Here is a 72089-nt window from a genome sequence, read left to right as displayed (position 1 = left end):
GCAGTCCTTACAAGGACTATTGGGTTACAGGCAGCAGTCAGCAGATGAGAGATCAGCAGCAGTGCCCACAGCAGCTACACACAGAGCACTGCAGTAGAAGGTAGATTACTAGCCAGCAAAGCTACCTAACCTAAAATGTCCCTCAAATCCCTGCAGAGTTCTGTCCCTACAATACAGAGCAGTATCAAGTAGATTACTAGCCAGCAAAGTTACTATCAACTGTCCCTCAAATCACTAACAGCTCTCTCCCTACACTAGCTCTTCCAAGCACACACAGGCAGAATGAAAAAACGCTGCAGGGCTTCAGTTTATATATGGAAGGGAAGTGGTCCAGGGGGTGTGGGGGTGGTCCAGGAGGGAGAGCTTCCTGATTGGCTGCCATGTATCTGCTGGTCTGGGGTGAGAGGTCAAAAATAAGCTCCAGCTAAGGCGAACCCAAATTGGCGAACGTCGCGCGACGTTCGCGAACATTCGGCGGACGCGAACACCCGATGTTCGCGCGAACTAGTTCGCGGGCGAACAGTCCGCGACATCCCTACTGATTAATCTTCTCACCCAATTACTCATTTTTTATGATTAATCCCCTCACACATTTCCCCTGATTAAACTCCTCTCCCCTTTCCACTGATAAATAATTTCATGCCTTTCCCCTAATTAATATCCTCACCCCTTTCCCCTGATTAATCTCCTCATGATTTCCTCTGATTAATCTCCTCACACCTTTCCCCTGATTAATATCCCCTTGATTTCCTCTAAATAATCTCCTCACCCCTTTCCCCTGATTAATCTCCTCACACAATCCCCCTTATTATCTCCTCACTCATTCCCTTTAAATAATTGTCTGACACCTTTCCTTGCTTAATAACTTGACAAACAATTGAGTGCCTTTTCTCAGATGACTCCTAGCATGCCCTTGTATTGTCAGTGCATCTGCTACAAGTTACTCGGATGCTGTTTGTATTATGAAATAAAGGGCACAGGGAATGGAATCTTTGTGAAGCGAAACTATAGACATTTCAGTCTTCAGTGGAAAGTGGCAGCTTCTGCTCAGATAAAGCAAGAACCTTTGTATGTGCTGAGGTTCCCTCCTGGGGGCAGAGGCATCAAATGTAGATACAGTAGCTAATTATCCACCAGTGACGCACTGAGCCACATACTCATGGTGGGCTTCCTGTGTTTGGCGGATGAGTCATAGGTTTCCCAAAATGGATTTTCAGAAGGAGAAGCACCTGATTAGAGTTAAATAATGGCGGGCTATCCCTGCTCTGCTTAGTATTGTAACAGAACAGACAAATTCAGAAATATCGCCAGCTGCGGCCTGGAATACCTACAGTACATTGTCAGACGCAAGTGTAATAATGCATCAAGAGGCAAGTGTAATAATAGGTGCAAAGTCTAGTATCCTTTATCAACCAGCATTTACTAGTCAACTGTAATATAGTCCTTCTAAAGGGCTGTCCAAAACAATTTGAAGATACCCCTAATCTGGCCCCAACTGCCATTTAGATGCCTCCAGTGTTTAAAAAAACTCTCCCACAGTCACCAGCACCTTATGTGTTGCAGGTGCCAACATTATTTATAGCATTCTAAACATGGGCGTCTATGCGTGTAGAGGATTATGTCTGTGGCTTTGTTACTTGAAAGTCTCTTTTTGCTTTCTCTCTCGACTGTGTATGATGTATTGAACACTACATGGAATTTCATTACTGGTATGAGTATGAAGCTGTCTCAATAAATCACATTGAAACCTATTGATTAGTGTAGCTCTGCTTTCTGATCTGATATTCTCTTGTTTACCTGGAAGAGAAAATAACTGGGGTATATATGGGACCTGAAAGTGTATTTTACACCAAAGGGATGATTAGTCATTAATGTGTGATCATAAAAAGGCCCCAAATTGAGGCAAATTCCTCATGGTGATGCTATCAACCTCGCTTCACCATTGGCTGGAACCTACCTACCTGCTTGCATCGCCTTGGAAAGAGTGTCTTCTAACTCTTTTCTGTTCAGAACAGCACTCTGAGCAATTTTACATTAATTTGTTATTAACAATACAAAAAGACCCCTTTAGGGTAAGGCCACAAGAGGAGATTCGGGGAGATTTTGTCGCCTGGCGACTAATCGCCTCGTCTTTTGAGCGACTATCTCCCTGAACTGCCTCAGCATTTTTCCCCATAGGCACCCAAAGTTGCCTCACTAAGGCAACTTTGTGCGTCTGTTGAAAACGCATCGCCGCGTGTGCATTAGCGCAGGTGACTTTTCATTCTAGCCTATGGGGAAAAACGCTGAGGCAGTTCGGGGAGTTAGTCGCTCAAAAGACGAGGCGATTAGTCGTCAGGCGACAAAATCTCCCCGAATGTGGACTAGCCCTTACCAGAACACCACAGCCCCCAGGTATTTCTGATAATAGATTTCATACCTGTACATACAATTCTTATACAATAAATATTGGGTTCAACTGGTACCTTGGTACAAACGCAGCTCTGAAACATTATTCCTCTTATCAACATGCTCATGTCTTGTTTTTGTGCCAATATACTACACAATACACACGGGGCTACGTCCTGGGAACACCAAGTAAAGGGCAAGTGAGACTCTTGGCAACATTCTGCTAAGAGTAAACTGCCAGTGTGGGTGTGTATTAGGGATGAAATAATCCACAATTTTTGGCATTCGGTCGAATCCTGAATCTTTCATGAAGGATTCAGCTGAATCCCAAATCTGAACCCTTATTATACTTAAAAAATCATAATTTGCCTTGTTTGTCACACAATTTTAAAGTTCAGCCAGGCACCTGGATTCAGCCAAATCTGAATCTTGCTAAAAAATTCTGAATCCTTGATGGGTGCATCCCTAGAGTGTATATCTACTGAGCATTTACACTTGTAAAATGATGAGATTATCATCAACCATTAAACACGTCACACACTTTTTATCAATTTAGAATTATGTCATAGACAATCAGATTGAGCAACCTGGTTGCTCTCTGTGTGTGGCAATCTTTCAAGAGTAAAATCTGGTAGGGTAAAGGGGGCCGTACCCTATGTACTGCCATCCCTGGTTCTGACCCCCTGCTGCAGGCCCCTACCTCCCCTAATTCAGCACCCTATCGCTGTTCCTTAGCATCCACAGGTTTCGGTGGCCAGGGGACCCATCAGCAGGACTCACATCAGGGCCATACTTTAGTCAGGAACTCTGTGACAGAGCAGGACTACAAGATAGAAAAGCTTGATTTGTGGGTCTGGAGAGGGACAGGGCTTGTATTGAGTGGGCAAGTTTTTAGGTGCATCATGGGTGGAGCTTGGTATAAATACGAAGTGGGTTGGTGAATCATTTAGCACAAATTGGGTGGCTGGGGTGGATCAGTGTATATCTGTGCATGCAAAGGGCATATTCTTTCATTGGTGCTCATTTTACATGCATGGGGCCCCATGACTACCTATTGTTCCCCCCCCACTGGTACCAAAAGCACTTACACAACTTAGCACTTACACAAGTGAGCATCTCTTAAAATAACACACTGGCATTTTCATGTGGCTTCATGTATCCAAAAAGCATCCCATATGCAACTGGTATAGAATATATAGGGAAGGTGGATGTGGCCACTTTTAGACCCACCTTCCAACTCTAGCTTTCTATTTTGATCCCTAAATACGAACTGTAGAAGACAGTAATTTTGTTCCTGCTTGCCAGCCAATGGTGGGTGTTGCTGTGGTGCCCGTGACTGTGCTTTTGTACTGCAAAAAGAAAGGAGTCTGACAGCTAAAGTAATTATTATTAAGTGCCACTTCAAGGCATCACATTACAGTTTCAACAGGAGGTAGGCTCCTTCACATCTCCCTGATTTGAAGTTATCTCATGGCATACAGCGTCAAGATTTTCATCAGAAACTGAAGTTTTTTAGAAATTGATCATGCACCATAGTAGAAAGTATAAAATTGTCCCTTTATTCAAACATGGCATTCCCCACATGCTGATTTGTAGGTGAGGCATGTAATCAACAAAGCTACAGTCATTTGTATCTGACATTGTACTTGTATTCGTAAATGACCCTTACTGTGGTTAGCGTCATCTCTCTTTGAGTTATAACCACAAGCAGCCAGGTGACACACGTTAGAGGCTATATTTCTTTAAGAAAGACAGTTCCCCTTTAATATATTTGGATGCAGATGGATCAGCTCACTGGGCTTTCTCAGGATCATGTGATGATGGGCCCACTCTGATTTATGCAGAATAAGTCACAGCAGGACATAAAGAGGCCATTAATCATCTTTAACTCAGAAAATCCATTGGGCATAACATATTTCCTTCCGGAAATGTCAGTTTTGGGCTCTCCTTTTTACAGCTTTATTTTCACTGAGTGAAAAAAAAGGGATATAAAGAGGTTCCAGTGGAAACACCATGCAGAATAAGATACTGGTTTTATTATACAAATTGGCCAATCTTGAAGCATTTGGCACAACTGTCCTGTAACTCCTCGCTGCCTGCCCACAAAAAAATGCATCCATTACAGAAAGCTGAATGGACAAGAGGTTTCGGTGTGGGATGATTGGGAGCAGGTTTAATCACATCAGTAGGGCCATACGTCAGTTTAATGATTATGTAGGAAAATGTGTTTCTCTTCAGGTCCAAAGGCTCATGTTGTCCTTCTTCGTTCACTAGGATGGAGGCCAAGTCTGAAATTACAGAAGGTTTCTGGGAAATTGCTGTCCTGATATAACACTCAGTGATATCTAAATCATATACTGTAATAACATCCCCAGCCTTTCATAGAACCTGTCATTAACATATTCTGCAATATTCTCTATGCATGGGGAAGGGGGGGTGGAAGAATTTCCAGGGTCAGACTGGCGTACTGGAACTCTAGGCCCTTCTGCTGGCCATCACCACCACACGCTTCAGTCAATGCCCTTTCCCACAAGGATCCTCATAACCAGAGGCAGATAGTGGACCTTTGACCCTTTTGTAATTATCATAGCTGGGAAGATGTAGTGTTGTAACTACCAAGAGAGCAGGGGGGTGCAAGTTCTCTGGATCCTGCCTTCATAGGGGGGCCTCATTGAGACCTTAATCACTGCAGCCAGCAGTGGGCCCTATCTTGGTAGTGGCCCACAACATGCCATCATCTTGCAACCATTAGCTGTACTTGCTGGGATTCAGTGGCACCTGGCAACTAGGGTTGCCATTTTTTCTGGAAAAATATACCGACGTTCCTATATATTTATCTTTTTCTGTGTTAATAACATTGGGATCAGCCATCATTTTTACCGGCCAGGCCTGGGGAGCAAGCCCCGATGTATTTGCACCCCCTGTTTCCCCAGTAAGTACGCCACTGAAGCTGATGGCATAGAAGGGAGGGGGGCTGGTCCAAAGGTAGGGCCCCAGTGCACATTTTGCCTTGGGGCCCATACGTCTTTAGTTACACCTCTGGGAACAAGAAGTTTCTCATCTCAGATAATTTAAATTTTTTAAATACATCTTTACCTAACGAAGAAGTAAAAAAAAAAAAGAACTTTGAAATTGAAAAATGAGTAGGTAGCAGCCCAGCATGCACTGTGACCGGACTGATGAAGAGATATGCCTTTATCACTAATAAATCTGTCATTTCCTTGCTAGGAAGATAAATAGTTCTGGCCCGCACACAGTACTGCCAACCAATGCTGTTGACTTGCATGCCATCTAGTGAATAGAACTAAAAGTGCAGCAGGGGAATCACAACTTACAAGTAACAAAAATGAAGAACAAGCTGAAGAGAGGGATTAACTCAGTCAAGCAGGTGCAGCCTGCTGTCCTCCAGTTATGGTCATACTACAAATCCCAACATCCTCCTGTGTATATACAAGTAGTGTTATATACATACATTCATACCATTGCTGAAGATTTAGGGGCTATATATACAGTACATGGATACTAACTGTAAATCAATATAGGTTTTCAGTAGTTTAATATGTATTCCCCCTTCCTCTCTCCATTGACCTCTTTGCTCCATCCAGTGGTGTACCTAGATGTTACTGGGCCTATAACAAAGTAATACATTTCAGTAAGAAGAGCTACTTTATTACAATCCACTAAAACTGTTCATTAATAAGGGCCCCTCTACAACCACAGTGTTGGCCCCTCTCTATATTTACACCCCTAGATGAGGGGGTACCATTAAACATTCACACAGGACATGGAGGGGGCTCACAAAGGTATCAGGGTGTTTCTTAGCCAATAACAAACTATTATTTCAACCCTTCCCACCTCAGAGCTGCCTAGGGATGCACCAAATGTTTGTATTCAGACGAATCCCAATTAGTTTGTGAAAGCTTTGGCTGAATACCGAATAGATTCTGAATGAAAATTAGGGCCAGGAAGTGTTAAAAGTAAAACATTTTTACTTCCTGATTTTCTTTGATTTTAAGGATTCAGATATGGTTAGGCCAGGCATTTTGATTCACCCAAATCCTGCTGATAAAGGGTGAATCCTGGTTGATAGTGATGGGCGAATTTGCTGCATTCCCGCAATTCGCCGCCGGTGAATAAATTCGCAAAACCGCCGCGAAAATTTGGTGGTGTCAACAAAAAAAATGGATGTCGGCGTAAAAAACAGACACCGGCGCCGAAATTCGCAGATTTTTTGGCAAAACGCCCCAAATTCGCCAATCACTACTGGTTGAATCTCAAACTGAATCCTGGATTCTCTGCATACCTACCTAAGTAACAACCCAACAAATGAAGGGGGGTAGTTTCTATATACTGTCCCAAGCCGTTCATGTGCAAGTTAATATTTCCCTGCTAGACTCCTCTGTGCATTTATTTTGCTATAAAAAAACATGTCCCTTTAGATTTGTGCATTTGCTGAACAGAAGGGAAATGGGATGTGTAATAAATACAGCAGGCACATCTCCAAGGTTGATGTGCCGAGCAACCTGAATGCAATAAAGCACAACTGATACAATTTCACTGCAAAATGATTGGCTGCAGAAATCATTGCAGGTTATTGGTAGAGTTAGGAATAAAGTTATCTCCCTGGAAAGGACTTCCTATCAGAGCAATGGGATTGCACGGTTGGAAGGAATTGGTCCTAATATATTTGCTTTCAGTGCAAATTATTGTTACCTTAGCATCAGAGTATTCTAGTCCCACCATTTCTTGAGTTAAAGGAACAGTAACCCTCAAAAATGAAAGTATTTTAAAATAATGAAAATATCATGTATTGTTGCACTGCACTAGTAAAACTGGTCTGTTTGCTTCAGAAACACATATAAACATATATACAAGCTGCTGTGTAGCAATGGCGGAAATTGAAAAAAGGATATATGGCGCAGGTAACAGATAACACCATTATGTTCTACATAGCGTATCTACTGTGTAACCTGAGCTTTTTCTTCTAACCTGAGCTTTTTCTGAGCCCCTCCTTCTGTAAACATCTATCAGAGTGTTCTAGTTGACAATAAAAATTATAATGTTGCTCAGACTTTGTCCATTACATTTTAATGGAATTGCACAGTTCCCTATAGGACCTTCAGTAGTGTTTATTCAGCAATCTGTTACCAATCCACTGTATGGGCGAGGTGGATGAAATGTCATGTTCTCATTGCACTTCTGCTGCTCTTGCATTGTGATATTGCCCATACATCTTACCTGAAACAAGCAAAGAGAGACTGTCTCTTCATTCTTCTGCCATCTGCTCCATTCTCAGATATATCTCAGGCAGGTAAATCTGAATGCTATGGTATGGAAGAGGTACTTAAGGGGAAAATATCTGTGTTTATTACCACTATTATACATCAGTGTTTATTACCACTATTATATATCAGTGTTTATTACCACTATTATATAACAGTGTTTATTACTACTATTACTATATTAAAATAATGATACTACAGTATGAATAACAAAGGCTTCAACATCTATGTAACAAGCTGTTCAAATGGCATTTCTGAAATTATTGGACATTACCAGGGACGGGACACCCCTCAAATTCCTTCCATTGCATCCAAACTCTAGCAATGCAATGTGACAATGGAACATGAAACACTGTTGTAATGGAATCATATAGGGTTCTATTTTATACTCTCTCTCAGGGCCACACCTTGTTCATTTGATTTACTTTGGTTTCATCTAGTTTCAAGCCAACGCTGGTAATAACCACCTTGATATCTTTATACAGGGGTCCTGTGGCTCTCGATCGTGGCAGAGGTTCTGTACATCACATTACTTCTTACAGGCGTGAGCCTCATGTCAGTGGAAGTCTGTTATTATACATCGGTAATCGATGGGTTAAAGCTGAATGCCTTTGCGGCAATATTCACCGTGTTATCAGGTAAGTAATTATTAATATATATATTCTCATAAAATAAACAAAGGGTCAGTTAACTTTACTTAGTATCAGTATTTTCAGCACTGCTACCTTGGCATGCCGTTAGATGATTAAGCCAAGATATTGGTAGAGGTTATTTGAGGTGTCTTATTTATGTGTTTTATTCATACAAGTGGAAACTGCAGAACTGATTGCTATTTGAAAATCAGAAATTTATATAGTGGCCACTGGCAAACAAAGGCCCTATGAATGTTGCTGAACTGCATTAGTAGCCCAAGCCCGTCATACACATGAACAGAGCTATAAATCACACCTTCTGTCTCTTAGTCCCCTGACTGGAGTATCCCCAAGGGACAGAATAAGTGATTTTTTGAGAGGAGCTTGTAGTGGGTCATGGGTGGGGTTATGGAATAATGGGGTGTGACTTGGGCAGGTCAGGGGCTCCATTTTATTTGTTGGCAGGGCCCACTGTATAAAGGTGAACAGCTTTGTTCCAATTGTTGAGAAGTAACACATGGCTTAGACCTCAGGCAGGGCCCCCGTGGGCCTGTGGGCAGGTGTGACCATAAGCACAAGTAAACACATTTCCTTGTGAGGTTTTACCACACGCTGTAATTAACCCCCAAGCAGGGTAACAATAGCAATGGGTTAAACAAAAGGGGGAAAAGGGGTGCTGAGTTACAAGGTAACACAAATATTTGGCCGGCAGGTCGAGAAGATTGGATTTGCACTAGAGAGAGGGCTGTAAAGGCTGTTTGTCAGTTTCGTAGCCAGAAAATGAGAAACAGAAGTGGCACAGTAGCCCAGTTACCTAATTTATTGCTGTTTTACACACATTTAGTGTTATGAAACTTCTTGCTTCAGCATTTTTCTTCCCACATTCAGAAAAATATCACATTTATTTACATAAAAGAAGAAACAAACTCTTTCTGGCTTCCCCTATGTAGATGTCTGCTATTTGTAACATTGAGTTCTCCTTTACTCTTAGAGGTACAACTGTTTTCAGCTATATTGATCTTCTGGTTGTAGCTACTTTGTTGCACAGGTATTTCATTTGCAGTCGTAAGTCAGTGCACACCAGGGTCCCCAGGGAAGCAGATTGCATTGTGGGTAGAAAAAAAAAAACACATTTCCCTTGTTTAATAAATTATCCTTTTTTTATGTTAGCATTCTCTGGCTGAACATGCTGGGAGATGTAGTTCTCAGTAGGCAGCTTTGGCAGGGACGCTGTATAGCAGTGCAACCTGATTTTAGAAGCTGCTACATAGTTGCTGTTATTTCAATTAACTGGGCTCAGTTCCTCCAGGATTGCCATAATCCTGTTAGTTTCATCCTATAATAATACTCTCTTGTTACAGCACCCAGCAGGACCCATGGAATAATCTGTAAAGTTGGCCATAGATGCAAAGATTTTACCTCAATATCGGATGAATGATCGGACTTCCCCATCTCCTGACCTGCCACTAACCATTCAGACCAAATAAAGCAGTAAATGAACAGATCAGCCGATGTTCTGCCCCTGACAGCAATTGTAATAAAGTTTATGTTTGACAAAGCTGGTGACAGTCTCCCACTGAAAATCGTCCAATCGGCAATACATGCAGAGATATGATCGGCAGCCTAATAAATTTTCGAACCTGTCCGATCGACTGAACGACCGATCGGCGTGGCAAAATAAATGTCGGGAGACTCCACACACGATCCGAAAATCGTACGAATCGAGGATTCGTACATTTGAATCTGTGTGTCTTTGGCCATCTTAACAGAGTTTAATAGTTCCTATCTCCTTCCCGGATGGAAAAAGGCAGCTCTAGCCAGCTGTACCATCTTGCCACCTACAGGCCAAATATATAAATGAACAGAGTTAGGACACTGTCAAAAATGTTTTGATCCTTCAGCCACCACTGTATAGCAATAACTGTGGTTTGATGGTGCCACATCCATGCATTCAGGTCTGCACTGGGACCCAAACAGCTCCCACCATCCCAAAAAATAGTGACTGTCTATGGCATCTTACTGGGATTTGGAGAACCCACAGATTGCCAGTCCAGCCCTGCATACATATAAATTAGCGGAATGGCTCTTACACACAGACGCTTTCTTCTGCACTTTTTATGTGCTTATGGGCTCTTACTGATGAGCGCTCCCCTGCGTTCCGTTTTTCTGCATTCAGCCGCAGGGGAGCGCAGGAATAGCCGCATTTAGCTTTTTTCAATGGGGCTGTACTCACACCGGCACGTGTAGGCGCTGAACGCAGGAAAAATGCAGCATGTTGCGTCTTAACCTGTGTTCGGCGCCTACACGCGCCTGTGTGAGTATTGGCAGGGAGAATTTTCAGAAAAATTTGCTTTACAGCTTTATTCACGGATGCAGCTGCTTCTGCTGGATTTGGTGTGCTTTTTGGCACACATTGGATTGCGGATTCTTGGCCATCTTTTTGGGTTGAACTGGAGTTAACAAAGAATTTTGTTTTTCCCCCTTTTAGTTGTACTTGTAGTATGGGGCCCTCACTATAAAACCAATATTTGGCACTGGGATAACATGGGGGTGTTGTATGTGGGGAATTGTCTGTCTTCTAATTCCGAACAAGTGTTGAGATTGCTTAGACAGGCTGTTTATCAGGCTTTAAAATACAATATTTGGATTCAAGCAAAGCTTATTCTAAAGGTATATTGACATGTTTATACATATCTCAAGCTGGAATGAATGGATGCCGTTTAAAGCAAATATACCCAAGGAAAAGTATGGGAGAAACAATGACATTCTATTATCTTTCATGCTGGAGCAATTTGAGGCTCAGTGCCCCTATACAGCCATAATGAAAAAGTTGGCAAGCATTGCGCTCTTCATAAACCGTAAGGGGGAAGCCAGGGCCCGCACCCCCACAGGGCCCCCCGGCAGTCCGTGCGCCACATACAAATGCGGCCAAATGCGGCCGTACGGAGGGGGGCAGGGCCGGCTGCGCGTCACGCACCAGGGCCCGCCCCCTCTAGGATCGCTGCAGAGACCTGATACAGGGGATGGCTGGGAAGTTATATATTGAGCAGTTAGTAGCAATGGTTATAGTTCTGAATGATATGCCGGTTTAATAATAAAACAGCGGCTGCAGCCATTCTCCACCATGTTTTGGCTTGTGTCTGTTTTAATTTAAGGTTCACTGGTAAATAAATAAATGCTGTCTACAGCTCCCATGAGAGTTCTGAGTTACGTTTTACTCCATTTGCATTTATTGTGCATGTTCAGATGCAGCATGCTGCATTTGCTTGCTCTTGATGAACGTTCAGCTATCAATTGAATAGAAATGTGCATTTGGAATGGACAAAAATGCACTTTTTTCGCACTCATCATGCGTATGAAAAACTTAGGAAAAACGTCCATGTGTAAGAATCCTATGGGAAGTCTAATTGATATTTTTTTATATTGGGGATGCACCAAATCCACTGTTTTGGATTCAGCCGAACCCCCAAATCCTTGAAATGAAAGATTCAGCCGAATACCGAATCCTAATTTGCATATGCAAATTAGGGCTGGGAAGGAGAAAACGTTTTTACTTCCTTGTTTTGTGACAAAAAGTCATGCAATTTCCCTCCCCGTTGAATCCTGGCCGAATCCCGAACTGAGTCCTGGATTCGATCCCTATTTTATATACAGTGTTTAAATTCTAATGCAACTGGTCCCTCATGCTTGTGAGTCACAAACAGCACTAGTGACCAATTGCTCCAGTCAGGAAACATTGATAAACTGATAGTATTGATTCCCACAGCTGAGAATATAATAGGAAGTGTCTGACAACAGAATGAATTGAGAGATACTAAAAGCAATGTTAGGCAATGTTAGGCTTAAAGAGCGCACCAATAAATAAATATGAAATTGTGAAAGTGGCTGGAGAAAGATAATAATTGCATTTAGACCAGTGAAGAATGTTACTGTAATTAGCAGTTATTATGCTGTATAATAAACAGTCTGTATCTTCCCTACAGGGTTGCTTGGGATGGTGGCACACATGATGTACACTACTGTGTTCCAAATGACCGTCAATCTGGGCCCAGAAGACTGGAGGCCACAGAACTGGGATTATGGATGGTCTTACTGGTAAGTGATCATTCTTAAATGGAACAAAGTGTCCAATCATATGATTGGACGCCATTCATGAATTGTCTGAGAAGGTCATTGTGAAAAAGGGAAGTTTAAAAGAGAACTAAACCCTAAAAATGAATATGGCTAAACATGCCATAATTTATATACTGAACATGTTGCATCAGCCTAAAGTTTCAGCTTGTCAATAGCAGCAATGATCCAGGACTTCAAACTTATCACAGGGGGTCACCATCTTGGAAAGGGTCTGTGACACTCACATGCTCAGTGGGCTCTGTGCAGCTGTTGAGAAGCTAAACTTAGGGGTTGTCGCAAATTATCCAGCAGAAAATGAGGTTGTAATATAAGCTGATGCTACAGGTCTGATTATTAAATTCTGATGCTTATTGCACTGGTTTCTGTGCTGCCATGTAGTAATTATCTGTATTAATGACCAATCAGCCTTATATTGTAACATTTCTATTCTATGTGTACTGTATATTGTCAGTGGGTCCCAAAACTCAGTATGTGACAGCAGCACAGAGCATGTGCAGTGAATCCACAGAAAGCTTTACTGCTAAAGTGGCTGTGGTTGTCTTGGGCTGGTTCAGAAGCTCAAAACATAATGTGCAACATTTCTTGCCTACTTCTTTAGTTAAGCTTTAGTTCTGTCTGTTTATCTGTCCGTCTCATCTCCCCAGTTAGAGAGAGGCAATGCTGGATTCAGAGAGGCTAAATAGAAAAGGAATATAAATTCTGCTTCAACCCACATCACATGTATTGTACAGGATAATGGCAGTCAAAATGCTGTGCAACCTGTAGAACTGTGCACATTGTATCAGGAGCATTAAGTGAATTTCCATCACACAAGCATTTCAGATGAGGGAAACATCTGCCATAGACTCTGTACAAGGAAGCTGAAAGCAACAGCTGCACCATCATACTCTGAAACCCTTGAATAAAAGGAGCATCAATACCCCCCCCCCGCCACCAATCAGACGCCAGGCAGTGTGCAACTTCAGAACCTTGGCACAGATCTCTCAGTCTCACAAGAAGTCAGCCATGTACTCAGCATCTGTTCCTGTTGTCTCCCCATCCATTCCCTCTGCATGCCCACACGTTGAGTATCAGGAGATTCCTGGATGCTTTTCCACTTAAGAGAAGAGTTTTCTGTGTTCAATTACTTGCTGGGAAAGTAATTTTTATATCTGAGCTGTTGTGGGCATAGAAAAACCATCTATACACAATAAGTAATATACCATATAAATGGTAACTTAAGTGTTAACATTCCATTTAAAGGAGACATATTGTGTAAAAAAACAAGAATGTGCCAGTGCATTATACTCTTTTAAATATAAAAGGAATGTGCTTTATAAGACCAATATTTTGGATTGATTTATTGAAAATCTCTGCAAAAACCCTACAAATTCCATTCATCTGTTTCACTTCCTGCTGCCCAGGGTTGGACTGCGGAAAAAAACCCTGTGGTCCCTGGCTCTTGTGGGCCCCGCCAACCCAGATCCCCACAAATATTAGCTTCTTAATGCCAAAAAAACATTGCGCGCATTTGCGAACCGTGGTGTTTATACAAATGGCCTGTAGATGTCACTGTACACAATAGTTATACTGTGAATACACTTTACTGTCTAGACTGCTTAAAAGTGAAAGTAAGAGTTGCTTCCTGTTGTGTAAGAGCTGCATGAGCCTGCTCATAAAGCACCGTTATACTCATCCTCGGCTACCCAAAACATAACCTCTGCAGCAGCCTGCACCTTTTCTTCCAAACCCTGGTGAGCCTACCATACCTTTTACTGCTTGGATCCGTATGTTTGAAAATTACATTACTGCTGCTGACCAAGGGGAGATTTCTGCTGCTAGAAAGCATTCTTTACTTATTCACTGCCTGGGAGCAGAGGGACAGCGTATATTCTATACATTACCATTACCTGATGAGACTTATGAAACTGCTCTTACTGCTATAAAGAACAATTTGTAGCAGCTTTGAGAGAGCTGGTTGTTACCTGTGAGTTTGGGAATCTAACAGATGAAATGCTAAGAGACCAAATAGTGGAAAAAACAAACTCACCTCACATTAGAGAGAGACTGCTCCTAGAGCAGGATTTAACCCTTGCAAAGGCTATTACAGTTGCTAGCCAAATTGAAACAGCAGTGGCAGAGGCTAAAACTCTCAGTCAGGGAACTGCTGTGAATGTACAGCACTGTGGCCTAATAATGCACAGTCACAGGCAAAATACAGTGCTAAGGATTCACCTACACTGCAAAACCTTGCAGCAAATACAAATAGAAAATACTGCTTTCTCTCTGGTTCAACACAACACACTGCAAATCATGTTACATTTCCTGCAAAAGCTAAATGGTGCCGCAAATGCACAAAAGTAGGTAATTTTGCTAAGATCTGCCGTAGTTCTGCTAAAGATGTTCATGAAGTCACTACTACAAATGTTAAAGTAAGTGTGGATAAAGCTGGTACATTTATTCCTGACAAGTTTATATGCACTGTCAGTGTCAATACTGCTTCTGCTGACAAGGGACACTCCATTAACCTGATGCTTGATACCGGTTCAACTGTTTCTATACTACCAGTGTAGGAACTACCGGGGGTGCAAAGGGTGCAGCGGCACCATGGCCCCTGCACCCCCGGTTGGGGCCCGCATCCCAGCATAGAAATTGTGTCTGGACTGGATTACTGGGTTGTCCACGGCGCGCTGTGCATGACGTCACCATCGCGTGCTGCCCTTAGCGCGCGACATAGGAGAGCCGGTGCTGGAAGGAAAGGAACTAATGCGGCGGGCATCCCCACCAGCCACTAGACCACCAGGGTGAGTGAACCTAAAGGCCAATGATTGGTGTCTGTCTGCGCGCAGTGCTGCAGAGGTTATGTTCCCCAAAATGACTTTGCGAACCTGTCGGTGGTCTTGGGTTCCTTCCAGCCCCAAACCTCATTCAAAATAACATATAGTGTATTATTGTGTTTCCACGCAGTATGACTATCTCCCATGTCATAGGGCTGCTGTTTGGGATTCCCAGTGGCTGATGTCTGCACTGCTCCTGGGATTCAAGGAACCAATGGTAACCCTACCACCTCCCGACCCATGGCTTTAGCTTGGCATCAGTAAAATTAAAATCATTAAAATGAATCCTCCCACATAACCCTTCACACACACACACACTAACACACATACATTGATCTTAACGATTCAACACACTGCATGCAATTCATTGGTGAATGGGGCGGGGGGATTTCTGACCAACAATGTGGATAGTGAGTGTATGTCCTCTATGCAAATACTGTAAATATATAAGTAACACATAACACACTGATTCAGTAATAGGAGATAAAACAAGCACCCCTTCAAGCTGATGCATCCTGTTGCAGTTTGCATTTCCTTAAGTGATAAAGTAATGATGAAACATATGTACCTGCAGCTGGAAGTGAATAAAATACAGTTCAGATCCATTACTTCCAGCCCCTGCCCAACAGAAGTTTGTACTCCTGCAAAAACTTTATGGCCCTAGATTTACAGTGCTTTTAGCACAGCAATTCAATGAGCCTTGCTAAGCACAAAATCAGGAAACACTGGAGCCTCTGGAGCTGTTCACATTAACTCAGGATCAATCAGCCTTCAGCCATTCAGCTGTTATGGTAAAGCAACTCCCAGCCTCCAACTTCCAGCAGAGCTGGCAAGAGAATGCTCAGAGAATAGGAGTCAAAGTTCTCTGGTAGCCACAGTGCCTATCCCTGAACTAGTGTAAACTGCAGTACTTAGATCTTGGAGCTATATAATGCCGCTAGTTTATCCTGCATCATGACCAATTGTAAGTATTAATGCATCACTATATGAAACCATGGCATCACGAAGAACTTGTAGTAAAATATCAATGAAATGGCACATTGCTTGGGATTTTAAAATTTTTTGTGCTTGGAATCACAGCTATATTTATCATTGCTGTAGATCCTGCAAGTAATTACTGCTTTGCCAAAACCCCCTTTCTGAATAGGTTCTGCTTTCCAATCTGAGCTCAACAAATTGTGTGCTCATGCTGTATAACTTTAGGGTGAGGTTTCCTCCCTGTCCATTACAATGACAGTAATTCTGTTACACGATTCAGAATATCATTTGTCTAATTTGTTTGTTGACCCATAATTCCCTTTTGGTTAAGGACAGACATTTGTTGTGATTACTTGGATAATGTAATAAAAAAGTCAAATTTGTGTTCTTTATTTGTTTAAAGAATGGAGTCTGAGGGGGGTCTATAGGACTAGGGGATGAAATTATTATAGGAAGAATAACATTGTAATACCCTAACATGAACTATTTTTTTAATGCAATTTGGGAAAGTACAGAGCGGCATCCCAAGGTGCTTGTAATTGTTTTAGGAAGTTTTAATTTCATCTGCCAATTCCATTGAGAATCCATGCAGTTAATCGACATCCAATTAGCTGCATGCCAATGTTGATAGTGGAGGGATATATTTTGTAGATGGGGGTGGATTATTGGGAATCGGGGAGGTATTTGCTATGTGAACGTCAGCAGGCTAAATGACAGAGAAAATAGCTGCCCTTTCGCCTCTTTAGATAACCCAGCACAATTCTATTCAGCCACATCTTGAGCGCTGCTGACTATCTTTGCCCTTGTTTTTCCTTCTGGGAGCTGGAGAATAAATGAATCAGCAAAATGCATTAAATGAACATGGCAGATATCACAGGGATGTGCACTGCTTGGGCTTAGCCTGTTCACTAACTATTTCACTGCTGTAAGAAAAGCAATTAATGAATGGTACAAACTGCAGCTTTGCTGTTGCTAGGAGTTGTAGCCTCGGTTAATGTTGGTGGGCCACAGGGTGGATATCCCTTCTTGAAGCATTAGGTGGGTTTGAATAGTATGTGCTGGCTGCGTAACCTCTAGAAACCAAATAAATGGCAGGAACAGAGGTTTTGGTTTTCTTTTTTGCAGAAATCTACAAATACGTATTGGCCTGGTGGTGAAGAAACCCAAGCGCTTTTCTGGGTAATTCAAAATTTACAGGCCCAATAGTCTTATTATAAATTGCAGCACCAGGTTCATTAGGCTGTTTTTGTAGTCCTGTAAGCTTTAATTGCATACATGAAAAGTCTGAAGTTTGTGCATTTGTGTGCCTTTAGAATGGTTACCAAGAGTGAGGATGAAAATCACTTTTTGTTGGTTATTTATCAAAGACCGAATCCAAAAAACTCACAAAGTTAGTTTTTTTTAACAATAAAATCTGAAATTTTAGTGGAAACAAATACTCAAATGTTTTGAGATTTATTATACCCAAGCATGGAAAATGTCTGAATCCGAAAATCCAGGCATCTCAGACCTACTGAGGTTGTATATAAGTCAATGGGAGAGGTCCCTATCCTATTGTGCTTCCAATAAGGATTAATTATATCTTAGTTTTGATCAAGTACAAAGTACTGTTTTATTATTACACAGAAAAAGGAAATCATTTTTAAAAAGTTTATTATTTCTAAGAATTATTTGATTATAATGGAGTCTATCGGAGACTGTTCCAGCCCAATGCTCGGGGGGAGGGGGATAGGGGGGCCCAGTTGTAAATTTAAGTACCAGGGCCCTTAGGGGTCTAGTTACGCCACTGTATACTACCAAAGGATATTTTCTTGAAAAAAAGATCCTCTTGTTGCACCTGCCCTGAAACTGGTCAGTTACTTAAAGGATCCAATCCCTGTGCTTGGTTTCTTGCCAGTGACTGTACAATTTGAATCAAATACTGCAAAATGTGACTTTTACATTGTGAATAAGGGTACTGCTATACTTGGAAGGTCTCTCTTTGCTGCATTAAACCTACAATTAGTTGAATGTCTCATTACTACAGCACCAGTGCCTGCCACACAGCCAGTGTCTAAAATTTCACCACAAAGCAACACTTCACTGGGTTGTGCAAAGAACTTTGTACACAAAGTTAAGTTGAGACCAGATGTAAAACCAGTACACTTCCCTGATTCAGCATGGGAAAAACTTGCTATTGATATTGTCGGTCCTTTTACAGATGCTCCGTTCGACTGTAGATTTGCTAGAAACTTGATGGACTATTACAGTAAATGGCCTGAAATTGCATTTGTTTCTCATATAACATCAGCTACAGTAATAACATTTCTGTCTACAGTCTTCAGCAGAGAAGGTAATCCAAAGGAGTTAATATCAGACAACAGACCACAGTTTTTTTCATCTGAGTTTGAATCCTTTCTGAGAGAGAGGAATATTTTGCATAGGAAATCTTCAGTGTATTACCCACAAGCAAATGGGGAAGTCGAGCGATTCAACAGAAGTCTGAAAGAAGCACTACAGACAGCAAATCTTACTGGGAAATCTTGGAAAGTATTTACAACAGAGTTCCTACATAACTACAGAGCAACGTGCCATGCAACAACCCAATCATCTCCTGCTGAATTATTACATGGCAGACAGATGCGCACTAAGTTACATGTTGCAGACATCAAACTTCCACAAAATACTGTCCCTACAAAATCATCTACTGCTGACATTGTCAAACGTCGACAATCCAAATGCAAGGCTTATATTGACAGAAAACCAACGTGGTGCCAGAGAAGTGCACTTTCAGCCTGGATCTTTAGACAGAATTAAGAAACCAGGAATACTGAAACAAGGACAATCTAAATTTACTACACCACTTGAAGTGAGACGCCAGCGAGGACCATGAACTCTCTGATGGACACATATGGAATGCAAGTCGTCTTGCTCCTGTTAGATAAGACTTTGGAAAAGCTCCATTTGATGAAGGACACTTTCCTACTCCTGATATCAACAGCAATAGGCCTGAAGAAAGTGAACCTATAAGGCGTACTGAGAGAATCATAAAACTACCTGCATGGACCCAGGACTATGTGATGTGAATAATGTATATTATTGCTTTAAGATGCACCATCTCATGCGCGCGCGCACAGTGCAACTGGCGCATGCGCACAACCGGCCGCAGTGCTGGGGCCAGAGGGGGGCCCTGGGGCAGCAGCCCCTGTGGGCCCCCGGGCCCCCTAGTCGGACCCTGCTGCTGCCTCCTTTCCCAGGCTATGCAAGGGAGCCCGAGACACTTAGCTGCAGGATAGGAACCAATCAGCAGTTTGGCTGACCTGATAGGGAACTGAAGCCTGCCTTTGCTTTTGTGCTTTTAGCAGAGACCATTAGGACACGCCCACCCCTCATTTCAAACAGGGACCATAGCAGATCTATAGGAAGCTCTAATAAATGAGCAAATTTTTAGCCCAAAATGAAACCATCTAAATATATAAATAATCATTATATCCTGCAAGATTAAAAGGGGTTTTTAGTTATGCTATACAGTATGTCTACTTTAATAGCACAAGTCTGCTGTACAGATTCGCAGGTATAACAGCCTATGTAGATAATATGTATATGACCTTTTACTTTACTGTTTCCATCTTGTCCTACTGTTGCCATACTGCCTTCCTGTCTCCATCTTACTCTACTGTCTCCATCTTGCCTTAGTTATTTTTGTACTTGCATAGTAATTCAGTAACATGCACATATTCTATATTGTTACCTGTTTGTTTTCTTTCCCACAGCCTGGCGTGGGCGTCATTCACCTGCTGTATGGCAGCGTCTGTAACAACAATAAACAGATACACAAAGACCATTTTAGAGTTCAAGCAGAGACGGCGAAACCTGGAGAGAAATTTACATCAAAAACATAAAGTCGGGGAACAGGGCGAGACGCAGCCAGTGTGGGATATTTATATTAACACACTGCAAGGCAACAGAGAAGGATTGGTGGATTTGGCAAGCAGTGTGCAGAACCCCTCGATATATGGAAATAGGAGTAACTTTCCCTTCACACAGTGTGACGAGTACTGCTAGCTTTTATTGCTGATTCTATTTTTTTTATTAATAAACAAGGTCAATAGACAATATGGTGTCATGTGCTTCATTAAACGACGGGTTTCTTCAATATAATATAAAACTAACATTATAGCAGTCAATCACATGTCTAAAAAATGGCTAATTTTCCTTATTAATATTATTTCTGGTCCAAGTGCCAAACCTCCCATCAGATGCACCTTTTTATTGACTTCACTGCAGCTGTGGCCAGTTTTGGAGGTGTTTTTTTCCTTACTCCTCTTTTTTAACAATGTTGGCACAGTTCTAATGTTTGCCAGATATGCCACATTCAAGTATTCTAGGGCTAATTATAAATAGACCTGGATTAACTGCTGGGGAAGGGAAATAGTTAAAAGAGGTAAAGTTTGAGCAGAATATAATTAGAAAAAAAAAATGTACAGGGAACATGGTAGGGGTGGTGGATAAAAGGAATGGTGTTAAAGGGGGTTTTCAACTTTAAATAAACTTTAAGTATAATGTAGAGAGTGAATTTATGAGACAATTTGTAATTGTTTTTCACTTATCATCATTTATGCTTTTTTAATTGTTTAGTTTTTTATTCTGTAGCTCTCCAGTTTGCAATGTAATCTATCTGGTCGATAGGGTCCAAATTACCCTAGAAACCCTGCATTGATTTGAATAAGAGACTGGAATATGAACGGGAGAGGCCTGAATAGAAAGATGAATAGAAAGATGAATAATAAAAGGTCAAAAACTAAAAGAAAAAGAAAAACATGAAGGCCAGTTGAAAAGTTGTTTAGAATTTGCTGTTCCATACCATACTTAAAGTCAACTTAAAGGTGAACCACCCCTTGAAATGGAACTAAGTGGAAAATGAGTAAAAACAAGTGAAGAGCTATAGATGATGGTTTTTGTAGAAGAAAGAGGAGAACTGAGTGGTAAAGAAGTGAAGATAAGTCGTGGAGAACAGAAATGAATTGGGAGATCAAGCAGTCCAGAGTAGAAGATAAATAGGGTAAGGTATAAGGATAAAGGAGACAAAAACAATGGGAAAAGAGAAGACAAACTAAAATGATGCAAAAAGAATTGCTTCAGAGAAGAGTTAGCTGGATGAAGTAAGAAAACAGGGGACAAAAGGAGAAAAAGACAAGAGAATATAAAGTAGAAAGACAGGAGGGAATGACAATGGTAGAAAAGGAAAAAGAACAGATGAAGGAATAGAGAAGGCATGGAGTCAGAATTTACTGGAGCTACCAGTATTAAAGCACACTAAGGCTCCCATATCTGTGTAGTGCTAGAAAAACAAGGGTCTTCATCTATGAGGTACTGGGGTGGTGGTGTGCAGCACAAAAAAGGCAGAAAGGGTTTAGGCATCAGGTTGTGATGTGCAGCAGTGGTGACCAAGGGGGGGGGGTTATCAAAGAAAAGTGGAAAGTTGCTTAGAATTACATTTTCGCTCATTAGGCCGAAAAAAGTTCCCCTTTGACAGCAAGACTGCACTGACTCTGGATCTCACCAATGAAAGGGTGATCTGTCTGTCTGAGCCAGAGAGTTATATAGCAGCTGTTTGCATGTACAAACCTCAGTACTCTTGCCTGGGAGAAGGTGATATTGCACCACCTGAGGTGAAGGAATGTCTCTCTGCACTGTGCTTTCCTGTCCCAAGTGCAAGGGAAAGGCTGGAAATATTTCTGGTCAAGTGAATTAAGAGGGGAGAAGAGAGACTCTGTGATTGGAGCTGTAAGTTCCCAGAAAGCCCAAGGGTTCTTCTATAACAGTAATTCCCAACCATCTTGCTCACCAACCGTGGATGTTGCTCTAAGTTGCCTCAAAGCAAGTGTTTATTTTTGAATTTTGAATACCATTTGTACTACCAAACAGAGGCTCCTCTATGCTACCAGTCCACATAAGGGCTACCAAAAAGTCAATCACCAGGCCCGGATTTGCAGCAAGGCCACATAGGCCTGGGCCTAGGGCGGCAAAAAATAGGGACGGCATGCCGCCCAGCCGCATTATGGGGACGTTTGCGTCCACGATCAACTACACCAGCTACGCCGGAGTTTTTTCGCAGGCGCGCTGGGAAGGCGGGCGCTAGGACTGCGCGGCCTAGGGGCGGCCGGAAAAGAAATCCGGTGCTGTCAATCACAGCCTCTATTTGGCACCCAGGGGACATTTTTCATGCTTGTGTTGCTCTCCAACTCCTTTTAGGTTTGAATTTGTCTCACAAGTAAAAAAGTGTTGGAAAAACCCTGCTCTATACTACACATACATACAGGTATGGGACCCGTTATCCAGAATGCTCGGGACCTGGGGCTTTTCGGATAATGGATCTTTGGATCTTTCTGTAATTTGTGTCTTCATACCTTAAGTCTACTAGAAAATTATATAAACTTTAAATAATTTCATTAGGCTGGTTTTGCTTCCAATGAGGATCAATTATATCTACAGTATGTTGGGATCATGTACAAGCTACTGTTTTATTAATACAGCGAAAAAGGTAATCATTTTAAAAAAAATTGATTATTTGGACAAAATGGAGTCTGTGGGAGATGGCCTTTCCTTAATTTGGAGCTGTATAACAGGTTTCTGAATAACAGATCCCATACCTGTATATAAAGGTGTAACAGAGTAATCCTGTAGCAGAGGATTGCATTACACATTTAGGTATGCAAAGAGGGAGTGACACTATATACTTGTTAATAATTATGTGCTGGGGTGAGGGAAGGACTCAAAGTCCTAGTTTAGCCAGGTCTAAAAAAAAAAAAAAAAATAAGTGCGAATGTTAAGAAGTGTTTACCTTGGACTAACACCGCCTAGACCCTAGACTAGTACTGTATAAGACAGCACGGATCACCCCTACCTGTTGCCAAGTTTGTGCAGTGATGTGTGACAAAACCTACTGAGCTGCAGGATAATAAAGTGATTGCAGTATGCACTGCCAACCTTTCCATTGTGTGTCAGTGTGTACTTAAAGGTTACCTGTTGGGCAAAATTATTATCCCCAAGCAAAGGTGCAGGCTAATAGAGCCCACACTGGTTGGGGGTAACAATAGTTTTCTTTTAATTGCCTGGAGTTCCCAGTACAAGCGGCCATGTTGGAGCACAGGTACGATTCCTAATATTCTTATGATTCACGGTAGTGGGTATATTATACATTATAATACATGAGTTCACCGTATATCTCAGCTTGCAGTCTTGTGCCTTTATATGGTCACATAAGTCCTCAGGGATATCCCTATAATATACAGTAGGGGGTACATTATCCCTTATAAAGATAGAAAAATAAAAAGCAGGATCGATCAGTTCACCCACTCAGACTCTTTAGGTTACCGATTCACCCGCATAGATTCCCCTCACCAAAGGGTAGACAGATCAAAATTACATAAAAATGAGCGCACCACTGAATTGGTATCAGTTTCATCTGTGTATAAAACTATAGCGGAAGCACTATAAATATTTTGTGGAGCAGTTGCATAGCTCTGCCCACAGGCACCAATGAGCAATTGTCAAGCAGTTTACTAACACTGTTCCAAAATCCACTTCCACACCAACTCCTTCACCCACAACACATCCCCTCCTGGTAAGTGGATGTCAGCCCTTTAATCGAAGTCTGTTCCGGCTCCCTGCCTAACCATCTTAAAAACATTTTGGCGCCTGACGCACGTTTCACCCACAACTTGCGGCCTTTGACAAAGCAAATACAAATACATTTGACAGGTTCTATGACAGAATTTATTTGTGAATGGACTATTATCCCTTTCACTGTACACCTAGTGACACCTAGTGGTGAGAAAGTAAATTGTTTCTTTGAAAAAAAACTGCAAAAAAGAACTGTTGGTGATGTATTAACTAATGTGTGCCAATTTTTGAAATGGGAAACATTGTGAATAAATACACTGTTACTGTATACATTTATCCTTGAAAAGGGTCAGTAGGTGGGCCGAAACGTTGAATGTATAAGATGCATACAATAAAACATACTTGATATTTTATATGGCTTACGAGTGCAAGTCCTTGTGAATACTTATATATAAGGGGATAATATTTATTGCAAAAAATACTTGGAACATACAAGAGCCATGGATAATCTGTTGGAATATATCCTTATATAATAAATAATTAGTATTTATGATATTAAGTGTTTTATCATAACTTTTTTTTTAACCCTCAACCACTTCTGAACCTTATTTAGTGATAGAACTTGTGTGATGACCCCTAAATGACTTCTAATATCATTATAATTTACACTAGGGAATACATTATCCCTTATAATACATGAGTGATACTCAGAGTTCCCTGTATAACTCAGCTCAGCCTGCAGTCTTGTGACTTTATATGGTCACAGAACCCCTTAGTCATTAGTGACTTCTAATATCCTTATAATTTACAGTAGTGGGCACATTATTCCTTACAATAGATAAGTGATACTCAGAGTTACCTGTATAATTCAGACTGCAGCCTTGTTTCTTTATATGGTCACAGAACTATTCAGTGACTTCTAATATCCATATTATACTGTTTATAAATGACCCCCATTGACTTCTAATATCCTTATAATTTACAGTAAAGGGTACATTAATCCTTGTAATACATGAGTGATACTCAGAGTTCCCTGTATAACTCAGCCTGCAGCCTTGTGTCTTTATATGGTCACAGAACCCCTCAGTGACTTCTAATATCCTTGTAATTTACCACTAGATGCCCAGTTGCACTACTACTACTACTAACTTATGGCCAATATTTCCTCCTTAGGGCATTTCTATATCTCATAGTATGCTGTGTTTTTTATTTTGATGTAAACTGAAAATATAAGAACAGGGCTGTGTTTTACGAGAATATCTGATTTAATATTTAACTTTCTGTTTTGAATCTACAAAACTGTTACATTCTCAAACAGATTTTAAACATAGAAGGTAAATGTTCAGTGTTGGACTGGGACACCAGGGGCCCACCCAAAAACCTTAGACCAGGGGCCCACCAAAAGACCTTAGATCAGGGGCCCACTCTCAGTACTATTATAATTCCTGTCCTCACACAACCTCTTTTCTTTACATGCTATAATCTATTATTCAGTTTATTTAGTATCTTTTTTTCTCATAGAAATAGGTCATGGCCATGAAATGTGCCAAATGTTTTGAAGCAGAAGGGCCCATTGACACCTGGGCCCACCTGGAGTTTTCCTGGTATCCCTGTGGGCCAGTCCGACACTGTAAAGGTTTCTTCTTCCTGTTCTCAGTGATGTCGGTCACACAGGAATAGAAGAAAATTGTTGTCATACTTATAGTAATTTTCTTTTCCTGGCTATATTAAAGGAAAACTTTACCCCCAAAATTAATATTTAAGCAACGGATAGTTTATATCATATTAAAGGACAATTCAACCCCCTAATTTGCATCCCCCTCCCCCCTACCCTGAATAGGCCCTCCTCCCCCCTGGAGGGGGGTCTATTTAGGGTAGGGGGAAGGGGGATGCAAATTAGGGGGTTGAATTCTCCTTTAAGTGGCATATTAAAGAATATTACCAAACTGGAATATATATTTAAGTAAATCTTGCCCTTTTACATCTCTTGCCTTGAACCACCATTTTGTTATTGTCTCTGTGCTGCCTCAGAGATTACCTGACCAGAAATACTGCAGCTCTAACTGTAACAGGAAGAAGTGTTGAAGCAAAAGACAGAACTATGCCTGTTAATTGGCTCATGTGACCTATAATGTTGTGCAGTTAGTTTGTGTGCACCATGAATTCTATGATCCCAGGGGGCGGCCCTTATTTTTTAAAATGGCAATTTTCTATTTAGGATTACGCAATGGTACATACAACTAAAATGAAAAAATTATGAAAGAAATTATGAAAATGGTTTATTTACATGAAGCAGGGTTTTACATATGAGCTGTTTTATGCAATATATTTTTATAGAGACCTTCATTGTTTGAGGGGTATAGTCTTCCTTTAATGTGAACATAAAAACACTGGGTTAATTCCCTCCCCAGGTGTGAACCAGAGAACTCCTCCTCCTAAAAGACTTTAAATACACCCCGCCTCCTAGAGCCAGTAGTCTAAAAATATAGCCTAAAGAAGGGAGGGTATGTTGACATTTATAGTGGGTAGGGAAAGAAAATTATTATGTATGACAAAAATGTTCTTCTTTCCTTGCCACTATATGTCAACATAAAAACACTGGAATGTACACAGCAATAAGTTAAAAAGAAGAAGAAGGGAGGGACATAATAATGTTTAAAGATACTTAATATACATTAACTTATATTAAGTACTCTGGATGCAAAAGCTTCCCCCCCCCCTTACAGGTTTCACGTTCTTCTTATTGTGGAGGCCACTGCCCTAGTAGAATGAGCCTTTACCCCCTTTGGAGCTAGTTTGCCTTGGGACTGGTAAGCTTTTTAAAATGAGGATAACCAACCACCTTGCAATCGTGGAAGTAGAAGCAGGTTGACCCTTCTTTGGCCCCTTTGGAATAACAAACATCCTTTCAGTCTTCCTAAAAACATTGGAGACCTCCAAATATTGAGAGACTGCTCTCACCGGATCCACATTTTCCAAAAAGAGGATCCTCCACTGAGCTAGAAAGTACTAGAAGTACCATTTCATGGTCTGAATGAAAAGGTAAAACAACTTTTGGCCAGAAGGAAGCATCCGGCTTTAAAATGAGCCTATCCAGGAAAAAGGTCATGTTATTCTCCCTGATAGATAAAGCTTGAAGAAGACTCAATCTAGCTGCTGTAGAAATGGCCACCAAAAACACAGATCTCTTCCAAAGGCTCAAAAGGAGATGAAGTTAATGCTGAAAGAACTAGAGGCGATATTCGCGATATTCGAAGTCGAAGGATTTCAATTCCTAGTCAAATATGGAGGGTTAATTAACCCTCCATATTCGACCCATAGTGAATCAGCCCCTAAGTGTCCTGTGGGCACATGAAACGCGCCAAGGCTTTTATTTTTTATACATGATGTAAATAAAGATTTTTGTATTACTTTATAAAAACTTTTGGACTCCTAGATTCTACTAACTAATCAACTTTTTTTGGTGTTCCGAAATGGTGCCTGCTCGTTATTCAAGGTGTTTGCATGTAGCTCCCCTTTGTTGAGGATTTGGGGCATGAGCAACCGGACCCATTATGGAAAGTGGTAAGATTGTACTTTTACTTAAAATGGCCATGCTTTTTATGGTTTTCATTGTCTGCTGTGTAACTCACACTGAATTGGCTTCACACATTCTGGTCAGTCCTGCTGCACCCAGGCTGCTCTTAAAAAACCAAGGGGTGAGGAATGTATGCAGCCATATAGAGACCAGGGCAAGAACACTGTAATATGTATAAATAACAGATTATCCCTAGAGTATATTTTATGGGGCCACATAGTATATAGGGATCAGTGGGGTTCCTGACTGATGTACAGTATAAACATACAGTATGTGTGAGATACAGATCATTATGCCTAGGGTTTGGTGTGGATGGCCAGGAGTATAGGCTAAATATATTAAATCAATGTATATTTGAAAGTTGCCGAGAATTCACTCATTCCTTTGGCTGATAATGTACAGGATTTATATATGTAAATACTCACTCCTATAGTATTCTTGTATGCATTGGTCACTTATATTCCTCTGTAATTTCTCTGTATATAAATAACTTTTTTTATACATTAATACCAGTTAATAAGTCTTCTGATTAAGCTCAAAAGACCCTCTTAGTTCCTAGTATGACATACAGTAGTTACCCCCATTGAGAGTTCATTTGTAATTTTTTGCAATATTGTTTCGGAGTGAGCTCAACAGCACCCATAGGGAATTTAACCTTAAAGGAGAAGGAAAGGTTAAATCTAAGTAAGCCTTATCAAAAATGTCCACCTAAATATACCAGTAAACCCTCAAAGTAATGCTGCTCTGAGTCCTTTGTCAAAAGAAGCACTGCATTTATTTCCTTCTATTGTGTACACATGGGTTTCTGTATCAGACTTCCTGTCTTTAGCTTAAAGCTCCTTGCCCTAGGTGTGAGCATGCTCAGTTTGCCCCTCTGCTCCCCTCCCTTCTCTGCTTTAATCTGAGCCCAGATCTATAAGTGAGCAGGGAGACACTCGTGTAAGAAGTGATGTCACACCAAGCTAATACTGCAGCTGCTATCCTAAACAAACAGAGAGGTTCTAGAGCTTTTTACTCAGGTATGGTTAAACATTCTACAGAATAAATATACATATTCTATCTTGCATTATTGCACCTAATCTATTGGCAATCAAATGCCTCCGTAGCTTTTCTTCTCTTAAAACAAGTGTCATTGAGGGGGGGGAGTTTCAGGGTGTGTAGCTTGTTCATTTGGTGAGATTGGCTGGTGAGAGCAATTATCCCCCTTGCCGTTGCATGTAACATGTGTCTCACCTTTATATGTGTCACAGAAAAAGGCAGGTCAGAGCCACATCAAGGAGTTGTATTGCCCCACCTAGGGCAGATGCATGTGAATTCATGGACTTCAGCTCATAAGGTACACTGTCACTTTTTTATAAAGACATGAATTCAGCAACGGACATTATATCAAGGTGTGTAGTGCCAATATAGACAAAAGAAATTTGTCCACAACTGATAGCACTGTTGCCAAGAGGCAGTGGCGTAACTAGTTGTTACTGGGCCCCATAGCAAATTCAATTTAGGGCCCCAAAATATTTATAAGTTGGCCTATTTTACCAAGATATATTAAAATTGCTAATTAATTAGGGTCTCACTGGGCCCCCTAGACTCCTGGGCCCCCCTGCAACCGCAGGGTCTGCTTCCTCTATAGTTACGCCCCTGCCAAGAGGGATTTTTTGCACAGTACATTGTGAGCAGAACTAGATCAGACAATGTCAGAGCTTTAAACTGACTGTTGCTACCACTAAATGTGGTCATGTCCAAAAGAATCCTGCAACTGCCATTTCTCGGTCCCTAGGTGATGCCTAATTCACCAAATATATAATCCAGCCCTGGTGAAAATAGAATACACTCCTTGGGGCTCATTTATAAACTTTGTGCAGGACTGAATGGTTTGCACAGAGAAGATATTTACCCTTCACATGGTTATACAGTATTTATAAAGCTGTATAAGAGTGGTGTATTAGATGTGCAATATTGGCAAAATGGCAAATATCGCAAATTGCAAATACTTTAGAGTTTGAGTTATATCGTGACTTTGGTGGCAGAGAAAACAGTTTTGCGAATTATTGTCAACACACTTTTCCTCGCACAGTGGTCACATTCACGGAAACACCCATCTCATTTGTGGGCAATTTGCAAAAATTTGTGCATAATGCGAATTCGCATAAAAAGAAAGACGGGCACAGCGGTGCAATATTTTAGCATTCAGGAAAAAACATGGGCAATAAAAACATTTGCAAATAAATATGCGCTGCACAAACTTTATAAATCAATCTGAGTGAGTATAATGCATGCCTTATAGATTTTTGCTTTGTTTTATTTAAAAGTTTGTTTTTTAAACAAGTGCTCTGAATAGCAATATGTGTAAATTAGTCCACTGTTACACCTTATAAACAGTAAAAGAGATACTGACACCGGAAATTAAATTTTTTGTTTACATGTGATATGATATGAATGCTTTGCATGCTAATGCTTTTATAGCATCATTTTGCCATACAAGTATTTGCCCAATGCTTTTTACCTATCTCATCCCCCATGTTCCTCGATGACGGGGTTGCCATATATGACAGGTTGAGAAGGGACAGTCGGGTTGGCAAAACAATCAGGTTTAGGATCTACAAGTAAAAATTACTTACAAAAGGAAACCAATGAGATGAACTATAGGTAACAAGGTAACTTTTAAAATAAATTCATATTTTGAAGAGTATATATTTTTATATATATATATATATATATATATATATATATATATATACACATTTCGGCTGGAGTAATGATGCTTTCCTCCTTATGACATTGGATATAAGTTCATTGTGTGCAGCCATTTTTATTGTTGGAGAATGGATATCTATTGTACATGCAGTACCCCAACGTGTGAGTGTGATATAAATATTTAGATTTACTCAAACATGTATCACCAGTTCCTCATACTGTACTGTTTAAGAAATACAACCAGTAGTGTAAGTACAACCTGTTCCCCCCCTCCCAATCACACACGATAAAGAACTTAGGAGGGCCCGGTGCACAGCTTTCTCCTTCTCACCCCTGCTAACCTGTGTTGCACTGTCAAAGGGTCTGCTATGGTAGTTATGCAACGGAATACAATATGACACCTCCCTCTCATATTCTGTGAGTGGGGTTGTCACCTTCTCTGGAAAAAAATACCAGCCTTCCCAATTGCAGGACTAAAGGTGGCCATAGACTCAAAGATCTTTCCTCGATATGCCACTAACTGCATGTATGGCTGAACGATCGAATTACGATCCACCAAGGGGCTCCGACGGGTCGGTCGGGTAAAAATCCAACCTTCCCGATCGATATCGTGGCCAGATATCGATCGGGAAGACCCGTCGGAAGCCCCATACGCGGGCAGATAAGCTGTCAAATCGGTCCAAACGACCGATATCGGCAGCTTTATCTGCCCGTGTATGGCCACCATAGCCTTGTAAACACTTATTTTTTTTTTTGCCAAAATGTGAAAGAAAGTGGTTCATTCAGCCAAAAGAAATAAGCCTGAGGATAAAGAACTCAGGGTGTGTCTGTATATGAGCATTTCACTTGCATGATGAACTGAAGGCTCAGGTATCAGGAGACTTGCCACTTTGAATAAGGAGCTGGAGGAACTGGAGCAGGAGACACAGAATACGACAAACATAAAAAGTCCTGGGATGAATTCTACAAGAATAAGTCTCTGCAGGGGTAAAAGACATCCAAGTGTTACTCTGAGCCAAATTCTTTAGGGTGGTAGAGCAGGAGACTTTTAAAGACATAAAAACAAAGGCAAACAACTGTATTTTCCAATGCAAGTGTGAGTGGACAATGACTGGAGGGCCTGGGAGCATAGAAGGGCCAGTGGGGTTCCCTACTAATGTATACTGTATGTGTGAAAAACAGATCATTATCCTCAAGGTTTGAGGTCTAGGGTGGCCAATGGGGCTCCTGATTGATGTTCAATGTCAATATAGAGTGAGAGAGATCATTATCCCCAATGTTTGGGGAGTCCAGAATTATAGAACTACTAGTGCAGTTCCTGACATACATATCATTATCCAAAGAGTTTAGGCAATGGGTGGCACATACATTAGTGCCTCAACAATGGTGTGATTTGGATGAGTTAGGGGTGGTTCACTTTTGAATGAACTTTTAGTATGTTATAGAATGGCCAATTCTAGACAACTGTACAATTTCCTTTTTTTTTATAGTTTTTGCCTTCTTCTTCAGACTTTCAAATGGGAAGTCACTGATCCCATCTAGAACCAAATGCTCTGTAAGGCTACACGTTTATTTTTATTGCTTGTTTTACTTTTACTAACTTGTGTTTCTATTAAGGATCTCTCCTGTTCATATTCCAGTCTTTTATTCAATCAGGGTATGGTAATAGAAGGGTAATTTGGATGTTAGGAACCAGATTTCTGAAATTGCAAACTGGAGAGAGGACTGAATAAAAAGCTAAATAACTCAACCACAAATAATAAAAACGAAAACCAATTGCGATTTGTCTCATTTGGTTTGTCTCATTTTGTTTGAAGCATTACAGAGACAGCTAAATATGGTTTGCACAAATCCACATCTCCTTTATCTGTTATGAGATGATCAGACCCTGTCAATTGATGCCAAACACAACAGGACATATCCAGTATGAGAGCTGATACCTGGGGCCCTGGCCTACGTGTCACTTGTCATGTTCACTGTCACTCTGGTGACTTTAAGTGCAATTATACATTATAGTGCATCGTATAAAAAACCCCTGTTTTACAAGTAGTGGTAAATGACACATTCCTGTGGGGCAGAAGCTTCTCCAGTATGCTCAGCCCCACACACTCCTGCAGTATGAACAGTAACAATTGTTAACTGTAAAGCTACCTCTGTATGCAGTGAATATTCTGCAATATAAACAGGAGGTATTGCCCACAAAGTATTTAAGACAACTGGCACAGGTTCAATCGCAGGTCCCCAATTTGTAAACATGGGGGGTGCTCCACACCCAATAATTTCATGTAGTTCATTAAAAGAACATATTAAAAGTGGTGTATTGTTGGGCTCACCAGGGAATGTGCATTGATCACACCCCTCTCTTTTGTATGGATGTACCTTATACCACCAATTTTCCAAAACAGGTTGCTCATCTTCCAACATTTTTCAGACTTTTCAACAGAAACAGGCCCGGATAGGCCCGGGCCTACGGCGGCGCAATTTCAGGGGCAGCCCAGCCGCATCAGTAACTAGCACTGGAGACTCACGTCAGTCTCCAGTGTTGTTCCCAAGTGTTAAGATGTGTGCAGGGGGAAGAGGACGGCAACTGGAAGGGGAGGGACATCGCTGGACAGGGGGAAGCGGAAGTGGAGGCGACAGTGCTGGACAGGGGGAGGCGAAGGGGACGGCACAGGGCTGTTCCCGAGTGTTAAGCTATGCGCATGCGCACGCACAGAAAGCGGAAGGCCCTGGAAGGCAAGGGGCATCGCTGGACAGGGGCAAACCGGAAGTGGAGGTAACAGTGCTGGTCAGGGGAAGCGAAGGGGACGGCACCGGCAGGGGAGCGGGGGCGATGAGTAGAGCCGGACTAGGGGCGGCAAGTTTGTAAATACGGGCCTGACCAGAAAGACTTTTTTCATTTCCTTTCCATTTTCTATTTGTGACTGTATTTCTAATATTGAAGTTTACATTTAAATTATTCACCTTCTTATATCTTTCTGAAGCAGCTCTGGAGTATCACTGACTTTGTTCTAAATTGATACATTAAAGTAGAACTAAAGCTTAACTAATGAAGTAGACCAAAAATTTTGTACCGTATGGGCTTTTTTTTTTACTTTTTGATAGATTGTCTACTTAGAGGGGTAGTTCACCTTTAACTTAACTTTTAGAGTGATGCCAACAGTGGTATTTTAAGAAAATTCGCAATTGGTCTAAATTTTTTGTGGATTTTTAATTAATTTGCTTCTTATTCAGCAGATCTCCAGTTTGAAATGTGAGAGCGGCTATGTTACTGCTAGGGTCCAATTTTCACTAGCAACCAGGCCATGGCTTGCATGAGATACTTGAGCAGCAATATTAAAAAAGAACTAATGAAAATGGAATATATATCTGAAATAATTAAGGTACCCTGTTCTCAGTAGCTGCTTATCTTCATTTTCTGTTCATGAAGCAGTTCAAAGTCTGATGTTGAATGGCTGTTAGATCTAATATATCTTTTAGGGAGGTTCTTTTGCTCATATGTATTAGAGCTCACTCTTTTAAAATCACTAGAAATGTACTCTCTACATGAAAGATTTGTGCCTATGTCAGTTATTTTGTTACATATTGTTTGTGCTGGATTCAGTTATTTGAGTAAAGGTGGCCATACACGGGCCAATAAAAGCTGTCGACAGACCGAGTCGGCAGCTTATTGGTCCGTGTATGGGGCCCCCCGACTGGCTTCCCCGATCGAGATCTGGCCGAAAGTCGGCCAGATCTCAATCGGATGGGACTAAAAATCCTGTCGGCTGCATCTGTTCGTTGGTCCCGTGATCCGACCGCCCGATACCATTTGTTAGGATGGATCAGCCGGATATTGGCCACCTCAAGGTGGGCATATTGGGGAGAGATCCGCTTGTTTGGCGACATCGCCAAACGAGCGGATCTCTCAGTGTATGGCCACCTTAACCTATAATACCTCTGCTAGGAAAGGGAGCCCCCATAAAATTTATCAATAAAAATCAGACTCCCAACTTGTGAATGAAGTGAAAATTAAAAGAAACATATGCTGACAGGGGGATAGAGAAGATAAACGTGATTATTTCAAAATTATGTTGAAAATGATTTCAGTATGATGAAGCATATATTCAATTTTTATTCAAAAACTTTTATCAAAGTTCTCCTTTAGTAAAATTGTAGCCTTAGAGAGCAATAGTGTTTTGGCTTATGGGATCAGTAAAACTAAAGATAAAAAAAAATAAAAAATACAAATATCTATTGAAAGTTGGCAATTCTATAACCTACTAAAAGTTAAATTGAAGGTGAACCACCCATATAAGAATATAAGAAGAATTATTTTTGGTTTAAAGGAGAGTATTTTTGGCAGGCTCATCTATGGGTGCTGCAGAGGCTCCAGCATTTACAAATCTTTCTGTACATTATCTTGAAAATATTTTTTCCCCAACATATATGCAAAGAACACATCTTACAGGCCTGGACTAAGATGCACAATAGATGCTGGCATGCCAGTTACACAGATGCTCAAACAGCCCCCAGCAGCCCACTAGATAGTGACTTTCTATGGCAACTTTCAACTGCCAGAATCCACCGATTGCCAGTTTGGGCCTGCATCTTACTATATCTGATATGTGAATGATATCTTAGTGATATAGAGGTGAAATTGAGAAATTTCACAAAATGGTAGATGAAGTCACCCAAAATTAAACACTAGGGGGCCGATTCATCAAGAGTCGAATATCGAGGGTTAATTAACCCTCGATATTCGACTGGGAACTAAAATCGTTCGACTTCGAATATCGAAGTCGAACGATTTTGCGCAAATCCTGCGTTCGATCGATCGAAGGATTTTTCGTTCGATCGAACGATTAAATCCTTCGAATCGAAGGATTTTAATCCAACGATCGAAGGAAAATCCTTCGATCAAAAAATCACAGGCAAGCCTATGGGGACCTTCCCCATAGGCTAACATTAACTTCGGTAGGTTTTATCTACCGAAGTAGGTGGTCGAAGTATTTTTTAAAGAGACAGTACTTCGATTATCGAATGGTCGAATAGTTGAACGATTTTTACTTCGAATCGTTCGAATCGTTCGAATTCGATCGAATTTAACCAATTCGATGGTCGAAGTACCCAAAAAATACTTCGAAATTCGAAGTTTTTTACATTCGAATTCTTCACTCGAATTTTGTAAATCTGCCCCTAGGTAAGTGTTTTTCAGTTAGTATAAAGATCTGATAATCCAGTATCCCGCCACTTGAATTTGAGTAGACATCAATTATCCCAGTGAAAATGGTTGGTTCTAGATGTAACGGGAAAAGCCTCAGGGAGGCAGTGGTATTAGAAAGAGCCTGTTACAAAGAGAAGCCCTATGAATTAATAGACTCAATAGTCTATAACTATAGGTATGGATGATCAATGGAATCTACATTGTTTTCTTTGATTTACTTCATTCAGGGGCACATTTACTTAGCTTGAGTGAAGAAATAGAAGAAAAAAAACTTTTAATTTAGAATGTTTTTTTTGGCTACTTCGACCATCGAATTGGCTACTTCGACCTTCGACTACAACTTCGACTTCGAATCAAACGATTCGAACTAAAAATCGTTCGACTATTCAACCATTCGAAGTACTGTCTCTTTAAAAAAAACTTCGACCCCCTGCTTCGCCACCTAAAACCTACCGAGGTGCCATTTTAGCCTATGGGGAAGGTCCCCATAGGCTTTCTAACAAATTTCTGATTGAAGGAAAATCGTTCGATCGTTCGATCGTTCGATCGTTCGATCAAAATCCTTCGTATCGTTCAATTCGAAGGATTTAATCGTTCGATCGAACGATTATACTTCGATCACAGGAAATGGCCATCAGTGTCGTATTGTGAACATATAGACTAACGTCTCTTTTTTTGTGAGAAATATATTGCTGTCCTAGAATATGCATTGGATAGAAAATATGAGCATCATATTAGTGAGATCACATTTTGAGCATTTGCATATACATATGCATATATTTTTTCACAATCATCAGTTCTTCTTTAAAATTAAATTATCTGTATTTAGGCATTATGTTTTATAAGGGGGGGCCAAGTGGAATTTATGGACACAAATCTAGATTATAGTTTGGATTTTTTGTTTTGCTTCCACTCATTTTATGCCTTTATTGCTTTTTTTGTAATTGAGGTTAGGCTGGTATAGCACCTCAGCAGTTACCTCTTAATTATGTTGCACAATCACTGTTTGAGGTGTGGGGTTTGTAAGCATAAGGGTAGGACTCCACTGGCGATTTCTGCGCGATCCGATGCGCTGCGCAAAAACACAGGCGTCATGACGGATGCAACAGAAATAAGGTAAGCAATAGCATTGTTGGATGGTGTTGGAGCGTTGATCCAACGCGACACGACTGTTGGATGCAGATGCTGCATCTGCATCTGACAGTCGTGTCGCGTCGGATCAGCTCTGCGACTTCATCTGACATTTCCTTCTCTTACCTTATTTCTATCGTATCCAACATGACTACTGCGTTTTTTGCTCAGCGCATCAGATTGCACAGAAATCAACCGTGGAGTCCTACCCTAAAGCTGGCCATAGACGCAAAGATCTCATCGTACGAATTCCGAACGTGTGTGGAGAGTCCCAACATTTTTTCGTCCGGCGGAGATCGGTCGTTTGGTCGATCGGACAGGTTAGAAAATTTCTGTCGGCTGCGGGTAATAACTCTGCGTGTATTGCCGATCGTACGATTTTCAGTGGGAGACTGTCACCAGCTTTGTCTATCGTATGATTGCTGTCAGGGGCAGAACATCAGCTGATCTGTTCTTTAACTACTTTATTTGGTCGGAATGGTAAGACTTTGATCTGAATGGTTAGTGGCAGGTCGGGAGATGGGAAAGTCCTTTCGTACATTGATTCGTACGATCGGATCTTTGCGTCTGTGGCCAGCTTTAGTATCTGTGTGAATTAACACTTGGTATCACTTGAAAAAGAGCCACTGGGGCACAGTTTAGCACTCGTACATGATGAACGCAAAAGTCCTGCACTCCTTCAACAAAGCACCTTATTTCCAGTGCCATCTTGGATCCACCACAAGCTGAACCCCGTCTGCAACATCTAGACATGCAAGGCCACACTGGCCTCAGCCCCCCCTATATTCAGCTCCCTTAGCAAGAGTCTAATGCAGTAATCTTACTGACATGTCTCAAGTTCATCCCAACCCCAGAGATCTTCTCTACAGGTGGTGGATGCTTGTTTACCAGTATTATTATTAAAAACAAAAACTCCCAATCTCTGCTTCTTCACCTTATTTAATAATGGAACATGTGTTCCAATATCCTTATATTTTATAATAGGAGATGCATTGTTCCTTGTATATAGTATTGTCATTTGCCGTACACCATAATATAAGTGATATATTGATAAACAACATCTCAAAGACTCAGATAAAGAATTCATTTGAAAAATGTTCCTTAATTGAATAATGTCTTTCATAATTAATGTATTCATATTATAAGAAATAATATACCTGGCTACAAGACTCCTCAGTGACTTTTAATAGCCTTATCATTTACAGTAGGGGGTACATTAGGCCTTATAATACATGAACGATACTCAGAGTTCCCTGTACAACTGCCACAGAACCCCTAGGGAGTACAGTATCCCTTATATTTATAATATGTGAGTGATACTCAGAGTTCCGTATATAACTATTTTGTGCCTTTAAATGGTCACAGTACCCTCCTTTTGCTCTGGACCAGCAGACAATTGTGTGTAGAATTAATACAGACAAATACAAGAGGTCCTCTGCACTCATCTCATTATCAATATATTTAAGACATTGAGACATTTTGTGCCTTAAGCTACTAAAAAATACCCTACCCTTTAAACATAACAGAGATTGTTTGTCCATATATTGCAATTGGCCAACTACGTTAACTACATTGTGTTTTATTTTACGTTGCTTTATTTAAAAAAAGCTAAATCAAAAATATGAGAAGCAGAAGTGTTTGTTTTTATGGAACAGGGCTGGGCTTTACAAGATAATAAAATGTGTGTATTGAATTCACATAACTGTTGAAGTCGCATACAGATTATAAAGATAGAAAACATAAAGAAAGGTTTCTTCTTCCTCCTCTCAGTGAGGACTGTCACAGAGCTAAAGGAATAATGCCATCTCAGTAAGATCTTCCTACTTCAAAAAAACGACACGATTATAGTGGAGGTGACTTACATCCAACGACAACAGAAAGACTTTTGGAGATTTTATGAACAGGTAATTCCAGCATTGTTGGAAACTGGCAAATACTCTTACTCTTGTTACCTAATATAGTATATACTGGGGATTGGGGGTTAGCTAACCCATATCTGTGTTATATTTCTGGGGCATTATCACCTTTTTCCTTTATATTCTGTATGCATAATGCTATGCTGGATTACCTAGAATCAATAACAGCAGCATCTACACAGGCAAAACAATGTGTGAATTGGTGCATTTGAATGGTTCAAATTTTGCCAAGCTACCAACTTTTGTCAAAAAGCACATCAAAAAAGAATATTACAACTGTATATGCGACTACCGTTAAGGACATATATCTAACTTATTTTTAAGCAGGTTAAGTAGGGAGAGATGGTGCCTATAGTAACAGTGGGATAATAGTCTCTTGGAAGGGACTGTGGGAGAGCAGGTATAGTAGGGAGAGATGGTGCCTATAGTAGCAGTGGGATAATAGTCTCTTGGAAGGGACTGTGGGAGAGCAGGTATAGTAGGGAGAGATGGTGCCTATAGTAGCAGTGGGATAATAGTCTCTTGGAAGGGACTGTGGGAGAGCAGGTATAGTAGGGAGAGATGGTGCCTATAGTAGCAGTGGGATAATAGTCTCTTGGAAGGGACTGTGGGAGAGCAGGTATAGTAGGGAGAGATGGTGCCTATAGTAGCAGTGGGATAATAGTCTCTAGGAAGGGACTGTGGGATAGCAGGAATAGTAGGGAGAGATGGTGCCTATAGTAGCAGTGGGATAATAGTCTCTTGGAAGGGACTGTGGGAGAGCAGGTATAGTAGGGAGAGATGGTGCCTATAGTAGCAGTGGGATAATAGTCTCTTGGAAGGGACTGTGGGAGAGCAGGTATAGTAGGGAGAGATGGTGCCTATAGCAGCAGTGGGATAATAGTCTCTAGGAAGGGACTGTGGGATAGCAGGAATAGTAGGGAGAGATGGTGCCTATAGTAGCAGTGGGATAATAGTCTCTTGGAAGGGACTGTGGGAGAGCAGGTATAGTAGGGAGAGATGGTGCCTATAGTAGCAGTGGGATAATAGTCTATTGGAAGGGACTGTGGGAGAGCAGGTATAGTAGGGAGAGATGGTGCCTATAGTAGCAGTGGGATAATAGTCTCTAGGAAGGGACTGTGGGATAGCAGGAATAGGGATGTCGCGGACTGTTCGCCGGCGAACTTGTTCGCGCGAACATCGGCTGTTCGCGTCCGCCGCAAGTTCGCGAACGTCGCGCGACGTTCGCCAATAGGCGTTCGCGTCAAAATCGTTCGACCATTCGACCATTCGATCGCTAAAATCGAACGATTTTCGTTCGATTCGAACGAAAATCATTCGATCGAACGATTAAAATCCTTCGATCGTTCGAATCGAACGATTTTCGGATGTTCAAAGTTCGCGAACTGTTCGCGAACTGTTCGCAATTTTTGCCGGTGTTCGCGAACGGCGTTCGCGAACACATTATCGGCGGTTCGCTACATCCCTAAGCAGGAATAGTAGGGAGAGATGGTGCCTATAGTAGCAGTGGGATAATAGCCTCTGTGTGGCAAATTCACTAAAGGGTGAATTGTCGCCAGTGACCACAGTGACCAGACTCTGCGCCACTTCGCCAGGCACAAATTCATTACCACTACACTAATTCACTAAAATGCGAAGTTACATCCTGGGTGCCGAACACTGGCAACTTTTCGCTAGCAATACTTCTTCAGTGTGAGCATTTCATAGTGAAGATTCACTAGCATTCGTTTGTGCTTAGTGAAACCTCGCTAGTAGTCTTACTCTTATGTTAATTTGAATAGGGGAAGTGCATAAAAGTCGTATAAATTTCTTTTTTAGAAATGGTGGTGGAAATGCTTGCAGTGGCAACTTTTTATTACAAATGTCAAAGGGAGTTGAATAAAGACATAAAAGCTCCTCTAATGCCGTTAACATGAACCCACCCTAAAATTTGAGGACCCTCAAATGTATTAAAAAAATGTTCACACGAAAATCTTTTAATAGCTCAGACTTTTGACGGCAATTCCACTTTAAAAAAAGAAAAGTCGCCAGCGTTTTTTAAATTTTTAGGACTTTCCGGTGTACAGGATATGATGTCACTGGCATCAGATTGAGGAAGATGTAGCTTTTTTTCAGCAGTTCGCCTAGTCTAAGGTGGCGAGGGAAATTCTGGTGAAAGAGGTAACGTTCAATAAAATCCGCCACAGCAAAAAGTCACTTTAGTATGAACTAACGCTAGCGACGGTCTTGTTCATTAGTGAATTGTCGTCTGTGCCTGTTAGTGAATTGACAATGTCCCTGAGCAGGACCGCCATCAGAAATCGCAGGGCCCCATACGACAAAATTTCCTGGGCCCCCTGGGCTGCGCCCACTGCAAGCCCCACCTATAGATCTGTCCTCCCCACCACACAGTAAAAAAACAAAAAAAATATTGGTGGCTAGGGTTCCCACATGTTAATAAAAAATAAAAAGATATTGGTGGTCAGGGCCCTCCATAAAAAAAACATTTGTGGCCAGGGCCCCCCCATTAATAAATATTGGTGGCTAGGACCCCACATGAGAAAAAAAATTGGTGGCCAAAATTGGTGGCCAGGGCCCCCCCACACACACACATTATAAGAAAATTCGTGGCCAGGGCCCCTTAAACGTCCATGCCTTCCCGAAGTCAGCACTTCTCAGAAAGATGGCGGGCCCGGCTAAAAAAAGTGGCCGGGGCCCCCCTTACCCTCGGGGCCCCCTACAACTCTCCCCCCCCGATGGCTTCCCTGTCCTTGAGGATTGGATTTCTGGCGAATTTTTGCCAGCGACAGCCACTTTGCTCTTTAGTGAATCTGCCCCTGTGGCTGTGAGATAGCAGGTATAGTAGGGAGAGGTGGTGCCTATAGTAGTAGTAGAGAAAATAGTGTCTGGGAAGGGAGTGTGACTGTGGGATAGCAGGTATAGTAGGGAGAGATGGTGCCTATAGTAGTAGTAGAGATAATAGTGTCTGGGAAGGGAGTGTGACTGTGGGATAGCAGGTATAGTAGGGAGAGATGGTGCCTATAGTAACAGTAGGATAATAGTCTCTGGGAAGGGAGTGTGGCATAGCAGATTTAGTAGGGAGAGATGGTGCCTATAGTAGCAGTGGAATAATAGTCTTTGGAGATCTGTGGGATCAGATCAGGACTGAGATTCAAAATAGGCCCTGGCATTTCAGTACACAGTACCAAACATCCCCCACCAGTCCAAGAAATAGTGAGTGTCCATGGCAACTTACAGCAGCCCTTCTGGCATTTGCCAGAACCCACAGATTGCCAGTCCGGCCTGTGTGGGATAGCAGCAAGCTGACTGGGCATCCTAGACAACCCAGCCAGCCACCCCCCCCATGCAAGGATGTAGGGGAGAATGGCAGAGGGGAGAGCAACAGAGAGGAGGGAAGACAAAGTGACACAGGGAGAGTGACAGAGGGGCGGGGGGGAGAGCGACAGAGGGGGCAAATACAGACAAGGAGTAGACAGAAGACACTTTAACTAACCCTAGTTCCAGCCCTGATGACCTGCCTATGCTAAAAGACTAGAATAGAAACGTTGGCACCCCTGATAAAGTGCTGCCTTAGGTAAGGGTCTTGACTTGACTCATAGCTAAATGGCAACAGACAGATCAGATGAAAAGCAAAATTTTGAATTATTTTTGTTCTGCTTTCAGTGATGGCGTCTGCCGATATAATAGAAGAGCTGATTTGCTCCATTTGCCTGGAGATTTTTACAGATCCTGTTACGCTGCCATGTGGCCATAGTTTCTGTATAAAATGCATTAGTAGAATCTGGAACAAACAGAAGGAGAAAGAGTCTTCATGTCCAGAATGCAGACACAGGTACAAGAGGAGACCAGAGCTTAGAAGAAACCCAAGGCTGAGTAACATTGTGGAGCATTTCCTTTTACTACAGACACCCCAGAAGGAACCTCAGATCTTCTGCACATTCTGTATTAATTCACGGGTACCTGCTATTAAATTTTGTCATCTGTGTGAAGTTTCTCTATGTGAGGATCATCTGAGTGCACACAGAAAGTTCTAACTGACACCAATACTTTTTTGGAGAGCAAAAAATGTTCCAGTCCCTGGTGTATTACTGCTTGAACTATGGTGCCTGTATCTGTGTGTCCTGCTGGATGTTCAGAGAGCACAGGGGGCACAAGATGGATCAGCTGAGTGAGGCTTCAAAGATGAAGAAGCTCAAACTCAGAAAATGTATGTAAGCACTGACCCTAGAGGAAAAGGAGACTGAGAAAAGTGTAGAGAACCTGCAGGAGCGCAGAGCAAAAATACAAAACAAAGCAGCAAGTGAGAAATAGTGGGTCCCTCTCTTTTGTGACGTCAAGGAAAGGCTGAAGATGCAAGTACGGTATGAGATCTCCAATCAGGAAACACAACATCATTCCAAATCTCAAATTTAACCATAATTTACAATTAAAGAAGAACAAGGTGTCCACAAAGATTCATCACATTATAAAGCTGTGCAAAAAAATCCACTAATGGTTCTACAGGATGAGGAATCAGATGGCGCTGTAACTAGGGTTGCCACCCGGCCGGTATTTTACTAAAACACCTGAAATGCCAGGGCCTATTTTAATTCTCAGTCCAGGCCTGCAGATCAGCGTAAGTAAGTTTCCAGCGTAGGGCCAAGGGCTTTTGTTAAGGGTATTCTAAATTAACCAGCAACTACAGTACATTGTCGGTAAATCTGTAATACCAACCCCGGCCTTGGCAGGTGTTTTAGTAAAATATCGGCAGGGTGGCAACCCTAGTTGCAGTGCCATCTGGCCCCAGAGAGATTTCAGGAGATTCAAGGTTTAAGCACTAGAAGTTTGCACCCAAGTTCCTTCTAGGGATATGGAAGCCATTAAATCAGAAGACTTCTCAGTAGGTGTTGGCTATGGCAGTACAGAAGTAAAATATACCTCTGCCTGCTGCATTCTTGAAAGGGTATATGCATTTGTGACGTGAGGTTTATTATGTACAGAGTTTAGGGGACACAATCAGTCCCAGTATGTAGTGTCTTTCTATGGCATCCTACAGCAGCCCCTCTGCCATTTGCCAGAATCTACAGATTGCCCAGAGACAATATCAATATATGCATAATAAATAAATCAGCATCCACAGGTTTTGGGTAACAGGGAGACAGTGATTAGTTACAAAAAAGAAAAACCATTGTGATTTCATCACATGTAAAAAATATATTGGAGCTTTGCTACAAACCTAACCAACATTAATTTTGTATATAAAATGAACAGACAAACACAGTCTGGAATAGCAATTACATTTACACCAAACTGTAAAGCTTTCGAAAACATTTAATTAGCATACCCTGGAAAGTTGCTTAGAATTACAATTGCTTTCATTATGAAAAACACAGTTTTGGGGTGTGCATCCCCTCAATGATTTTTCATCCTCAAAACAGAACTCAACGATGCCCTTTGTGATCTCATATATCCAGAGAAACATAATTTCCTGTATCTGTGATGCTTTTATGTTCTGCACTTGGAACTACAAGCCTTTATTTCAGATTGTTTTGTACATTATCAGTATTATATTTAACCTCTACATTGTATGTATAGAGCTGAATGCTTGATTGTCTGACTGCAGGGGTGTAACTACATAAGAAACAGACCCTGCAGGGGGCTCCATGAGGTCCTAATTAATGAGCATTTTTACATATATTGGAAAAACAGGACAATCTCTAAATATGTTGGGTGCACTAAAATTAATTTGTGGGGCCCAAAAATATCAAGCCACTCTCTTACTGTAACATACATACAGTGCAATGATGAATTATAGTACTTTATCATATACCATATAACAAACCCTGTTTTACAACCAATGATAAATGTCACATCCCTGTGTTGTTGTAGCCACTTTCCTCTCTCTTATAGGGTTTACTGTAAGTGGAGGGCATTACCCAGGATAAAGGGACTTAAAGGGTAACTCCATCCAAAACTTTTGATTTTAAGCCACTTACCAAAAAACATTCATTATCCTTTTGATACCTCAAGAAGTTTCTGACTCCACAGCGAGTGTGGGAGCTACTAAGAGAGTTTTTCATGTACCACTGCTTACCATAGCAATATAATCTATATAAAACTTAATCCATGGAAACATATCAGTGTATAGTGGAAAGTTGTTTAGAATTCACTGACCCATTAGCTGATTATGTACAGGATTTCTTTCTGTATTTGCTCTCTCTTGTTGTATTCCTGTTTGCATAGGTTACATATGTCTGTTCGTAACTTGTCTGTAAATAAAAAAAACTTTTTGTACATGAATAATTGTAATAAGCTTCTGTTTGCACTCTAAGAACCTACAGCCTCTGGTTTAAAATAGGTACCCCCCTGCAGGTCATTTTATAAAACAAATTTGGTGTTAGTGGTAATATTGTTTTTGGGTGAGCTCAACAGCGCCCCCAGGGCATGCACAGTAGAGTAAAAAGCCAAACTTAGACACAAAAAGCCAGCTTTCTGCTCATGTGCCTGCCCAGGTCAGGAGAAAAAAGTGGAAGAAGATTGGGGCGAATGAGCCCCTACAGAAGTACCCCGTGTCAGTGCAGTTTTAAGTGAACAGGAGCACCGGCCTGGGGTATCATGTAAGCCGTTATAATCACTGGAAAGGAAAAATCATCTCCCAAAGACACCACTTTATTTGAGTAATTCTAAATTTTAAAAATATCCTTTTTCTCTTTGGTAATAAAACAGTACCTTGTACCTGATCCAAACTAAGATATAATCAATCCTTATTGGATACAAAACAAGCCTATTGGTTTTATTTCACATTTAAATGATTTTTAGTAGAATTAAGGTATGAAGATCTGTTATCCAGGAAAACTCCAGGTCCCAAACATTCTGGATAATAGGTCCCGTACATGTATATATATATATATCCAAGAAAATAAAAGTCAAAGCACTCTGTAAGGAAGATACTTTTATTTTAAATGCAGGATGACATTATGAATTACATTATGAGTTCATTTCATCTGGTACCAAACAAAAGGCACTAGTAAGCACCCCAAAAATATATGCAAGCAACAAATTACAATGAAAATATAATGCAAGCCATATAGTGGAAATATAATATGTGCAGTATTCGTATAATGCATGCCTTATAGTTCACCATCCTGCAATGATTCTCAGTAGTTTAAATCTCAAAACCTCAGTCATGGACCCAACCACCAAACACAAACAGAGGACAGATTTGTATAGGGCTTGCAGTCTATATAATATCAACCAATAATAAACTGTAACATATAATTGTAGTATTGATGCTTTCCTCTCTATGGATTTGAATATAAGTTTGTTGATTATGTTGGTCATTTTTATCATCGGGTATGGATACCTACATTCTGAATACAGGCATGTCTGATTGAGTGCAATATTGCATCCAATTGTATATGTAAGCATGTTTCTAAAGACACAACAAGGCAGCTCCTATCCATATGCATAAATACAAATATATAGAGAAGGAATGTTCTGTGCACACAATAAGCTCTACCATCATATTGTACTGTCTAAGGGAAATAATATAGCACCTCCATCCTATATTAATACAATTATACAAAAAAGGGATGTTCTTTATGCATTGCATTTTTCCCCCATATAATTATGCATAACAGAGGGCTTATAGGTTGCATCCCCTTCACCTCACCTCAAGTTTAACCATTGTTATAAGTGAAATGTGCCTAATGTCCCGTTACCCATGGCCCTTCCTATTGGGATACAGGCTCTAGCTAAGGATTGTCACAGAGGCATCACCCCACACACAGAATGCAGCATGTAGAGGCTCAGTGAAGGTGGCAGTGAAGGTGTGTAAGTGTCTTATCTGGTCACAAATCTCATAAAAGGACACACTGCCAGCCTCACAGTCCAGGTACACCCCCAGCCTGCTGCAGGAAACCTTGTAGGGCAGATTGACATTTTTACTGTAATATCTCCCTGAGAATTTCTGCTGCTTCTCTTCTAGTTTGTTGGATGTTTCATATCTGTACAAACACCAGGACTTTGTATTCTCTCCAATGTAGGACTGAAACCCTTTCCTTGCTATACTGGGATAGGCCACCCCTATCCTCACTTCCCCCAATTCACTGACTTCCACCTCCCAGTAGTGCTGACCAGAAGCAAAAACCCTGTTACTCAGGACCTGAGATTGCTGGAATCTATCTGAGGATTCTGGGTAACGCTGACTGGATTCAGAGTATGACAATGTTTTGTTGTCATCAGATACAACAACATTATTAGCAGCTGTGTTTATATCCAGAGTTATATCTGTGGCCCTCTCCATATACATTGGTGGAACCACACAGCACGGGGCCTCAAAACAAGAGACTCTCCTAAACACTGTTTGTTTTTTTGACTTTTTAGTACATGATGACATTGTTTGCTGAGCTTTTCCTGAGCAGCATGGGGTTTTTGGGCCTTCTGATAGATCCACATCATCACCAGCTTTCTTTATGTCTACGACTGGAGTCTTCTGCTCATAGATAAATCTACTAATATCACTGACAATCCCATTTAAACCTGTAAGCAATGTCTTTGAGACCTGATCCATCTGTTCTAAATCTGGTCCCTGTATTTCTTCACTTCTGCTGCCCTCATTATCTCCCTCCTCAGTAAGAGCAGATCCTTCAGAATTCCATTCCTCTATGACGGCTATGGGGTTAACCATATTGCACAATTCCTCAATGTGATGGATCCTCTCGATCATATTCTGTTTTTTTATTTTCAGCTGCAAGAGCTGATCAGTGAATGGGCGTGACAGTTTCTCTTCCAACTGGGAGATTTCATGGCTGACTCGTTTCTCTAGGGCCTCATGTCGTTTCATTATATCCTTAAAAAGGAAAGTGACTTCTTTGGTCTGATCTTCTGATTTCCATTTCACTTGTCTCTTACATCCCTCTAGTCTCTGCTCTCTTTCCTCAATATGCATTCTCAAATGGGTCAGTTCCTCTAAAACCTTTCTTAAACATTCCTTACGCTTCTCAGAGGCCTCATTCAGCTTCTGCACCTTGTGGCCTCTGTGCTCTCCATCCAAGTGGCAGGACTCACAGATACAAGCACCATCCTCATTGCAATAATATTACAGGACTTTGCCATGGATTGAGCACTTTTTGCTCTCAAAGATAGTTGTTGGTTCAGTTAAGACATGCTTCTCTGACTTGCTGTGCCAGCATAGGTGTGTGACACACAAAGAAGCCTCACACAGGAGACACGTTTTAGAAGCAGGTACAGATGAGTGGACACAGTAAGTGCAAAAGATACCACTTTCCTTCTGGTTTAAACGGAGCTTGTCCACTATATTCCTCAGGGTCATGTTTCTTGTAATCTCTGGTCTTCTCATATAACACCTACGACAATCTGGACAGGCAAATACTTCTCCACGGCTTTCTTCGCTCTCCCATGTTTTTATAATGCAGCCCTGGCAGTAGTTGTGCCCACAAGGCAACATTACAGGGTCTATGTAAAGCTCCTTGCAGATGGAACAATTAAGCTCATCCCTCAAATCAGCCAGTGCCATCACTGAAAGCAGGGAGGACAAATAAACAAGAGTATTCTTCTCAATAGTCTTTTATGCTCTCAAATGTTTCCGTTTGTGCTTTAGTCTCAAGATGGATCTGTTCCTTATAACACCTTCAGCATTTCATTGAGTTCTGAAAGTGGCTGCATTAAGGTGACAGTTTTATAGCAAACATAACTGAACGAAATACAAAAAAGGCTCGCCCTGTACCAGTTTTTCCTGTTGTAGAGAAATGAGCCAAACATACACCGTTGGGAAGTTACCGGTATATGACAATGTCTGGTGTAGCCTGTTTTTCACTCGACATGAATTAAAGGAACAATGACCTGAAAAAAAAAATTTTTATGTAAAAGGACCATAGTAATAGTAGCAAACCGTTGTGTTTATGCTTCATGAGCTAAGGTTAACTCAGATATAGATGGGCAATTATTTTTACATTCCTTAGACATTTTTTGGTAATTTGGAACCTGTAATCTGTAAACTGGTATGGTGCCCCTGAATTAATTGCAGAAATTAGTATATTATCTCAGCCTGGTAATTTGGAACCTGTTATCTTGACATCTGCTATGAAGAAGACAGCAGAATGTCTGCTAATAGATCACAATAAAGACAGCTTTAAAGACTAATATGAGTATGTGCATTATTACCTAAGGTATGTGGCTCTTTAAAATACTGTTTGCAAGCACATAGATCTGACAGAAGGTAGATGTCAATGATGCATTCCTAAACTGTGTTGATAAGAGGATGCGTTAATTCTTTAGGATTTGTCTTTATGGGCATACCAAAAACATCACAAAAAATATACCCTTAGGGCTTTTTCTGGCCCCTTTTATACACAGGTAAGTTGTTTTTACCAACTAGGGCACTTGTCCTGCTCATAAGGAGCATCAGTAAACAAGTAAATTCTTGCAGTGGTCACTGGCCAAAGGTTTATGGCATAATTTGGCTGTACAATTGATGATCTCTTGCTATTTGGCAAAGAGCTCCTGGGTTAACTGACCCAGGGGTTTCAGTAGTAGAAAATAAAACAATCCAAACAAAACCCAAATGTTCATCCTTTCACTTAGAAGTTGACTTTGAGACTTCCCAATGAAAAGGCAAAAAGCTAGGCAAAAGTCTTGCATGCTGGGTAATCTTCATGGGCAGAGTTTCATCATAAGGTTAGAGAAAGCCACAGAAGCTTTTGACAATATTCTAGAAATAAATGAAAAACTGGTATATTGGAGTATCTTTTCTTCCACATACGCTAGGCCAAAAAGGCAAATCATCATTCATATGAATGTCATGACCCTCTCAGTATATTGATACCTATATATAAGATAATCCAACCACATAACAAAATATATATATATATGTATGAAAAGTGCATATGCATGTTAATGGATAGGGCATAATAGGGGCATTTGCTATGTGCTGTATACCATGCAAATTGCAGAAATGAACTTTTATGGTTTAAACTGTGACTGCTGCAAATAAAATATTCTGCCTACAATGTATGCTTCACAAAAGCCCATAACAGTTACAGTATGTTAAGGTGGCCATACACGGAGAGATCCGCTCGTTTGAGAGACATTGAGGTGGGCAATATCGGGCTGATCCGATCGTGGGCCCTAGGGCCCAACCATCAGATCCTAACGAATAGTAATGGGCGGTCGGATTGCGGGACCGTATCAACGAATAGTTGCGGCCGCGATCCGATGGGATTTTTCGTCCCATCAGATCTCGATCGGGGAAGCCTGTCGAGGGGCCCCATACACGGGCCAATAAGCTGCCGACACGGTCTATCGGCAGCTTTTATTGGCCCGTGTATGGCCACCTTTACTCCCAAAATGTAATGATTTTAAAAAAAAAAGGGGGGGGATCCCTGTTTTACACCGATAATGACTTGCCCTCCTGAAATTGTCTTATTGGCTTCAAAGGGGTTACACCAGGCCTAGAGTAGTGCAAAATAGTGGTGCAACTTTCTGCATTTGTCTGCAAACAACACACATAAATTTATACACACTCTGATTCCTTCTTTTTTATATATTATTTCTGTGATGGAAAAACATAACCTTATAGGGGTTGTTCATCTTACAAACACGTTTTTCAGTTCAGTTGGTTTCAGACTGTTACCCATAAACAAAAACTTTATTCAATTGCTTTCCATCTTTTATTTTTTTAACATTCACCCAAAATGTAAGTTTAAAGTTTAATGTTCCTGTCTCTAGTGTTTCAGTCTGGCTGCTCTGTGATTCAGGAGCATCTGAACTGTTACAATTTGCTACATTAAGGGTAGAACTACACAAATGTTTTCGGACCGATCCGACGCGCTTCGATAAAACAAAGGCATCAATTCGGATGCAACAGAACTAAGGTAAGGAGATAGAAATGTCGGATCAAGTTGATCCGACACAACACGACTGTCGGATGCAGGCAAAGCATGCGACGCCTGCATCTGATAGTAGTGTCAGATCAACGCTGCGACACCATCCGACAATGCTATTACTTAACTTATTTCTGTCGCATCCGATTTGATGCAGGCGTTTTGTCGCATCTCGTCGGATCGCACCGAAAACGTCCGTGTAGTTCTACCTTAGTTGATACAATTAGTTGATACATTTCTCAGCAGTATCTGTGGAATATTAGCAACTATTGTATCAATTCTAACAGCTGCCTTTAATGAAACTCAAGGATTCTGCTCAGCAGGGACAAAGCTAACAAATGTATCAACTAAATGTATTAATTTAGAACAGTTAAGAGTCAGCGACCCACCTCACAGCTGCTTTAGAAGGTAAAAAGATTTTACTTTACACTTCAATATTAGAAAAACAGTTACAAATAGAAAATAGCAAGTAATTGGAATTTTTTTTTTTTTTTGTTGAACTATCTGAAACCAACTGAAATGAAAAAAGTGTTTGACGGTGAACAACCCCTTTAATTTACACATAAGGACTAGAAAAGAACTTTATCATTACACCATTTATTTTACACCAAGTTTAATAGTTTGTCTTGGCGTCACATACAGCTTTAGAAATATTCCCCTGTGGGTAAAGGCTCTTAGGGCATTTTTATTTCCTGATGTTAATGTTTCTGACAAAAGAGGTTACGTTACCATGTTAACACCATGCATGTGTTGCAATTCCCACAACATTTCTCCTCTTTACAAATCATAAAGGCTTATATAATTGTTGCAGAATTTGCTCAGTGCCTCTGTTAGATGTATGACACCTACTTATAGAATGCTCCTGTATTGGTTACATATTAACTTTTATGCCAGTCAGGCTGTTTCTTTGTGTATCTGTGCAGGTGCTCACCTTCTCACCCCTGAAATCTGAGGGGTTTAACCAGCTCCCCCTGCACATAGAATACACAGAATGCATCCAGATCCCCTTTGGCAATTGGAAACTTTTAGGGAAATAGCACACAATCAGATTTGTCTGCACGCAGCACTACTATGGCAACATCTCTCCCAAAATTGACTTGCCATAGCATAATACTAAGATTGCTGCAAGTAAAACATATTACTTGCGGCATTCTGACTTAAAGGAAAACTAAACCCCCAAAATGAATACTTAAGCAACATATAGTTTATATCAACTTAAGTGGCATATTAAAGAATTCAAACTGGTATATATATTTAAGTAAATATTGTCCTTTAACTTCTCTTGCCTTGAACCAGTGCCAGGCCAAGTCGGCTGGGTCGTCCTAGGCAACCAATGTTTAAAGACTAAAGCTGGCCATAGATGTTGAGATTTTTAAAAGATCAGATCCTCATCGTGAGACCACGATCTTCTCAGAACGATCGCACGATTGTACGAATTTACCATCAACTAAAAAGACCAATTTGCCAGGAAAACAAAGGGGAGCTGCCTGCTTGGCCCTGCAAACATAGAGAGATTGCACTGGGACCGACAAAGATTTTTTGACCTGGCCGATCAATTTCCTGACAGGTGTCGGCCGAAAAATAGTAAGATGTACGATCCCACTAACCGCACGATAATTTCGAAGGATTGGTCAGCTGTGTTGCTATCCAGCAACTTATCTTGTTCATTGTGCCAAGAGCTGCCCGGGTTTATTACAGCAGTGACAATCCCGTATAATCCTGTGACTAAGGTTTCTGATATCAGATCAACATTGAGAATCTCTACATCAAGGACCTTTATCTCATCTGTCCTCATTTTCATCTCCCTCAAACAGAATGCATAATTTATGTATCTGTCATGTTGCACAGCTCCTCAATGTGAGATATCTTCTTATACAAATCCTCCTCCTTTATTTCCAGCTGCTTGATAAGATCTTAGAGTCTGTCAGAATACTTTTGAACCTGCCTGGAGATTTTTTTCAAGACCCTTCCAGCTGCTCCTTGATGTTTCTAAAAAGGGCAGGAACTCTCTATATTTTGCCAGCTGCTTTATCTTGCACTCTTCTCTAGCGGTCATGCAGCCTTTGAGCTTGTCTCTCTGTCTCCTCTTTCTCTGGGATCAATTTCTCCAAAACATTCCTCCGTTTCTCCTTTTGCTTTTCTGAGGATTTATCCAGTGTCTCCACCTGATGTCCCCTGTGTTCTCTGGCCAGGCAGCAGGACTTACAGACAGAAACAGCATCAGTAGAGCAGTAATATCACAGGAGACCATTGTGGGCAGAGCATTGTTTGTGAATGGGTTCAGTTCATATGTGTTCTGCTGAGTTACTGTGTATATTACACAAGGAGGCCGCACATTTAGGCAGGTTTTGGCAGCAGGTACAGGTGAGTTAATACAGTAAGTGCAGTCCCTCGCTGACTAGACAAATAGGCCTCAGCTTCTTCCCACAGTTCCCAGTTTTTAAGCAAGACTGGACATTACGGATGCTCTTTTTGGCATGTGGGTCTTTCCTGGGAATCCCAAGTGTTGCCTATACAAACCAGACAGAAGTTATGGTTGCACGTCATCATTACAGGATCTGTATAAACATTCTTGCAGATGGGGCAATAATGCAGCTCCTTACTGAAAAAACTCTCGGGGGAAACAGATTGGTTTTTGAAGAGCTGTTTGTGTTAATTGTTATGTACAATGAGATGTGTGTTGCACAGATTGGCTTTGCACTGGACACAAGATTTAACTACAAGTACAGGGGTATGAAAACAGTAATCGCATATTGCCCTGGCCAGTTCCAACTGAAGAGAAACCATATAGTTCAGCTGTAAGTTCCCAGGCAGAGTGGGATGTTCTGGGTAATGAGCTTGGCATTCTGGGAAGGTATAATCTCTAGGTTTCTCCTGGTTATTTAATGCAGCTCATACAGAAGTTGTGCCCACTTGTCAGGGTTATGGGATCTATAAAAAACATCCAGCAGATGTAGCATTTCAGATTCAGACTGTCAATCTATGGGTTCTATCAAATGCCAGAGGAACTGCTGTAAGATGCCAGACAGTCACTATATATTGGGCCTGTGGGGGGCTGCATCATATGGGCCACTGTCTATTTGCAATGTCACGGCCTATTAAAAGCCGTCAGACGCAATCACCAGAAACTGGCAGTGAAACTGAAATGTCTCACACTCTGACCTTTACTGGAAGGGGATAAAATTGCAGCTTGTTGATGACTCTGTAAGTGCCTCAGCAAGGGGTGCTAGAAAAGAGGGGGAGCAGTATGTCAATGCAATAAAGAGCAGAGTTTCAGGATACATTTTCACAAAAGCGTTTACTAGCCGAGGAGAGAATAAGGAATGTCATCAACCAATCATGTTGTTTTGCAGCAGCTCATTATAGCTTGCCCTTTCCTGGGACTGGGTTACAGTCACAATCAGTTACAATACAGGTATGGGACCTGTTATCCAGAATGCTCGGGACCTTTCCGGATAAGGGATATTTCCGTAATTTGGATCTTCATACCTAACATCTTCTGGAAAATCATGTAAACATTAAAGGGATACTGTCATGGAAAAAACATTTTTTCAAAATGAATCAGTTAATAGTGCTGCTCCAGCAGAATTCTGCACTGAAATCCATTTCTCAAAAGAGTAAACAGATTATTTTATATTCAATTTTGAAATCTGACATGTGGCTAGACATATTGTCAATTTCCCAGCTGCCCCAAGTCATGTGACTTGTGCTCTGATAAACTTCAATCACTCTTTACTGCTGTACTGCAAGTTGGAGTGATATCACCCCCTCCCTTTTTCCCCCCAGCAGCCTAACAAAAGAACAATGGGAAGGTAACCAGATAACAGCTCCCTAACACAAGATAACAGCTGCCTGGTAGATCTAAGAACAGCACTTAATAGTAAAAACCCATGTCCCACTGAGACACATTCAGTTACATTGAGAAGGAAAAACAGCAGCCTGCCAGAAAGCATTTCTCTCCTGAAGTGCAGGCACAAGTCACATGACTGGGGGCGGCTGGGAAATTGACAATGTCTAGCCCCATGTCAGATTTCAAAATTGAATATAAAAAAAATCTGTTTGCTCTTTTGAGAAATAGATTTCAGTGCAGAATTCTGCTGGAGTAGTACTATTAACTGATGTGTTTTTTTGAAAAAAACATGTTTTCCGATGACAGGATCCCTTTAAATAAACCCAATAGGCTGGATTTGCTTTCAGTAAGGATTCATTATATCTTTGGATAAAATTGAGTCTATGGGAGATGGCCTTTCTGGATAACGGGTTTCCGGATAATGGATCCCTTACCAAGGGTAATGAGCCAGGAAGCAGCGAGAGGAGAGCTCAGTGATATCTCTGTCCCTGTGACAAACTGCATTAAATGATGGGGAGGTGCAATTTTTTTTTCTATTTCTCTGTGGCAGGGCCTCTTTTTTGCCCTGCAAACACTTTCTTACAGTCAGAATCAATTGCAGTACACATGAAATGAGGCAGGAAGCAGTGGAAGGAGGGCGCAACAAGTGTACTCCCTAAAAGGCAAAAACAGTTAACTTGACATGGCAGTTATTTTGTAGATCTTTTGTATATTGAAGAAATACTGCTGTGCAGGGTATCCAGACATTTGTAACTCTGAGACATAATTTGGTTGGAATTAATGCTAATTATTCCCTGGGCCACAATGCCAAACAGCAATATTAACTGCACTTACTGCCACATGTCTAATGTCCAAGCAGTTTATGACAATTGGGCATAACCAGTGTCAGACTAGAATGCCTGGGGGCCCAACAGAAAACTTAAGATGTTGGCCCCTTTCCAAACTATAATTTCTCCTCTGCTCATTCAACCTCTTTATTCTCTTAGTCTTATATATTTACTTACTATACTCTGTTCTTCCAATATTAAGTCTCTTTTTTCCCATCAATAGGGAATGACCATGAAATTGGGCAAATGGTGAAAAGCAATTGGGACCACTGACACCTGGGCCCACCGGGAGTTTTCCTGGTGGGCCAGTTCAACACTGGTCCTAACAGCTCTGGATCCATGCTGGGATCATATCTCCCTAAATATTCCTATCCAAACCAGTGGAGCTGCATCTCTATGAAGTAGCAGTTATGCAAAACTGATCCATACATTGTGTATTATTAGCTGGGAACTTATTTATTCACTTTACTAAGCCAATCTAGAAGTGGAATACTAAACTGGAGCTGGACCTTGCAGTGCTCTGTTCTGTTAGAACTGTTATTTCTCTATCTAGTTTTAAAAACCCAAGTTTAGTGCTTCTTTAGTTCATTGTTCCATAAAACAAAGAAACTGTCACAGTCCCATACCTCCCAACATTTTGGAAGTAAAAAGAGGGACAAAAATTTTTTTTCCGCACGTAGCGCAGCAGTTTTTTGACCACACCACTTTCTGTGGCCACACCCCCTAATTACCATGTTTGTTTTACAAAATTTGGCAGGTTATGAAAGTTTGAAAATATTTCTCCTTATCTAAACTGTGTTTTTGTGTCTCAAAATTGTTACAAAGTATCTTATTTGCACCTGTTCTGGGCTCTCTGCTAATAGCCAATTAAGTGAGAAACTTTGTTTCTTTTTCTGGCTGTTCAATGCATAGAAAAGAGGGACTTTCCAGTACAAATGAGGGACTGCGGGTTGAGCTGTCAAAAGAGGGACTGTCCCTCCTAAAAAGGGACAGTTGGGAGGTATGCAGTCCAGGTTTTACCTGTGGTCTCTGATGCCTGACAAATCTCGGTACCTGTCACTTCAACCAACAGGTGGCGCTGTTACAAATCCATTATCAGTTTAGTGATGGCCCATTTCTTAAGGTGTTGTTCAAGTTTGTGATTTAAAGGGGCAAATTCACTAAAGGACGTTAATTCGCCAGCATACCGCATTTTCGTTAATTCGCCAATTCACTAACGGACACTGGCGTAAATTCGCTAGTGTTACTTCGCACCCTTACGCCTGGCGAATTTGCGCAATGGACGTAACTACGCAAATTTACTGACGCGCGCATTTTTCTGAACGCTACCTTTTACGCCAGACTTCCTTCGCCACCTCAGACCAGGCGAAGTGCAATAGAGTAGATAGGGATTGCTTCAAAAAAAGTTAAAAAATTTTGCCAAAAAAAGCTGGCGTTATTTCTTTTTTTATGGGTGATAGGCTGAAAAAGATTGAAAAAATTTTTGGGGCTACCCTCCTTCCCCCCTACATTTCCTAACTCATGGCACCTAAACTATACAGTGGGCACATGTTTACGGCAAAATAAAAATTTTATTTGCTGCTTTGAAGGTTTCCCAGGCTTGTGTAGTGATGCTACATATACCTCCATTGTAACTTCAATTTTGCGCCCTATGCAAATTAATCATCGCTAGCGCAACTTCGCTTTGCTTGGCGAATTAACACTAGTGCAACTTCACAACCTTATGCTTCCCCTGAGTGCAACTTCGGATTTTAGTGAATTTGCGTAGCGCTGGCGAAAATACGCCTGGCGAAGTGTGGCGAAGTGTGGCGAAGTGTGGCGAAGCGGACGCTGGCGCAACTACGAATCTTAGTGAATTTGCCCCAAAGAGTGATGTTCTCAGACAATTTGCAATTGGTTTTCATTTTTAATTATTTAAGTTTTTTTAGTTATTTAGCTTTTTATTCAGCAGCTCTTCAATTTGCATTATAAACAATCTAGTAGCTAGGGTCCAAATTACCCTAGCAACCATGCATTGCTTTGAATAAGTGACTGGAATATGCATAGGAGAGGACCTTACTAGAAAGATGAGAAATATAAATTAGCTATAACAATAAATGTGTAGCCTTACAGAGCATTTGTTTTTTTAGATGGGGCCCATTTGAAAGCTGGAAAGTGTCAGAAGAAATTATATATTTATTATAAAACTATAAAAAAATAAATAATGAAAGCCAACAAAAAAAAATCCTTAGAATTGGCCATTCTATTAACTAATTACAATTACCAATGTAAAGTGCTAATGTGATTAGAAGAACAATATTGCATTCATTCATTTTAATAGATTTACAGATCTATTGAGCTAATCTAGGGTTATGGGCACATGAGCTGCTTTTGGCCAAGCAGATAACGTGTAACACGAAGAATCAAAAGGGTTAAACAGTGTGGGGTGCAGCATCCAATCAGGGTTATGCTGTAAATGCCTCCTTTAAGCTTCTAAAATGGGTATGTGTAGGGAAAATAAAATTACACATATGAAACATTGATATTTCCTAAAAGCAAAAACAAGGTTCCACCGAGATTTGAACTCGGATCGCTGGATTCAAAGTCCAGAGTGCTAACCATTACACCATGGAACCAGTTGAGGAGCTGTTTGGGAAGTTGTCCTCATAGCACTAAGTTCAGTGTTGGGACGTTTGTTAACTCTGCTGATTCGACTAAGGAGTCCTTGAAATCCCTGTTGAAAATACTGCGCCACTTGTTACTGACACACAGCCAGCTGATATTAGATTGGAGTTATTAAAAAAGTAGGGTTGCCCTCCAGAAGGGGCCCTGGGGAGCATAAAGTGAGGTCAAAGCTAACTGAGACTGGAGGGGGTGAATGTTTGAATGAAAATACTAGCTGCAATGTCCTGCTGGGGTTGCTGGGAAATGCAGTGCACAGTGTATGATATACTGGTGCAGTTTGAAAGCAAATTCTATTAAGATGGTGTAATGCACAGGTTGGAACTTCAACTTAAAGCAAATTCTATTAAGGACAGATGGTGTAATGAACAGTTTGGAACTTTCGTTTGTCACACAAGGTCAAATAGAACAATAAAAAAAATAACTCAGGTTCCACCGAGATTTGAACTCGGATCGCTGGATTCAGAGTCCAGAGTGCTAACCATTACACCATGGAACCACTGAAAGAGGGCCAGGGGTGTGTTTTAATGTAGGTAACAGAGAGAATGTGGTATTTTCTATGATAGCTGTATGTGGCCAAATGTGTTTTCTTGGGACTACATTATAATCACTACTATTGCCTCGAGTGAGAGACTGCATGAATACAGACACTACACAAAAAATAATCATTTAGTGAGCCCTGAGCATTACTGGAAGGCTGGAGCCCTAATTCAAGATTAAAAAAATGCACGTCCAGTGCAAAGATCAGACACTCAGAAGAAATATATAAACTATAGTACACCAGAATACGAATTAAATGGCTCCTAGGATATACCTATGTCTTTTGAACCACAGCAAAAGTTATTAAATATATAAAATACAATTATCACAGCTGTGTATTTAAATGGTAATATAAAAAAAATAGCAGAGGATGGTTTCGATCCATCGACCTCTGGGTTATGGGCCCAGCACGCTTCCGCTGCGCCACTCTGCTTCATAGACTCCAGCGTTGGCTCTGCTATTGCTGTACTTGCGCATGCTAGGATGAAATCATGTGACAACTGGTTTATGGAGACGTCTTTTGGTGGAACAGAAGAGCGTACGTTGTGACGTAAGACTGGAAAGCGTTGGGCGGCGCAAGCGGTTCTCCTTGGGTAGTTATAGAATTACCTCACGTGCACCAGAAGCGAAAGCGCCACTGGAACCGGCACCGCCTGGACAGGAATTGTTTCATTTTCACACTGTTTCGGCCCTGATCAAGATGCAGTTATTTATAATCCCGCTGACATTGCACCGGCGGGTCATCACTTAGTACTGCCAGAGATGAAGCGGTGGAAGTGCGCCATCTGTTGGTTGAGGGCGATACTTATCGCTACCAGCTACCCAGCATGCTTGCACGCAAAGGGAGAATTCCCAGCATGCTTTGCATTGTATGTCCTCAGTCTCATAGTGTAGGGCTCCCAGGGTGCTTTGCTTTCTTTATAGAACGTCTTCTAGCCTGCCACACTGTAGATTTTCCCAGAATGCTTTGTAGTTGGGAATCTTATTTACATACCTGTTCTAACTGAAGTTTTGCCCACATATTTCCCCCAATCTCTAACCACATTGCTGTATAAAGCCTGAAGCACTTAGGGCTGTTTTATATAAATGGGCAGATTGTAGAAACAGATTTTGTCGCCATAATGTGGAAGAGTTAATTTCGGAGGACTTTATATACATCTGGAAACAGTATTCAGTTTGTGCTCGCTTCGGCAGCACATATACTAAAATTGGAACGATACAGAGAAGATTAGCATGGCCCCTGCGCAAGGATGACACGCAAATTCGTGAAGCGTTCCATATTTTGTGCTTGTTGATGGGACGTACAATCTGTTCTACTAATCTGTTTTACTCTATTGAAATAAACAGCTTTTTTTCAAAATTATTTGGTTCGAATAAATGATCTACCTTCAGAGCCAAGGGGCCTGGCCCCAAAAAGAGGCAGATTGTGCAGTTTCTGTCCTTTTTATTGCTGTGATTAAATGGGGTTTGGGTTTGTTAAAACCTTTAAAGCCAGTAATAAATATGGTGGATCCTATGCTCTATCCCATAATCCCCAGCAGCAATTACTACTCAATTTATATACATCACAGTACCCAACATGCTTTGCACGCCGAGCTCTCTGTTTCAAAAGGGAGAATTCCCAGCATGCTTTGCACTGTATGTCCTCAGTGTCACTGTGTAGGCATGCTTTGCTTTCTTTACAGAACTTCCCATGTGCTTTATCATACCTCCCAACATTTTGGAAGTAAAAAGAGGGACAAAAAAATTTTTCCCGCACGTAGCGCAGCAATTTTTTTGACGACACCCCTTTCTGTGGCCACACCCCCTAATTACCATGTTTGTTTTACAAAATTTGGCAGGTTATGAAAGTTTGAAAATATTTCTCCTTATCTAAATTGTGTTTTTGTGTCTCAAAATTGTTACAAAGTATCTTATTTGCACCTGTTAGCTGTTCTGGGCTCTCTGCTAAAAGCCTATTAAGTGAGAAACTTTGTTTCTTTTTCTGGCTGTTCAGTGCAGAGAAAAGAGGGACTTTCCAGTCAAATGAGGGACTGCGGGTTGAGCTGTCAAAAGAGGGACTGTCCCTCTGAAAAAGGGACAGTTGGGAGGTATGGCTTTATGTGCTTAGTTTGGGCCTGCCCAATTTCCCATAACGCTTTGCATTTTGTAAATCTTATTTACATGCCTGTTCTAACTGAGGTTTTGCTCACATATTCTCCAGAATCTCTAACCACGTTGCTGTATAAAGCCTGAAGCACTTCATAATTTTATTTGGGGGCAAAAAAAGCCACCGGATAGCCAAGTCAGTTTTGACAACGTCCACAGCCTTTGGAGGTCTGGGAGTGCCCCACTTGCAGGCATATTAGTAAGCTGCGCAATTGAGGCAAATTGTGGCTTGGTCAACCCAACTTCCATCCATTGTTTGGGCCACTATAGAAAATCTGGCCTCCCCAGATATATCCATTAACTCACAAATATGGTCTGGTAGTACTAAAGGTATCACGGGAGGAGGCTTACTCCCTGCTACTCTACTAACCCTGAACATATGGTACACATTGAGATACAAACGAGGCTTAATGTCACAATATCCCGTGGGCATAAGCTATTTTCGTAACCACAATTTTCCCCCAGGGATGACTGCTTCCTTCTGCACACGCTGGGGGCTGACCGGTATATATACAATAAGGGAATTGCTCAATGTCTCTATTACTGACCCTTTAAAGTTACAGGAATTGGGAGATCTAGCACCACAGTCTACTTTGCACCAGTTTGAATATCTCCAACTGCGTAATTTTATATACCCTTATTTCTCTGCCGCAAAAGTGACATGAAGTACAGCCTTTGAAACACTGGCTAAACAGGGTTATTATTATTATTATTATTAACATGTATTTATATAGCGCCAACATTTTGCGTAGCACTGTAAAGTAAATGTGATTATACAACCAAATCACATGAATTATATACATAGAACATATGGAGTAACAAACATCACAATCAATACAGGTACAAAAAGGTGAGGAAGGCCCTATGCATAGGCATACAGTCTAAAGGGAAGGGAGTGGTAGTGGGCAAGATCGAATTAAGTGGGATGGGAAGGTGTGGGAGTGGGCAAGATCGAATTAAGTGGGTGAGAAATGTGGTACTGTATGTGGTGTTGAGTTTGGTAGTTAAGCAGAGTGAGGGTAGGCTTCTCGAAAGAAGTGCGTTTTAAGAGATTTCTTGAAAGCAGAAAGCTTGGGAGAAAGTCGGACAGACTGTGGGAGAGAGTTCCAGAGGAGGGGTGCAGCCCTGGCAAAGTCATGAATGTGAGCATGTGAGGAGGTAATGAGAGAAGAGTTGAGTAGCAGGTCAGTAGAGGATCGTAGTAAGCGAGTGGGTGAGTATATAGAGATGAGTTCAGAGATGTAGGGTGGGGCAGAGTTATGAAGTGCTTTGAAAGTCAGTGTCATTAATTTGAATTTGATTCTGAAAGGTAACGGAAGCCAGTGCAGGGATTGACAGAATGGCGAGGCAGAGGAGGAGCGGTTGCTGAGGTATATGAGCCTGGACTGGAGAGGTGACAGTCTCTGGAGGGGAAGGCCAATTAAAAGAGAGTTACAGTAGTCTAGACGTGATATGATGAGAGAGTGAATAAGAATTTTGGCAGCATCTTGGGTGATAAATGCCTCAAAAGGGACTCATCTCTAAGATATACAAGCTTCTTACTGAACCTCCTGCCATTGACCCAAGACAACATACTTATATGACTAAGTGGAATTCTATAATTTCGAATTAGCTATCTCAAAAAGATTGGTCAGATATTTGGTGTAATGCACGGCGAATGATCACTTGTGTGAGGCAGAAAGAGCATATTTATAAGATACTGATGTTCTGGTATTACACTCCCGACAGACTTCATAAGCTATTCCCGGATCATTTGCCCCTCTGCTGGAGAAACTGTGGGGAATTAGGTTCGCTTCCCCATATATTTTAGGACTGCCCACTCATTAAATTAAATTAAACTAATGTGGTTGAAGGTCAAGAAGGTGCTTGACCAGGTCTTTGCAACACAACTCCCTTTAGATATATCCACCTTTCTATTAGGCAGACAGTTTATGGGCATACCAAAATCCAGCCAAAAGTTGGCCAACCACATTTTGACGGCCGCCTGGATAGCAGTGGCGTCTGATTGGAAGTCTCTTAGCTGCCCAAGCATCCAAGAGATTATTAATAGAGTAAATGCTAACAGGTTATTTGAGGCGAATATAGCCTATTTACAAAATACTACTCCCCAGTATTTTAAAATCTGGTCTATGTGGGAATTAAGGGGATTTGTTTCTAGTAGCCCTTCCATACTGGAAGGAGTACCCTCACTACCCCCTGTGGTATCTTAGATTTTGACTATTTATTAGCCAGCTGCTTTCACCCCACTTCTAGACATAATACTATTTGTGATGGCAACTTGGCAATAACTTTTTCACGCTTCGGGATGCCTGGGTTGAGGTGGAGATGCTCCTTATATGTTATTCTCTGGGTCTGAAATTTGCTGCCTGCATATGACAATGTATAATTTCATTATGTTAAATGAAGTTTGCTGGGATTGGATCCATGCGGAGCCTCTCATAATTGTACTCCTTTATTCTATTCATAGACATCATACAAGCTTTTTCTTTTTTGACATACGATTTATTTTTCTATCTTTGTATTTTTTCTTACTGATTCACTTTATTATTTGTGTTTGTATATCTTTACCTGTGAAAAAACTTTTCAATAAAAATTTAAGTTACAAAAAAAAAAGCCTGAAGCACTTAGAACTGTTTTAAACAAATGGGCAGATTGCACAACTGAGTGACCAGTCACAGATGTTGTCACGATAATGTAAAAGAGTTTATTCTGGAGGACTATATATAGGTCTGGAGACAGTTGTTAGTTTGTGCTTGCTTCGGCAGCACATATACTAAAATTGGAACGATACAGAGAAGATTAGCATGGCCCCTGCGCAAGGATGACACGCAAATTCGTGAAGCGTTCCATATTTTGCACCAGTGCGAATGGTGTTTCTTCTTTTGCACTATGAGCAGTTATCTCTGATTAAACAATCACTTTGTAACAACTGAGAACCCTGTGTCTGGTGCCTGTGGAATTCCTCACATCTGTGTATCCCTGTTTATTGCGAGTAAGGGTTAAATCACTGGGGGAATTAATACACCTTCGGTGAATTAAATCCTATTTTTCCCTGGCAAGGGCTCTTGGAACAAAATACACTGACCCACATTCAGTTCATTATGTTGAAGTCCCTTACAAATTGGCTACCCACACAATTAATTAACCTTTACTTTACTTTAACAGGATATTCAGTCTGTTCCCATAACAAATCAGGATACTGTGGCCAATGCAAATCTTTAAAATAAAAAAATAAATAAATCAGTCGCCTTAATACATTATCACCCTGAGACTGGCAGGGACACATCACCAAATGGAGAAAGTCTGTGAAGGTTTTTGTCCTTTCTTACTACTGGGAGTCTGTATTTATGGCCAGTAACAAATATGGCGGCATATAAAAGCCGTCCCATAATGCATAGTGGCGCCTTACTCCAGTTAAATACGTTTGATATTTCAAGTCAAGGTAGGTCGCTTCTGCAGCACATATACTGAAATGGTAGACAGAGATTTAGAAAATTAGAATTCCCATCGTGTTCCACGTTCTGCGCTCGCAGTTACAAAGAAGAGAATTCCCAGCATGCTCCGCGCTAGGAAGGCTCAGTGTAGCACTCCCAGCGTCCTTTGCTTCGTCAGATCTCTGGGAGGGGTTTAAACGTTTTCCGTGCTGTATGTATATGAAGGGTTCCCAGCATGCTTTGCATGATGGACTCATCTTTGCAAGTGTAGTGTAAATTTTGCTCACATTTCTCTGTCCGCGCTGGTGTATAATAAAGGCTAAAGTAAATTGGGTTGTTTTGTGTAAGTTGCCTTATTAAACAACGGAGTAACTTGTTACGGATTCCCTCGCCATAATGTTGAAGACTATATCCCAGGGGACTATATATACATTTGGAGACTGCCGATAGTTTGTGCTTGCTTCGGCAGCACATATACTAAAATTGGAACGATACAGAGAAGATTAGCATGGCCCCTGCGCAAGGATGACACGCAAATTCGTGAAGCGTTCCATATTTTGCACCAGTGCGAATGATGTTTCTTCTTTTGCACTATGAGCAGTTATCTTATCTCTGTTAAAACAATTACTTTGTAACAACCGAGAACCCTGTGTCTGATGCCTGTGGAATTCCTCACATCTGTGTATCCCTGTTTATTGCGAGTAAGGGTTAAATCACTGGGGGAAGCAATACCCCTTCAGTGAAATAAATCATTTTTTCCCTGGCACTTGGAACAAAATACACTGACCCACATTCAGTTCATTATGTTGGATTCCCTTACAAATTGGCTACCCACACAATTAACATTTACTTGTTCTTTAACAGGATATTCAGTCTGTTCCCATAACAAATCAGGATAATGTACCCAATGCAAATCTTTACATTAAAAAAATAAATAAATGCTTAATACATTATCACCCTGAGACTGGCAGGGACACATCACCAAATGGAGAAAGTCTGTGAAAGTTTTGCCCTTTCTTACTACTGGGAGTCTGCATTTATCGCCAGTAACAAATATGGCGGAATATAAAAGCCGTCCCATAATGCCTAGTCGCTCCTTACTCCAGTTATATACGTTTGATATTTCAAGTCAAGGTATGTGTGTGCGCGCTTCTGCAGCACATATACTGAAATAGGTAGACAGAGATCTAGAATTAGAATTCCCATCGTGTTCCGTGTTCTGCGCTCGCAGTTACAAAGAAGAGAATTCCCAGCATGCTCTGCGCTAGGAAAGCTCAGCGTAGCACTCCCAGCGTCCTTTGCTTCGTCAGATCTCTGGGAGGGGTTTAAAAGTTCTCCGTGTTGTATGTAAATGTTGGGTTCCCAGCATGCTTTGCATGACTCATATTTGCATACATAGTGTATATTTTGCTCATATTTCTCTGTCCGAGCTGCTGTATCATAAAGGCTAAAGTAAATAAGGTTGTTCTTTGTGCAAATTGGCGGAGTAAACAATTGAGTAATTTGTTACGGATGCCCTCGCCATAAGATGAAAGTGTATATTTCTGGGGACTATATATACATCTGGAAACTGACATTAGTTTGTGCTTGCTTCGGCAGCACATATACTAAAATTGGAACGATACAGAGAAGATTAGCATGGCCCCTGCGCAAGGATGACACGCAAATTCGTGAAGCGTTCCATATTTTGCACCAGTGCAAATTATGTTTTTGTTCTTTTGCACTATGAGCAGTTATCTCTGTTTAAAGGAGAAGGAAAGCCCCAGGGCGCAAAACCCCTCCCCCCCTCCCCTGTGTTGCCCCCCCCTCCCTCCTCCCCCCTGGCCTACCTGTCCCCCTGGGCAAATGCCCCTAACTTGTTACTCACCCCTCTGTGCAGGTCCTGTCCACGGAGTTCACAGTCGCCATCTTCTCCCACGCGCGTCTTCTTCCTGCTCTGACCGGCGTCTTCTGGCGCATGCGCAGTAGGAACAGGTACCGGTACAGCTCTACTGCGCATGCGCCGAATGTCACGAAGTTTTCCGATTTCACTTCGTGACATTCGGCGTATGCGCAGTAGAGCTGTACCGGTACCTGTTCCTACTGCGCATGCGCCAGAAGACGCCGGTCAGAGCAGGAAGAAGACGCGCGTGGGAGAAGATGGCGACTGTGAACTCCGTGGACAGGACCTGCGCAGAGGGGTGAGTAACAAGTTAGGGGCATTTGCCCAGGGGGACAGGTAGGCCAGGGGGGAGGAGGGAGGGGGGGCAACACAGGGGAGGGGGGGAGGGGTTTTGCGCCCTGGGGCTTTCCTTCTCCTTTAAACAATCACTTTGTAACAACCAAGAGTCCTCCTGTGTCTGGTACAATGTTGGACTGGGGTGCCAGAGGCCCTCCAGAAAACCTTTCCAGACTATTATTCCTACTCTCCTCACTCATCTTTTATTTCTACTTACTATATTCTTACATTATTACGCATTTTTTCCCATAAAGAAATAGGAAAGGACCATGAAATAGGCAAAATGTTTAGCAGCTTGTGGGCCCACTGACACCTAGGCCCACCGGGAGTTTTCCCGGAATACCGGTGGGCCAGTCCAATACTGCACTGGTACCTGTGGAATTCCTGACATCTGGCAGGGTTGTGGGCAGAAATTCATACTTTCACCTAATAAGTGCTGGTTTTTGGGAGATATCCTCCTGTGTTTAGTGCCCCCTAGATCGGGTCTGGTTCAGGTTGGAGTGTTCCAACTAAATAGACATTTTAAGCTTCCTGCATCCTGCCCTGGTTGGCTGTTTGGCCAGAACTCCACGGCGCAATGTCTTCTAAACTGACGAGCTGAGAGGAAACGCAAGAGACCAGTCAGGGCAGTAAACATAATGTGAGTTATAGAAACATAATTACAGCTACAAATCACATGCATCCTACACACTGTTGGATGTAAACACCACATGACGCGTCTTCATCAGTCAGACAGTTGTGTTGAGTGTAGTTTGTAGCTGCGATGTTTCTATAACTTACATTATATTCGGTGCCTCTGACTGGTTTCCTCTCAGCGCGTCGGATAGGAAGACATCACACCGTGGAGTTCAGGCCTTTAAATGCAGCCGATGAAATGGATGAAAGAGGAGGGCATCCTGATATCTTGCCTCATTTATTGCATCTGTGTCATTTTCTCTATCAGGCAGCACCATTTTCTCCCCTCAATGTAGACCAATGAGCACAGCAGATTTTTGCAGCCAGAAGCCTTCTGTCTCCCAGCTCCCAACCAGCACTTTACCTGTGCCTTCAATATTGCCACTGCTTGTGCCTCTTAACTGCCTCGCTCAGCTCACCTCACCTCACAACTCTGTCTGCCTTTGCTGTGTATGTTTGCCACCTGGCCAGTATATTACCGGCCCGGTCGGTAAAAATGATGGTTGATCCCAATGTTATAAATAGGGAAAAAAGATTATATAAGGCCGGTATTTTTTTTCAGAAAAGGTGGCAACCCTATTGCAGTGAGACCTGCCTGCACACGTTGTCATTCCCATTGTGTATGTGTCCCATTGTGTGTGCAGCAGGGACATATTTGATGACACATTCTTTACTATTTGGAGTAAGGTTCTGAATGGGGTCCCTCAGGCCTCCACTTTTATTTAACTTGACTCAGGGGAGGGTATTGTAAGTAATGTATCAGTATTTGCAGATGGCACAAAACTATACAGCCCAATTAATTCCATCCAGGATGCGGCATCCTTGTAACAGGATCTTGACAAACTGGCAATCTGGGCATCTAACGGCTTCTCTCACCAAGGTCCTTAAACTCTCCCAGTGCTGTAACTAGATGTTAGTGGGCCCAACAGCAAATTCAATTTATGGCCCCAACATATCTAGAGGTTGTCCTGTTTTACCAATATTTGAAATAGTATATGAATTAGGGCCTCATGGGGCCTGCTATACCTCCTGGGCCACCCTGCAGCCACAGGGTCTCCTTCCTCTGTAGTTACACCCCTGAACTGTACCCTCAGTTCTTGTGGCTTGTTCCTCCACCTGTTTACTTCCAGAGATGGGCATCTGCTTGTGGGAACTGAGAAGCCAGTCTGACAGTTTCTCTCCCCAAGGCACCTGTGACCCTACCCTGAGCATATGGTTGTTCTCCATAAAGATTCCAACCAACCATGGTTGCCATCTTGGGAACCTACTATGGGCTCCTGTGGCTGGTTTTTCCAATAAAGGTGGCAACCCTACTCCCAACTGTCCCGTTTTGAGCAGAACAGTCCCTCTTTTGACAGCTCAACCCGCAGTCCTGCGTTTGTACTGGAAAGTCCTGATTTCTTTGCACCGAAATGCCAAAAAAGATACAATGTTTCTAACTTAATTGGCTCTTGGCCCAGAATAGATACTTAAGATACGTTTATAACAGTTTTGTCCCTTGGGAGAAGTTAGAAAAACATATAAGAGGATCATATAATAACCTTTCTGATGCTTTATATACCAATAGGTCTTTCCAGCTGACATGTGAGCACCCATTCCTATTAGAAGAAAGGATGTTCTGTCTAAATGTTAGAAAGGGTTTTTTTTACAGTGAGAGCTGTGAAGATGTGGAATTCTCTCCCTGAATCAGTGGTACATTACATAGCTTTAAGAAGGGGTTGGGTGGCTTTTTAGCAAAGGAGGGAATACAGGGAAGATAGCTCATAGTATAAGTTGATCCAAGGAATCAGGAAAGAATCCAACCCCCCCCCAGGCAAATTTGATCAACTAGCAGTTAGGCAGGTTATATATAGACTTTAAAGGTTTCACTTGATGGATGTGTGTCTTTTTTAAACATAACTTACTACGTTACATTTTTTGTCGCACGTGTGTGTGCAAAACTAAGTGTGTTTAACTTCTAGCTCTATTTTAGTCATTCCTTTAAAGGAACGGTGAGTGAGTGTCAGACTGTCAGTATCAGAAACAAATTAAGCAAAGTAGTTAAAATGTAATGCATTATGCACAAGTCCGAGCCTGAACACAATGATGTGATTGTAATCAGAAATGTCTTATTTGAAGTTAAGCCAATAAATGTGAAAAAGACCGTCTTTCAATATGTGTCTCTCTATTTTATTTTGTTATCCTTCAACGCTCATACTGAAGAGAGCTTAGACCTGTGCTCCCCTGTGTTACGATTTAAAGAGTCATTTGAAAGCTCAGCTGCACAGGATGGAATGCACACAGCTCTTATAAATAGCCCTGTACTGACACACAACACATGTATGCTGAGCCTGCAGCTGACAGCTTTACAAATGAAAGCAGGGGAGCACAAGTTTGAGCCTCATCAGTAGGTGCCCTAAATTATATATTTAAATGTAATTGTCTTGGCATAGTAAGTTTTGATATTCCTGTGTAGTTCCAGCAGGGGGCGCTGCAGAGGGTCAGGTCCAAGAAGCAAGCAAACAGAATGAGTGCGAGTAGCTGGACCGTGCAGGTCAGTTTGAACTGAGGGTTCAGGTCTGGCTTTCAAAAACATCCACCTCACATACACAGGGCCAATTTCCTAGTGTTGTTTAACCTTTGATCCAAATGTACAGGATAGGCCAGATGGAACAGTAGCTCCACTGCTCTCAGAGGAACACTGCGGCCATATTGGATGAGATGGGGCCCACCAGGATTTTTCCCGGTGGGCCAGTCCGACCCTGGTTGTCACGTATTTGAGCTGACCTCTGCTCCGTTGCGTGTGACTGCACACAAGCGGATCTTATTCAAATGGAGATGGGGCACATACCAGTAACGGAACTAGGTGGGGGCGGGCCTTGGTGCGGGTAGGGGTGCCACCTGGCCAGTATTTTACCAGCCTGGCCGGTAAAAACGATGGCTGATCCCAATGTTATTAATAGGGAAAAAAGATAAACAAGCAGCCTGGCCCCCCCCACCCTTGTCCGTGCAAATTTACTTTGCGGCTGGCTGCAGTGCACGCGATCTGCCCGGGGGGGGGCCCTGCGGGGGTGCGGACCCTGGCCCAGTTGCACCCCCTGCTCCCCATCCGTGCGAATTTACTTTGCGGCTGGCTGCAGTGCGCACGATCTGCCGGGGGGGGCCCTGCCGGGGTGCGGACCCTGGCCCAGTTGCACCCCCTGCTCCCCCAGTAGTTATGCCACTTGCACATACTGTAGCTCAGTGATCCTCTACCAGTAGCTTGTGAGCAACATGTTGCTCTCCAACCCCTTGGATGTTGCTCTCAGTGGCATCAAAGCAGGTGCTTATTTTTAAATTCCTGGCTAGAAGGCAAGTTTTGGTTGCATAAAAACCAGGTGGGCTGCCAGTCCATATAGGGGATACCAAACAGCCAATATCAGCCCTTATTTGACATTCCCATGGACTTTTTCATACTTTTTTTTACACAAGTAAATAAGGTTGGGGTCCCCTGCTGTAGCTGATCTGCCCTTGGCCTTAAGGGGTACTTGATTGGGCACCAGAATGGGCAGAATTTGCTGGTTACATGAGGGTATTAAGTGACCATGAAGTAACAAAACTTGCACCTCCCTCTCACCTGCTATTATTGCAAAATAAATGAAGGTGGGAATGGGAGGCACAATCATTTATGTAAAGGAAATAGAGCCAGGCAATCGCAGATCAACTGCAAATAGTTTTATTCGTACAAAATGTTTCGGGCAAGGCCCTTTATCATTTCCCAGACTGGGAGATAGTAGGTAGAGCAGGGACTCCACTGTTTCCAGGCACAGTTATAAAAATATTGTGCCTCTCCTTAGGGTTGCCACTTGGCCGGTAAAATCCCAATGTTATTAATAGGGAAAAAAGATAAATATATAGGAAGGCCAGTATTTTTTTCCAGAAAAGGTGGCAACCCTACTCTCCCTTAATCCATTTGTGCTGTGCATCTCTGTTTATTGCGAGTAAGGCTTAAATCACTGGGGGAAACAATACCCCTTCAGTGAATTAAATAATTTTTTCCCTGGCACTTGGAACAAAATACACTGACCCACATTCAGTTCATTATGTTGGATTCCCTTACAAATCGGCTACCCACACAATAAATTAACCTTTACTTGTTCTTTAACAGGATATTCAGGATACTGTGCCAATATAAATCTTTAAATTAAAAAAAAAAAAAAATCAGTGGCCTCAATAAATTATCACCCTGAGACTGGCAGGGACACATCCCCAAATGGAGAAAGTCTGTGAAAGTTTTTGCCCTTTCTTAATACTGGGAGTCTACATTTATAGCCAGTAACAAATATGGCGGAATATAAAAGCCGTCCCATAATGCCTCGTGGCTCCTTCCAGTTAAATACTTTGATATTTCAAGTCGAGGTCGGTGTGTGCTCGCTTCTGCAGCACATATACTGAAACAGATAGACAGACGATTTAGAATTAGAATTTCCATCGTGTTCTGCGCTCGCATTTTCAAAAAGAACAGAAATTCCAGCATGCTCTGCGCTAGGAACGTCAGCGTAGCACTCCCAGCGTCCTTTGCTTCGTCAGATTTCTGGGCGGGGTTTAAAAGTTCTCCGTGTTGTATTACGGCTAAATATTCTGCCTTTCAAATGTGAGGGTTCCCAGCATGCTTTGCACGATGGACTCATATTTGCATGTGTAGCGTAAATTTTGCTCACATTTCTCTGTCCACGCTGGTGTATAATAAAGGCTAAAGTAAAATGGGTTGTTTTGTGTAAGTTGCCTTATTAAACAACTGAGTGATTTGTTACGGATCCTCTCGCCATAATGTGGAAGACTACATCCCAGGGGACTATATATACATTTGGAGACTGCTGTCAGTTTGTGCTCGCTTCGGCAGCACATATACTAAAATTGGAACGATACAGAGAAGATTAGCATGGCCCCTGCGCAAGGATGACACGCAAATTCGTGAAGCGTTCCATATTTTGTGGCTTTCTCCAGTGGTAATTTGACTGAGTTTAGCCAATAGCTAGAGAGATTCAAGGGGAAGTGATCAAAGGACTCTCATAAATGAATGTTATATATGATAACAATGCAATTCTGTTTGGGACCTGAAAACTATTTAATTTATGGAAAAAATGTTTTTATATTACCACTACAACTCCCACAAACCTTTGAAATCCAAAGCGCAGGAAAGCTGAAGACCTGGAACTTATTATAACAATTCTATTCCTAGGTGGTTTCTACTACAAGTCCCAGCACTGAGGAAAGGGCACCTGAGGGCAAGGATTCAATCTCTAGCTAAGTACCTATGCCATTGCCTAGTTATATGCTAAGGCGTTGGGGCTGCTGCCTTTTAGCTCTCATCTGTCAGTTCCAGACACAGCTATCCCCCCTGCTGCTGCCCTTAGTCTCTCTATAGCACATGATTCTGCTCCGACCATTTGGCCGAATACCGAAACGAATCCTAATTAGCATATGCAAATTAGGGGTTGGGCGGGGAAACATTTTTTTACTTCCTTGGTTTGCGA

The 72089-nt window shown here is 41.5% G+C and overlaps 1 protein-coding gene, 8 non-coding genes and 1 pseudogene across 9 annotated transcripts in view; 6 read left to right on the top strand and 4 right to left on the bottom strand.

Annotated features, from left to right (window-relative positions):
* Nucleotides 1-20325, top strand: part of LOC108702856 (germ cell-specific gene 1-like protein) — a 32448-nt gene extending 12123 nt beyond the window's left edge. Inside the window, exons 3-5 of the mRNA XM_018238591.2 lie at nt 8156-8308; nt 12286-12397; nt 19983-20325. Coding sequence (XP_018094080.2) covers nt 8156-8308; nt 12286-12397; nt 19983-20274 — 557 coding nt within the window. The 3' untranslated portion in view covers nt 20275-20325. The remainder of the gene's footprint in view (nt 1-8155; nt 8309-12285; nt 12398-19982) is intronic.
* Nucleotides 20326-45233: 24908 nt separating this feature from the next.
* On the bottom strand, nt 45234-48029 carry LOC108702855 (annotated as a pseudogene).
* Nucleotides 48030-57461: 9432 nt separating this feature from the next.
* Nucleotides 57462-57533, bottom strand: trnaq-uug. The gene has a single exon. It is a non-coding gene; the product is annotated as a tRNA-Gln (tRNA).
* Nucleotides 57534-58006: 473 nt separating this feature from the next.
* trnaq-cug lies at nt 58007-58078 on the bottom strand. The gene has a single exon. It is a non-coding gene; the product is annotated as a tRNA-Gln (tRNA).
* A 402-nt stretch (nt 58079-58480) lies between these two features.
* On the bottom strand, nt 58481-58552 carry trnam-cau. Its single transcript has one exon. It is a non-coding gene; the product is annotated as a tRNA-Met (tRNA).
* Nucleotides 58553-59297: 745 nt separating this feature from the next.
* Nucleotides 59298-59404, top strand: LOC121399209. Its single transcript, XR_005964821.1, has one exon. It is a non-coding gene; the product is annotated as a U6 spliceosomal RNA (small nuclear RNA).
* A 3612-nt stretch (nt 59405-63016) lies between these two features.
* Nucleotides 63017-63123, top strand: LOC121399212. Its single transcript, XR_005964824.1, has one exon. It is a non-coding gene; the product is annotated as a U6 spliceosomal RNA (small nuclear RNA).
* Nucleotides 63124-64154: 1031 nt separating this feature from the next.
* On the top strand, nt 64155-64261 carry LOC121399211. The gene has a single exon (XR_005964823.1). It is a non-coding gene; the product is annotated as a U6 spliceosomal RNA (small nuclear RNA).
* A 1023-nt stretch (nt 64262-65284) lies between these two features.
* LOC121399210 lies at nt 65285-65391 on the top strand. Its single transcript, XR_005964822.1, has one exon. It is a non-coding gene; the product is annotated as a U6 spliceosomal RNA (small nuclear RNA).
* Nucleotides 65392-71439: 6048 nt separating this feature from the next.
* LOC121399246 lies at nt 71440-71546 on the top strand. Its single transcript, XR_005964854.1, has one exon. It is a non-coding gene; the product is annotated as a U6 spliceosomal RNA (small nuclear RNA).
* The last annotated feature ends 543 nt before the right edge of the window (nt 71547-72089 follow it).

Source organism: Xenopus laevis, chromosome 9_10S, assembly GCF_017654675.1.
Source record: "Xenopus laevis strain J_2021 chromosome 9_10S, Xenopus_laevis_v10.1, whole genome shotgun sequence".
Classification (NCBI taxonomy): Eukaryota; Metazoa; Chordata; class Amphibia; order Anura; family Pipidae; genus Xenopus; species Xenopus laevis.
This window is presented reverse-complemented; position numbering and strand designations above follow the sequence as displayed.